The sequence below is a fragment of the Haliotis rufescens genome, unplaced genomic scaffold (genome assembly GCF_023055435.1).
Source record: "Haliotis rufescens isolate VD_foot unplaced genomic scaffold, xgHalRufe1.0.p SCAF_12, whole genome shotgun sequence".
In the NCBI taxonomy this organism is placed as follows: Eukaryota; Metazoa; Mollusca; class Gastropoda; order Lepetellida; family Haliotidae; genus Haliotis; species Haliotis rufescens.
In genome coordinates this window covers 36710171-36767360 of record NW_025963802.1, presented here as the reverse complement: position 1 = coordinate 36767360, position 57190 = coordinate 36710171, and the positions used below count along the sequence as shown (strand labels likewise).

At 37.0% G+C, this 57190-nt stretch overlaps 6 protein-coding genes across 6 annotated transcripts; 2 read left to right on the top strand and 4 right to left on the bottom strand.

Annotated features, from left to right (window-relative positions):
* Positions 1 to 6912: 6912 nt before the first annotated feature.
* Positions 6913 to 8292, bottom strand: LOC124136516 (M-phase inducer phosphatase-like). Its single transcript, XM_048393751.1, has 5 exons — positions 8233 to 8292; positions 7956 to 8117; positions 7676 to 7803; positions 7278 to 7395; positions 6913 to 7080 (listed from the first exon to the last, which is right to left on the bottom strand). Exons 1-5 carry the CDS (start codon positions 8290 to 8292, stop codon positions 6913 to 6915), a joined length of 636 nt encoding a protein of 211 aa, XP_048249708.1.
* An 11-nt stretch (positions 8293 to 8303) lies between these two features.
* Positions 8304 to 16987, bottom strand: LOC124136518 (M-phase inducer phosphatase-like). Its single transcript, XM_048393750.1, has 6 exons — positions 16928 to 16987; positions 16651 to 16812; positions 16371 to 16498; positions 15972 to 16089; positions 15611 to 15774; positions 8304 to 8478 (listed from the first exon to the last, which is right to left on the bottom strand). Exons 1-6 carry the CDS (start codon positions 16985 to 16987, stop codon positions 8304 to 8306), a joined length of 807 nt encoding a protein of 268 aa, XP_048249707.1.
* Positions 16988 to 16998: 11 nt separating this feature from the next.
* LOC124136525 (M-phase inducer phosphatase-like) lies at positions 16999 to 26997 on the bottom strand. The gene is made up of 6 exons (XM_046502443.2): positions 26938 to 26997; positions 26661 to 26822; positions 26393 to 26520; positions 26026 to 26143; positions 25659 to 25822; positions 16999 to 17173 (listed from the first exon to the last, which is right to left on the bottom strand). The coding sequence occupies exons 1-6, from the start codon at positions 26995 to 26997 to the stop codon at positions 16999 to 17001; spliced, it is 807 nt and encodes a 268-aa protein (XP_046358399.2).
* An 11-nt stretch (positions 26998 to 27008) lies between these two features.
* LOC124136526 (M-phase inducer phosphatase-like) lies at positions 27009 to 35459 on the bottom strand. The gene is made up of 6 exons (XM_046502444.2): positions 35394 to 35459; positions 35117 to 35278; positions 34837 to 34964; positions 34443 to 34560; positions 34082 to 34245; positions 27009 to 27180 (listed from the first exon to the last, which is right to left on the bottom strand). Exons 1-6 carry the CDS (start codon positions 35451 to 35453, stop codon positions 27009 to 27011), a joined length of 804 nt encoding a protein of 267 aa, XP_046358400.2. The 5' UTR covers positions 35454 to 35459.
* Positions 35460 to 47788: 12329 nt separating this feature from the next.
* Positions 47789 to 49338, top strand: LOC124136529 (M-phase inducer phosphatase-like). The gene is made up of 5 exons (XM_046502446.2): positions 47789 to 47848; positions 48018 to 48179; positions 48334 to 48461; positions 48617 to 48734; positions 49171 to 49338. The coding sequence occupies exons 1-5, from the start codon at positions 47789 to 47791 to the stop codon at positions 49336 to 49338; spliced, it is 636 nt and encodes a 211-aa protein (XP_046358402.2).
* A 5620-nt stretch (positions 49339 to 54958) lies between these two features.
* On the top strand, positions 54959 to 56907 carry LOC124136530 (M-phase inducer phosphatase-like). Its single transcript, XM_046502447.2, has 7 exons — positions 54959 to 54979; positions 55117 to 55245; positions 55422 to 55664; positions 55807 to 55968; positions 56105 to 56232; positions 56368 to 56485; positions 56665 to 56907. The coding sequence occupies exons 1-7, from the start codon at positions 54959 to 54961 to the stop codon at positions 56830 to 56832; spliced, it is 969 nt and encodes a 322-aa protein (XP_046358403.2). The 3' UTR covers positions 56833 to 56907.
* Positions 56908 to 57190: the final 283 nt, after the last annotated feature.

Genomic DNA, 57190 nt, shown 5'->3' with positions numbered 1-57190 from the left:
TAATGAAAACTTATGTAAACATTAACACATTAGAAGAGATCGGTTAAGAATGTTGGCTTGGTGTGAAAATGCGGGATCGCTTGCCTCCCCCATAGGTATGGAACTACCTAAACGAAGGTGTGAGGGGGATTATCCCAAGGTAATCACCAGGTAGGACATCAAATGTACCGTTAACACATGTTTTGATAAAGCAGGATTCAGTTTGTTGTGGTCGTGCGCTGAATGACAATTTAGGACGATTTGTATTTACATGGCAAACGAGATGTTTCATCAAGGTGCAATGTGGCTGTGTTAAGATGTAAAGTAAGCAGGTTTAACAAGGGCCAGTTAGAATGATCTGGATTAGGTGGACTAGATTCATGTTTGTAGAGAATGTCTTGTCAGTTACGTGTCTATTAATCTTGTAAGGGAGGCACATGGAAAAAGTTATTGTTTTTCTGTTTAGTGTGTGTGTGTGGTTCTATGGCAACTTTAGCAGAAACAATAAAATGATTTGACTAAATGAGGTTATTACTGTCTGTATGTTTTCTTGTTGGACGTTAGAATAATTATACAAGCACGATTTGATAGTGTTTCAGATTTTATTAAAGATAATTTATGATTATTGAAATGTTTTCTGTCACTTTATTTTATTTGAATCTGGTATTCGGCTCACAGTCATTTACAGTAGATTTTGTGCTTTAGCCTCAGTCTTATAACAACGCTGTGGTAATACCACGAATATGCCACCACGAATGGGTGTCACATATTGTACCAATATAGGGAATGGAATTTAGATCTTCAGCATAGTGATCAAACGACTTGATATTACGATCTAATGACATTAAGAACATCGCTGGCTGTTCCAAAAATGTTCACCAAATATAATCCATTCATGGCTATTTCCAGCAAATAAAAAAACTGTCTAGATCATTTACCGTTTGGTTGCGAAACCGTTTTTAATTCACAAAATATATATATCAATATTCATTAACAAATTAACGTGTTAATAATTAAAAGTAAATTGCTTCAATAGACATAATCTTCCTTGTTACATCTCGCTTGTGACTAATATAACCTGGAGTCTTGAACGATTCCTTGCAATGTTTCCCAAATGACTATCCACTCGCGATAACAAATGAGTTCAATATTTAATAACTCAACAACTTGTTTGGTAGATTAATGGCATTTGCTGATGGATGAAAAGCCCAAACAGCACTCCCGAGCAACAAAATTGGAAGACTTTTGACATGAAATATATGTAACAATACCTTCGTTGGCAAATTATCAAAAACATTATGATGATTAAAGGATTACTACTACTTTTCATCCATGATCCTGAGCACGAAAAATGGACCCCCAGAAAGTTTGGAATGAAACTATTTCAAGAGGATTTCCATTCAGAAAGAATGATTAGTAGCATTTTAATCTGTCAGCCATTCTGAATACAATTACTTTCCTCGTATCAAGATTTATTGTTAATTTCAATTTATTGCAGTACAAAACTACTTTGTCTCGCCTTTTTTCTAAACTTAAAACTGAGAGATCAAACAATACAATGTCACATAAATAACTCAATAAATTCTAAATTAATCCTGCATATGGACTTTCAACAATATCATTAACAAACAAAGAGAAAAGGAAAGGTGATAACTGGCACCCTTGACGTACGCCAATAAACAATAAAGAAATGTATATCCATTCTTCACTGAAATACAAGCTTGAACTTTTTCATACACGCTTCTTAACAATCTAAAGGTCTTGCCTTTGACATTTCCTAGCACAAGTTTGTAATAAATCACCTATACCTGTCTACAGAGTTAAAGGCTGACTTTAAATCAATAAAGGCGCAATACAACTGCCCATTATATTTATAGGTACTTATTAATGATGGTGCTGAGAACAAAAATATTATCGTGCGTCTGAAAACCATATCTTTACCCAGCCTGCTTGTGAATGAAAAAATGTTCCCGCTTGGCCCAATGATTTCATCTATCAATAAAAACTTGAGAGAAAATTTTACCCGAAACTTCAAGCAATAGTCAATAGTTTGGTGGACAGTCAGATCTACTCTTCTTATAGAAGGGAAATAATAACTCAGTTGGACCATTCAGGTGGATACATACCTGTAGATAAAGATTTTAGCCAATTAATACTTAATTCTGGTGCATTTTTGAAAATTTCAATTGGAATTCCACTATATCCGGGAGTTTTACCAATTTGCATATATCGAATTTCATCAATATTATCTTGATACCAGATTTCTTTATCCAAATCATCAAAATACTTTTTACAAGTTATTGAATGCAGAACTAAAAACTATGAAAATAATTTTATTCACACTAGAACGAACTTACGGAACATTTTATCGCCAGATTTGACTAACGCAGGTTCATATGATATTTTAAACGAGTTATTAATAAAATTTTATGATTGTGCACAACAATTTTACTTTGACTGCGACTAAGATGTACTGACTTGAAAGTCTAGATCTGCAAGTACTGTAGACACATCTGCGAAGACCCTTCTTGTTCCCGTGGTTCGGTATGCGAGGACACTGCTCATTGTTTCTTAATATGTCCAATTTATAGAACCATAAAGATCAAACTCATACTTCTATACTATGGGATAGTACATCTGTTTGGCATCTTATGGCACTTCCCTAGAAATCGGAAACGTTAAAGCAAACAATTTTGGCATCTGTTCGTGATGATATTAAACAAACAAAACTATTTTCAAATTGATCATTAACCAGTTTATATAGCCTATAGCACCCCCCGACACACCTTCATCATATCCAATGGCATAATCTCTCAGTTATTGCTACCTTTACTGTATTTCATTTTCAATTGTACGTATTACTGGAAAAGTATTCATATAAGTCGCACGACTTGTTTTCCAATCCATTCCGTGTAAACGTATGGGAATCACAAAGGTTCATAAAGTCTTAAAACGTAAGTTTAAGAAGAAATTTCAAATTGAAAAGGTATCTATTTCATGTAATGTAAGTACCCAAATTTGGTGCCAGGATCAATATTGTCCAGATTAGTGGATTTTGAACATGTTTTCGATATCATTCAATTTCTTCAAAGGACTGACATTGCATATATTATTGTAGCATAACAGGTTCCTATACTATGAACTCGTTTTATATAGCAATCCTGTCCAGCGATTGATGCTATTGTTTATTATGTTTCAGCAATGAATCTTTTGCCCCAAACATACAGAGAATAATTCAATAGAACACCTGAGATAACAGGATTTTTAAGTCTCCCAACAAAGGCTGGGATGCACATGTTACTGAAGTTACTTTTTCAGATTTGAACCAATTAGTAATATACATTTGCAATTTCTTATATTCGTGATAACATTTTCTGGTATAGATTCTAGCTAGTTCTTTTTGGGTTAAGTCCCATCCGGGATTCAAACCCACACTCCCAGAGTGAGGCACTTAATCGCCAGCACACAAAGTCAGCGATCTAACCCAGCCACCAAGGCTTTCAAGAAATGAAAGTCTGACAACTGGAAGTCTAGATTTAGACTTGTCAGAGGGGTAAAAAAAAGTACCTTGATCAAGTGATCTTGACTAACAGTTGTCGGACTTTCATTTTGTGGACGCCCCGGTGGCTGTGTGGGTAAGATCGCTGAGCAAAGAAAACACTCGTTGATTGATTCGTTACCCAATTGATCGTACATTGTCTATATTGGTTAATGGAAGCAGTATAAACATTCACACATTAAAGGAGATCAGTTAAGTATGTGGGCTTGGTGTGAATGTGCGATCGCTTGTGTCCCCCGTAGATACGTAGCTACCTATACGAAGGTGAGAAGGGATTATGCCGGGGTAATCATCCAGGTAGAACTTCAAATGTACCTGCAGCCCATGTTTGGATAGCACCGAATTCAGGTCGTTCTCGTCGTCAGTTGAATGGCAATTAAGGAAGATTTATATTTAATTTGTGAACAAGATATTGAATGCGGGCTCACTTTCTGCATGTATTCCCTTCCAGCTGGATTAAGGTGTAAAGAAAGCATATTTATTAAAGGGAAGTTAGGGTGATCGGGATGATCGGGATTAGACTAATGCTTGTAGAGTATCACATTAACACAAAATACGTAACACATCGTGAAATATTGTGCATTTCTTTTTGGTGTCCGGTCTCCTGTTCCATTGTTTGTACATGCATTAACACTTCACTTACTGACTGAAACCCACAAACGTCATAAGCAAATTCTGCTGGCCAAATATACGATTCCGACAAGCATGTGTTTATGAATAAGTATCATGGTGATGATACCAGGTGTTCGCGAAAAGGTGGGCGTATCCTGCCCCACCGATGTCACCGTCACAAACACTTCACTGGTTCAGTGGCCTAAATTCCGTTTTCCGATAAATTTAAGAATATTCACGTTTGATATAAACGACATTAATTGGCTATTCAATGAAGTCAATCAATGTTCAGTTTACAGCTTTACAGATTCTATTGTATCTGGTACTTTAGTTGACAGTTATTCACGGCATTAACAGTCATGCGTATGTATTTCACGTCAGCCTGTAACCTTGAAAAAGATGTTTAATGTTTTAACCACGCGCACAGCATTACCGTGGAGTCTTGACACTCAAATGACGAGCGTTTTTCCCAAGTGAGATATGAATGCAATACCAGTCTATGGATATCACAGTACTTTGGAACAAACGGGAGCCTGGGCAAATATGATAATTAAGTCATTATTCAATACATCCGAATATGACTACACTGCCAGTTTATATGGATTTGTACTTTTTAAAACCCAATAAGATTTATAGTAAGTATCCGAATAAATGATTTATATATCTTTAACACATGAATATTACTTTCTACAATGTGTATGTTCTTTATAAGCATTGTAACTGAGTGATACTAGAACCACATGACTGTCTCAGATGCATTTTGTATCCTCCCCCATCCCCCACCCATCAGTCTGTCTGTTTGTCCCGCTCTGACATTTTGAAGAGAAATAAAGAAAACTAAATGGTATACCATAACATCATTTAGATCAAGACAAATTATGACACATTGTTATTTTATTTTTACTTCAGTTTGCTAAACTGAAAATATATATAAAGCCAATAATACACATTGTAATCTATACTATTCCATTCTTATAATGTAACAATTAATAATTCTAATTATGCTCCTGTTATTTTTCTTCATGGTCTGATAATCTTACTTTATTCTTTGCTTATCTAAAACATAAACCACGGATCACTCAGATAAAAATCAAAATCAATTTTGTATGTCCACATGTCAGCTTACTGTGGGGTAAAATCCCAATAGGCGTTGGTGAGGTACATTTTAATCACTTACTTTGGTGAAAGTCACGATGACGACTGGGTCGCAAGTGTCTTTGGAGTACAACTATCTCTGACTTTTAATTGATGAATTCCTGGATTTTACCACGACGGCAAAAGCAGTTTCACAGTCAGCGAGTAGAGCCCTGGGTCTTATTATTGCAAAGAGTAAAGCCCTGGGTGGTCTCCCCTACGATGCGTATTTCAAACTGTATGATGCAATTGTGCTACCTGTGCTTACGTATGGCGCATCAGTTTGGGGAACTAGAGAATTTTCTACAATTACAAGATTCAAAACAGAGCGTGTAGACATTTTCTTTGAGTCGGAAAATATACTCCTAATGATGCAGTACAGGGGGAGATGGGATGGACCCCTGTGTGAGTCAATCTGTGGAAAGCCGTGTTACGTCAGTGAACATGAATGTGGATGGATTGAACAGAAGAATATTCCTCCTACTGGATAATTACCGAGTATCAAGATTTAAGATATGGTTGGTTGGTTGGTTTGTTGTTTAACGTCGCACTCAGCAATATTCCAGCTACATGACGGCGGTCTGTAAAATAATCGAGTCTGGACCAGACAATCCAGTGATTGACATCATGAGCATCGATCCACGCAATTGGGATCGATGACATGTATCAACCAAGTCAGCCTGACCACCCGATCCCATTAGTCGCCTTTTACGACATGCAAAGTCGCTTTTAACGCCAAGTATTGGTTGCTGAAGACCTATTCTACCCCAGAATCTTCACGGGTCTGGAACTTCAGAATTTACAAGTTCTTTGAAAACCAAGGGTCGAGTATTTTCTGCAACATTGAAACTTTTATATCCAAGAATGTGATCGATAGTGTTATTAATGCATATGAACTGAAAATATTGGAAGCATGGAGAGACAACATTCGACAAAATGATAGAAAATTGAGAACTTATCGTCTTTTCAAACAAGATTACTGTATGGAACCTTATACTCAAGTTAACAAGTTAACCTTCAGGAGTGCATGAAGTAAATTTCGCATATTATTTAATGTATATATTGCTGTACATGAGGTGAGACCCTAATAAACTGTCAGTCCGTCTGTCGGCATGGTGTATAGTGTACAGACATTGAAATTTAACGAAGCTTTAGTAATCATGGCGATCTTAGCGCCTTCGCCTTTGTAACTTCCATACTAACACAGACTTACACTAGTGTTTTAGCGCGATCGTCGCCTTGTGCAAGTGGCTCCTGGACTTCACCAGATTCACGGCACATTCGACCAAATATATTGAAATTGTAACTGAACTAGACAAACAACAGAGACATACCATCGATTAAAAAGAACGTTTGTGATCTGACGTGTGAGAGTGAGGGAAGTGAGGACACTAAACGAGCTGAAGATCAGTATTTATTCATATCATACAAAGAAACAGTCGATAACAAGACGGTATCACAGTGTGGTTGACAAAACAGGTCAACGTATGTATGAAGTATTCCGTGATTACCTCAACATTCAGGCACCAACATAATCAACAATAACAGTGACAATAAACAACAAATCTCTGAAATCCAACACTCGGACAACAGGTGACATTTCGTATTTCAGCAATTCATCTTCCAGATTACCATGGAGACATCTTAAGCGGAGACGAATCTATTATGAGACGTCGACTGCGCATGCTCTGTTTTTCTCCTGCTGTCCATGACTTGGACTTTACTCGGAAGTGACGTAGTCGTTTGGAGTAATCCTGGTGCAGCATAGGGACGTAACTTCTTGGATTGCACTGAGACTGAAAGTTATAAGAAAGTATTTATGACCATCCGTGTGACACATTAATTCACTGATAACACAACATTCTACCCCAAAAGGGTAGGACAGATAACTTTAAATTTAGAATGTATATTAAAATGAATATCAAAAGGTATGCATTTAAATAAGGACATATTTACATTTGGACCCGTCAGTTTCGAATATTCGCCAACCTACCTGATGTTGTTCATAGAAGGCCTTGTATCCGCCATCTAACAGGTATACTTCCGGGTAGAAGAGGAAAGGGTAACGGTCACTGTTCAGTTTCCGGTCAAGGTTTCTAAGAAGTCTCAATCTGTATCAGAAGATACATAATTGAAATCATTGTTACATAAGATAAAACAAATTAAAAAACCAACCCCCAAACAATCAATTATTTTGGGTAGTGCAGTAAACTTATGACCGGACGATCTTTTTCGTCGACTGTTTCAAGTGTTATACACGAGAAACAACGTACAATGTATTAACAATAGAAACTGCATCATCAATTTTCATGTGAACAATGATCTAAACGTTTAACGTCTGAGTCCTTTACGTCAACTGCAACTGTGTTTTACGTAAGAAAGAATACTTACAGTTTCGGGCCTCTCTCTGATGAAAATTCACAATGGAAGACCAGGATGTTCCGTTGAGTGGAGTCCCTCCCCTGTAGACTGGTCACTAAGTCTGTGATCAGAGCGTGGGTGTGAAGGTTCTCGGCACCCTGAAGTAAATAATGTAAGAATATAAGCTCAGCAAACTCTTCGCAAAATTTTGATGTCAGTAATTTTGTGTGTGTATTATGCAAAGATATTACATGAGCAATCAAAAACATAGATTACATTCCATTGTACAAGCTTAAAGACAGCTGCGTACCTCAATGTGACCACCTTCATACTCATATGGGTAACGACAGTCAATGATCCTGTAGGTGGAAATGACGTCATCGTACTCTCCTGCTAGAAGCTGACTGACTGTGTGTGGAGTCACAGATTTGAGATCCTTGTGTCTGCCTTGTATCGTTGGGAGACTATGAACCTGAAAACATAATGGCAACTTGAAAATGTGGATTTCCTTCTCATTCAAATAGATTAAGCAAGTCAGAAGGTCTATATAATCAATATTAGAATGGAAGGACGAATCCTCAACTAACCTGTGAACCATCACCGATGAGATCAACTTCATTTTGCATTTTATCAACTGCTGTCTTCATGACCTCTGATGTTACTTCGTCATGGAGGTTATGGCCACAGCTGGCTGTTTTTTGTTTCTTGATCTGCCTTGCTTGAACATAATTAACTCCGTCATCACCATTGTCACGTTGTCTCTTTCCTCCGAACAGTGACTTCCTTGTTCCATGGAAATCAGCTTTCCTGTCATCCAAAGGTTGTGGGGACACCTGATGAAGAAACATGCATACATTAAATTTCAATGTTGGCTAAACAATTACATGTAAAATCACACTTCCTTTTTTAAAATCATCTTATGCAACCATTTAACTATTCATTATCCATAGCTCTCTATATCCATTGCTGCGTATATATCACTATCTGCCCAATGTAGCTGTTGTCAGTTCGATTATACATAGTTCCACAAACCTCATTGTCACTGCAAAGTGACTCAAAGCCACTATCACGTGAGTCTTCGTCATCGAAATCAAGGCTCTTTGGGATAAAGACTTCTGGTATACATTCTCTTCTTGCCATTGTGGGACAGATTTCGTCAAACTATTCTGAATGTTAAGAAATTTATATCTATGGTCAGATATTTACAAGTTATGCAGTTGCCAGGGGAATGACGCTGTGTCTTGCATCTGTTGTATGTATACCTGCACTAAAACAACATATTTACATAACAACGACAACACTCGTTGATCGATTAGTTGAAAACTTATATAAACATTAACACATTAGAGGAGAACGGTTAAGAATGTGGGCTTGGTGTGAAAATGCGGGATCGCTTGTGTCCCCTGTAGGTATAAGGAGCTACTCATACGAGGGTGTGAGGGGGATTATCCTGGGGTAATCACCAGGTAGGACATCAAATGTACCGTTAACCCATGTATTGACAACGCAGGGTTCAGTTCGTTGTGGTCGTCCGCTGAATGACAATTAAGGACGATTTTCTATTTACATGGCAAACGAGATGTTTAATTAAGGCGCATATTCAGCGTGGATTCCCTACTGGCTGAGTTAAGGTGTGAAGTAAGCAGGTTTATCAAGGGCCAGTTAGAATGATCTGGATTAGCTGGAATAGATTCATGTTTGTAGAGAATTTTCATGATAGTTAGGTGTCTATTAATCTTTAAAAGGAAGCACACGGAGAAAGCTATTGTTTTTCTTTTATTTCTTCTGTGTGTGTGTGTGTGCGCGCGCGTGCGTGTGCAGCTTCAGCAGAAACAAAAAAATGATTTGACTTTAAGCGGTGATTACTGTGTATATGTCCACGTATTTGCATCTTCTTGTTTTCATCGAATATAATAGATGGAAAACGTTCAAAAGCTTCACGTTATTCCGACAATTATTGCTGTTAAGTCTCTTGTTGGACGTTAGACTCATTGTATAAGCACTATTTGATAGTGATCCAGATTTATTTTAGAGATATCATATAATGATAGAAATATTTTCTGTCATTTTATTTAATTTTGGTATTCGGCTCAAAGTCATTTACAGTAGAACAAGAAAGGTACAGAGAATATCACTCGAGTCTCAGTCTTATAATAATGCTGTGGTTATACCACGAATGGGACATCAAGAATGGGCTTCACACATTGTACCAAAATAGGGAATCGAACCTAGGTCTTCAGCATGCCGAGTAAACGACTTGATATAACACTGTTATGGCATTGAGAACATTGCTGGCTGTTCGAAAAATGTACGCTAGATATAATCCAAACATGGCTATGTCATACCACCCAGCAAATCAGAACACTGTCCAACACTTTATATTTGTTATAGATCACTTACCTTTTGGTTGCGAATACGTTTTACATCAATATTCCTACACAAATTGACGTGTTAATAATTAAATGTAAATGACCACAGCTCCAGCATTTGGTGTTTACATTTCGCAACGTTTGAGAAACAATCGAGCATGTTCTCAAAGAGCCTCATACGTCTTGTTCTTCCCTCTTTCATCCCACATGTGACTAATAAAACCTGGAGTTTTGAACGATTCTTTGCAATGTTTCCCAAATGACTATACACTTGCGATAACAAATGAGTCTAATGTTTAATAATTCAACAATACTGATTCACTTTTAATGAATAACGACCAATTTCAGAACGAACAACAATGTTTGGTGTATTTCTTGAGAAACCCACCACTTGTCTACAAAACTTGTTTTGTACATTATTGATATTTGGTGATGGATGGACATCCCAAACTTCACTCCCGTACAATAAACTTGGAAGACATTTGAAATCAAATAAATGTAACAATACCTTCGTTTGCAAATTATCAAAAAACATTGTTGATAATTTAAGGATAAATGATACTTTCCATGCTTGCTCAGCTAAGGTGTTTTGTGTAAAATACCATGATTCTGAACACGAAAAATGGAACCCCAGAACATTTTTGATGAAACTGTTTTCCATTCAGAAGAATGTTTCGGAACGTTTTAATCTGTCAGCCTTTCTGAACACAACTACCTTACTCTAATCAACATCTCCTTTTAGTCCGCATTTATTGCAATACAAAATAACTTGTCTAGCCTCTTTTGTAAACTTAAAGCTGAGAGATCAAACGATACAATGTCACATAAATAACTCAATAAATTCTAAATTAATACACCTCTGACTGCTGTCTGCATAAGGACTTTCAACAATATCATTAAAAAACAAAGAGAAAAGGGAAAGGTGATAACTTGCACCCTTGACGTAGCCAAATATACAATAAAAAAGAAGTATATCCATCCTTCACTGAAATACAAGCTTAAATTTTTCCATACACGCTTTTTAATAATCTAAAGGTTTTGCCTTTGGCATTTCCCATCACATATTAGTAAGAAAACCCCTCTACCTGTCTACAGAGTCAAAGGCCGACTTTAAATCAATAAAGGCGCGATACAACCACCCATTATATTTATAGGTACTTATTAATGATGGTGCTGAGAACAGAAATATTATCGTGGGTCTGAAAACCATATCTAAACCCAGACTGCTCCTGAATGGAAAAAGTTCCCGCTTGGCCCAATGATTTCATCAAAATCAACCCTTCTTATAAGGGAAATAATAACTCAATAGGACCATTCAGGTGGATACATACCTGTAGGTAAAACACTGTTAAATAAAGCTTTTAGCAAATTAATACTTAAATCTAGTTCATTTTCGAAAATTTCAATTGGATTTCCACTATATCCTGGAGCTTCACCAGTTTGCATATCTTGAATTGCATCAGTTATATCTTGATAACAGATTTCTTCATCCTAATCATCAAAATCAACGGATGATTCTACGAGATTATCATTAACAATAAAATGTTCCTCATCCGCTGATACATGCAATCCCTGAAAAAGCTGCTGAAAATGATTAATCCATACAGTCGTATTGTTGTTGACAAAATTGATTTAACTGTTCTCCAAAATAACTTATTGTCTTTTGCAGAAAGTACATTACATTTGAAAATGCTAATGACAACTTAGCAGCACATAACTGTTAAAAGAATGACCACAACTCGACGTAACATTGTCGATCGCAGTTATTGTTACTAACTTGAACTGCACGCAGAAAGCGCCGAGTTGTGTTACATGCAGACCAACACTCCGCGTCATATCAGTTGTCTCCCTTCGAAGACACTTTTCTTACAAAAGTTTGTACAAGATTGAATGATTCAGTTTAAGATGGATAACGCCTCAGCACCTCACCATTGGCAACATAGTAATTATTTGAACAATTTGCGGGGTTCCAAGAAGCACTAATCATAAAAAGTCATAAAAGGTTCAAATCTCTTTGGGGAAAAGCGAGCTAATTTAAAAATGGTGCTCTACTATAAAATGGTAAATATGTAAAAAACAGCCGATTATTATTCTGATCTCGTTCTGGTCCACTTTAAATAATTACTTGCAAAGGAATACTTCCTATTTACAAGTTATTAAATGCAGAACTAAAAACTATGAAAATCCTTTTATTCCCACTACAACGAACTTACGGAATATTTTATCACCAGATTTGAGTAACCCAGGTTCCTCATGATATTTTAAACGAATTATTAATAAAATTGCTGATTGTACACAACAATTTTACTTTGACTGCGACTAAGACTAAGATGTAGTGACTTGAATGCCTATAAGTGCGATAGACACATCTGTGAAGACCCTTCTTGTTCCCGTGGTTCGGTATGCGAGGACACTGCTCATTGTTTCTTATATGTCCTATTTATAGAACCATAAAGATCAAACTCATACTTCTATACCATGGGATAGTACATCAGTTTGGCATCTTATGGAAACTTGCCTAGAAATCGGAAAGATTGAACCAAACAATTTTGGCATCTGTACGTGAATATTTTCAAATTGATCATTAACCAGTTTATATAGCCTATTACATGCACCCGACACACCTTCATCTTATCCACTGGCATTATCTCCAAGTTATTGCTACCTTTACTGTAATTTCATTTTCGATTGAAAGAATTACTGGAAAAGTATTCATATAAATCGCACGACTTGTTTTCCAATCCAGTCCGTGTAAACCAAATGGAAACCACAAAGGTTCATACAGTCTTAAAACGTAAGTCTTCCAACAAAGGTTGGGATGCACTTGTTACTGAAGTTACTTGTTCAAATTTGAACCAGTTAGTTATATACATTTGCATTTTTTCATATTCGTGATAACATTTTCTGGTATAGATTCTAGTTCTTTTGGGTGGTTAAGTCCCATCCGGGATTCAAACCCACACTCACAGAGTGAGGCACTTAATCGCCAGCACACAAAGTCAGCGACCTAACACAGCCACCAAGGCGTTCAATAAATGAAAGTCCGACAACTGAAAGTCTAGACTTAGACTTGTCAGTACCTTGATCAAGTGATCTTGACTACCATATGTCGGACTGTTATTTTGTGGAAGCCTCGGTGGCTGTGTGGGTAAGATCGCTGAGCAAAGAAAGACTCGTTGATTGATTCGTTACCCAATTGATCGTACATTGTCTATATTGGTTAATGGAAGCAGTATAAACATTCACTCATTAAAGGAGATCAGTTAAGAATGTGGGCTTGGTGTGAATGCGCGATCGCTTGTGTCCCCCGTAGATACGTAGCTACCTATACAAAGGTGAGAAGGGATTATCCCGAGGTAATCATCCAGGTAGAACTTCAAATGTACCTGCAGCCCCTGTTTGGATAACACCGAATTCAGGTCGTTCTCGTCGTCAGTTGAATGGCAATTAAGGAAGATTTATATTTATTTTGTGAACAAGACATTTAATGCGGGCCCTCTTTCTGCATGTATTCCCGACCCGCTGGATTAAGGTGTAAGAAAGCATGTTTATTAAAGGGAAGTTAGGGTGATCGGGATGAGCTGGATTAGACTAATGCTTGTAGAGTATCACGTTTACACAAAAAACGTAACACATCGTGACATATAGTGTATTTCTTATTGGTTTCCTGTCTCCTGTTCCATTGTTTGAACATGCATTAACACTTCACTTGCTGACTGAAACACACAAACGTCATAAGAAGATTCTGCTGACACCAATGTACGATTCCGACCATATCACAAGCATGTGTTTATGAATAACTATCATAGTGATGATACCAGGTGTTCGCGAAAAGGTGGGCGTATCCTGCCCCACCGGTGTCAGCGTTACAAACACTGCACTGGGTCAGTGGCCTAAATTCCGTTTTCCGATAAATTTAAGAATATTCATGTTTGATATAAACGACGTTACTTGGCTATTCAATGAAGTCAATCAATGTTCAGTTTACAGCTTTACATATTCTATTGTATCTAGTGCTTTGGTTGACAGTTAGTCACGACATTAACAGTCATGCGTTCTGAAACATAATGTGGGATATATTTCACGTCAGCCTGTAACCTTGAAAAAGACGTTTAATGTTTTAACCACGTGCACAGCATTACCGTGGAGTCTTGACACTAAAATGACTGGCGTTTTTCCCAAGTGAGATATGAATGCAATACCAGTCTATGGATATCCCAGTACTTTGGAACAAACGGGAGCCTGGGCAAATATGATAATTAATTCATTGTTCAATGGTGTAGCAAATACCTCCGAATATGACCACACTGCCAGTTTATATGGATTTGTACGTTTTAAAACCCAATAAGATTTATAGTAAGTATCCGAATAAATGATTTATATATCTTTAACACATGAATATTACTTTCTACAATGTGTATATTCTTTATAAGAATTGTAACTGAATGATACTAGAACGACATGACTGTCTCAGAAGCATTTTGTATCCTCCCCCATCCCCCACCCATCAGTCTGTCTGTTTGTCCCGCTCTGATATTTTGAAGAGAAATAAAGAAAACTAAATGGTATACCATAACATCAATTAGATCAAGACAAATTATAGCACATTGTCATTTTATTTTTACTTCAGTTTACTAAACTGAAAATATATATACTGCCAATAATACACATTGTAATCTATACTATTCCATTCTTATAATGTAACAATTAATAATTCTAATTATGCTCCTGTTATTTTTTTCATGGTCTCGTAATCTTACTTTATTCTTTGCTTATCTAAAACATAAACCACGGATCACTCAGATAAAAATCAAAATCAATTTTGTATGTCCACATGTCAGCTTAATGTGGGGTAAAATCCCAATAGGCGTTGGTGAGGTACATTTTAATCACTTACTTTGGTGAAAGTCACGATGACGCCTGGGTCGCAAGTGTCTTTAGAGTACAACTATCTCTGACTTTTAATTGATGAATTCCGGGATTTTACCACGACGGCAAAAGCAGTTCCTCAGTCAGCGAGCAGAGCCCTGGGTCTTATCATTGCTAACAGTAAAGTCCTGGGTGGTCTCCCATACGATGCGTATTCCAAAGTGTATGATGCAATTGTGCTACCTGTGATTACGTATGGCGCATCAGTTTGTGGAACTAGAGAATGTTCTACAATTACAAGATTCAAAACAGAGCGTGTAGACATTTTCTTGGAGTCGTAAAATATACTCCTAATGATGCAGTACAGGGGGAGATGGGATGGACCCCTGTATGTGTCAATCTATGGAAAGCCGTGTTACGTCAGTGGAGAAGATTGATGGTTTGATGCGAAAGTGTAAGAAAAGTGTGTGTTTCGAAGAGAGGACACTAAACGAGCTGAAGATCAGTATTTATTCATATCGTACAAAGAAACAGTCAATAACAGGACAGTATCACAGTGTGGTTGACAAAACAGGTCAACGTATGTATAAAGTATTCCGTGATTACCTTAACATTCAGGCACCAACATAATCAACAATAACAGTGGCAATAAACAACAAATCTCTGAAATCCAACACTCGGACAACAGGTGACATTTCACATTTCAGCAATTCATCTTCCAGATTACCATGGAGACATCTTAAGCGGAGACGAATCTGTTATGAGACGTCGACTGCGCATGCTCTGTTTTTCTCCTGCTGTCCATGACTTGGACTTTACTCGGAAGTGACGTAGTTGTTTGGAGTAATCCTGGTGCATCATGGGGACGTAACTTCTTGGATTGCACTGAGACTGAAAGTTATAAGAAAGTATTTATGACCATCCGTGTGACACATTAATTCACTGATAACACAACATTCTACCCCAAAAGGGTAGGACAGATAACTTTAAATTTAGAATGTATATTAAAATGAATATCAAAAGGCATGCATTTAAATAAGGACATATTTACATTTGGACCCGTCAGTTTCGAATATTCGCCAACCTACCTGATGTTGTTCATAGAAGGCCTTGTATCCGCCATCTAACAGGTATACTTCCGGGTAGAAGAGGAAAGGGTAACGGTCACTGTTCAGTTTCCGGTCAAGGTTTCTAAGAAGTCTCAATCTGTATCAGAAGATACATAATTGAAATCATTGTTACATAAGATAAAACAAATTAAAAAAACCAACCCCCAAACAAACAATTATTTTGGGTAGTGCAGTAAACTTATGACCGGACGATCTTTTTCGTCGACTGTTTCAAGTATTATACACGAGAAACAACGTACAATGTATTAACAATAGAAACTGCATCATCAATTTTCATGTGAACAATGATCTAAACGTTTAACGTCTGAGTCCTTTACGTCAACTGCAACTGTGTTTTACGTAAGAAAGAATACTTACAGTTTCGGGCCTCTCTCTGATGAAAATTCACAATGGAAGACCAGGATGTTCCGTTGAGTGGAGTCCCTCCCCTGTAGACTGGTCACTAAGTCTTTGATCAGAGCGTGGGTGTGAAGGTTCTCGGCACCCTGAAGTAAATAATGTAAGAATATAAGCTCAGCAAACTCTTCGCAAAATTTTGATGTCAGTAATTTTGTGTGTGTATTATGCAAAGATATTACATGAGCAATCAAAAACATAGATTACATTCCATTGTACAAGCTTAAAGACAGCTGCGTACCTCAATGTGACCACCTTCATACTCATATGGGTAACGACAGTCAATGATCCTGTAGGTGGAAATGACGTCATTGTACTGTCCTGCTAGAAGCTGACTGACTGTGTGTGGAGTCACAGATTTGAGATCCTTGTGTCTGCCTTGTATCGTTGGGAGACTATGAACCTGAAAACATAATGGCAACTTGAAAATGTGGATTTCCTTCTCATTCAAATAGATTAAGCAAGTCAGAAGGTCTATATAATCAATATTAGAATGGAAGGACGAATCCTCAACTAACCTGTGAACCATCACCGATGAGATCAACTTCATTTTGCATTTTATCAACTGCTGTCTTCATGACCTCTGATGTTACTTCGTCATGGAGGTTATGGCCACAGCTGGCTGTTTTTTGTTTCTTGATCTGCCTTGCTTGAACATAATTAACTCCGTCATCACCATTGTCACGTTGTCTCTTTCCTCCGAACAGTGACTTCCTTGTTCCATGGAAATCAGCTTTCCTGTGATCCAAAGGTTGTGGGGACACCTGATGAAGAAACATGCATACATTAAATTTCAATGTTGGCTAAACAATTACATGTAAAATCACACTTCCTTTTTTAAAATCATCTTATGCAACCATTTAACTATTCATTATCCATAGCTCTCTATATCCATTGCTGCGTATATATCACTATCTGCCCAATGTAGCTGTTGTCAGTTCGATTATACATAGTTCCACAAACCTCATTGTCACTGCAAAGTGACTCAAAGCCACTATCACGTGAGTCTTCGTCATCGAAATCAAGGCTCTTTGGGATAAAGACTTCTGGTATACATTCTCTTCTTGCCATTGTGGGACAGATTTCGCCAAACTATTCTGAATGTTAAGAAATTTATATCTATGGTCAGATATTTACAAGTTATGCAGTTGCCAGGGGAATGACGCTGTGTCTTGCATCTGTTGTATGTATACCTGCACTAAAACAACATATTTACATAACAACGACAACACTCGTTGATCGATTAGTTGAAAACTTATATAAACATTAACACATTAGAGGAGAACGGTTAAGAATGTGGGCTTGGTGTGAAAATGCGGGATCGCTTGTGTCCCCTGTAGGTATAAGGAGCTACTCATACGAGGGTGTGAGGGGGATTATCCTGGGGTAATCACCAGGTAGGACATCAAATGTACCGTTAACCCATGTATTGACAACGCAGGGTTCAGTTCGTTGTGGTCGTCCGCTGAATGACAATTAAGGACGATTTTCTATTTACATGGCAAACGAGATGTTTAATTAAGGCGCATATTGAGCGTGGATTCCCTACTGGCTGAGTTAAGGTGTGAAGTAAGCAGGTTTATCAAGGGCCAGTTAGAATGATCTGGATTAGCTGGAATAGATTCATGTTTGTAGAGAATTTTCATGATAGTTAGGTGTCTATTAATCTTTAAAAGGAAGCACACGGAGAAAGCTATTGTTTTTCTTTTATTTCTTCTGTGTGTGTGTGTGTGTGCGCGCGTGCGTGTGCAGCTTCAGCAGAAACAAAAAAATGATTTGACTTTAAGCGGTGATTACTGTGTATATGTCCACGTATTTGCATCTTCTTGTTTTCATCGAATATAATAGATGGAAAACGTTCAAAAGCTTCACGTTATTCCGACAATTATTGCTGTTAAGTCTCTTGTTGGACGTTAGACTCATTGTATAAGCACTATTTGATAGTGATCCAGATTTATTTTAGAGATATCATATAATGATAGAAATATTTTCTGTCATTTTATTTAATTTTGGTATTCGGCTCAAAGTCATTTACAGTAGAACAAGAAAGGTACAGAGAATATCACTCGAGTCTCAGTCTTATAATAATGCTGTGGTTATACCACGAATGGGACATCAAGAATGGGCTTCACACATTGTACCAAAATAGAGAATCGAACCTAGGTCTTCAGCATGCCGAGTAAACGACTTGATATAACACTGTTATGGCATTGAGAACATTGCTGGCTGTTCGAAAAATGTACGCTAGATATAATCCAAACATTGCTATGTCATACCACCCAGCAAATCAGAACACTGTCCAACACTTTATATTTGTTATAGATCACTTACCTTTTGGTTGCGAATACGTTTTACATCAATATTCCTACACAAATTGACGTGTTAATAATTAAATGTAAATGACCACAGCTCCAGCATTTGGTGTTTACATTTCGCAACGTTTGAGAAACAATCGAGCATGTTCTCAAAGAGCCTCATACGTCTTGTTCTTCCCTCTTTCATCCCACATGTGACTAATAAAACCTGGAGTTTTGAACGATTCTTTGCAATGTTTCCCAAATGACTATACACTTGCGATAACAAATGAGTCTAATGTTTAATAATTCAACAATACTGATTCACTTTTAATGAATAACGACCAATTTCAGAACGAACAACAATGTTTGGTGTATTTCTTGAGAAACCCACCACTTGTCTACAAAACTTGTTTTGTACATTATTGATATTTGGTGATGGATGGACATCCCAAACTTCACTCCCGTACAATAAACTTGGAAGACATTTGAAATCAAATAAATGTAACAATACCTTCGTTTGCAAATTATCAAAAAACATTGTTGATAATTTAAGGATTAATGATACTTTCCATGCTTGCTCAGCTAAGGTGTTTTGTGTAAAATACCATGATTCTGAACACGAAAAATGGAACCCAAGAACATTTTTGATGAAACTGTTTTCCATTCAGAAGAATGTTTCGGAACGTTTTAATCTGTCAGCCTTTCTGAACACAACTACCTTACTCTAATCAACATCTCATTTTAGTCCGCATTTATTGCAATACAAAATAACTTGTCTAGCCTCTTTTGTAAACTTAAAGCTGAGAGATCAAACGATACATTGTCACATAAATAACTCAATAAATTCTAAATTAATACACCTCTGACTGCTGTCTGCATAAGGACTTTCAACAATATCATTAACAAACAAAGAGAAAAGGGAAAGGTGATAACTTGCACCCTTGACGTAGCCAAATATACAATAAAAAAGAAGTATATCCATCCTTCACTGAAATACAAGCTTAAATTTTTCCATACACGCTTTTTAATAATCTAAAGGTTTTGCCTTTGGCATTTCCCATCACATATTAGTAAGAAAACCCCTCTACCTGTCTACAGAGTCAAAGGCCGACTTTAAATCAATAAAGGCGCGATACAACCACCCATTATATTTATAGGTACTTATTAATGATGGTGCTGAGAACAGAAATATTATCGTGGGTCTGAAAACCATATCTAAACCCAGACTGCTCCTGAATGGAAAAAGTTCCCGCTTGGCCCAATGATTTCATTTATAAATTAAAACATGAGGGAAAATTTACCCGAAACTTCAAGCACGGTTATCGGTCAAAAGCTTGGTGGACAGTCAAAATCAACCCTTCTTATAAGGGAAATAATAACTCAATGGGACCATTCAGGTGGATACATACCTGTAGGTAAAACACTGTTAAATAAAGCTTTTAGCAAATTAATACTTAAATCTAGTTCATTTTCGAAAATTTCAATTGGATTTCCACTATATCCTGGAGCTTCACCAGTTTGCATATCTTGAATTGCATCAGTTATATCTTGATAACAGATTTCTTCATCCAAATCATCAAAATCAACGGATGATTCTACGAGATTATCATTAACAATAAAATGTTCCTCATCCGCTGATACATGCAATCCCTGAAAAAGCTGCTGAAAATGATTAATCCATACAGTCGTATTGTTGTTGACAAAATTGATTTAACTGTTCTCCAAAATAACTTATTGTCTTTTGCAGAAAGTACATTACATTTGAAAATGCTAATGACAACTTAGCAGCACATAACTGTTAAAAGAATGACCACAACTCGACGTAACATTGTCGATCGCAGTTATTGTTACTAACTTGAACTGCACGCAGAAAGCGCCGAGTTGTGTTACATGCAGTCCAACACTCCGCGTCATATCAGTTGTCTCCCTTCGAAGACACGTTTGTACAAGATTGAATGATTCAGTTTAACATGGATAACGCCTCAGCACCTCACCATTGGCAACATAGTAATTATTTGAACAATTTGCGGGGTTCCAAGAAGCACTAATCATAAAAAGTCATAAAAGGTTCAAATCTCTTTGGGGAAAAGCGAGCTAATTTAAAAATGGTGCTCTACTATAAAATGGTAAATATGTAAAAAACAGCCGATTATTATTCTGATCTCGTTCTGGCCCACTTTAAATAATTACTTGCAAAGAAATACTTCCTATTTACAAGTTATTAAATGCAGAACTAAAAACTATGAAAATCCTTTTATTCCCACTACAACGAACTTACGGAACATTTTATCGCCAGATTTGACTAACCCTGGTTCCTCATGATATTTTAAACGAATTATTAATAAAATTGATGATTGTGCACAACAATTTTACTTTGACTGCGACTGCGACTAAGATGTAGTGACTTGAATGCCTATAAGTGCGATAGACACATCTGTGAAGGCCCTTCTTGTTCCCGTGGTTCGGTATGCGAGGACACTGCTCATTGTTTCTTAATATGTCTAATTTATAGAACCATAAAGATCAAACTCATACTTCTATACCATGGGATAGTACATCAGCTTGGCATCTTATGGCACTTCCCTAGAAATCGGAAACGTTAAAGCAAACAAGTTTGGCATCTGTACGTGATGATATTAAACAAACAAAAATATTTTCAAATTGATCATCAACCAGTTTATATAGCCTATTACACCCCCCGACACACCTTTATCTTATCCACTGGCGTTATCTCCAAGTTATTGCTACCTTTACTGTAATTTCATTTTCGATTGTACGTATAACTGGAAAAGTATTCATATAAGTTGCACGACTTGTTTTCGAATCCATTCCGTGTAAACGTATGGAAACCACAAATGTTCATAAAGTCTTAAAACGTAAGCTTAAGATGAAATTTCAAATTGGAAAGGTATCTATTTCATGTAATGTAAGTGCCCAAATTTGGTGCCAGGATCAATATTGTCCAGATTAGTGGAATTTGAACATGTTTTCGATATCATTCATTTACTTCAAAGGACTGACATTGCATATATTATTGTAGCATAACAGGTTCCTATACTATGAAATCGTTTTATATAACAAACTTGTCTAGCAATTGATGCTATTATTTATCATGTTTCAGCAATGAATCTTTTGCCCCAAACATACAGAGAATAATTCAATATAACACAACAGGATTATTAAGTCTCCAAACAAAGGTTGGGATGCACTTGTTAATGAAGTTACTTGTTCAGATTTGAACCAATTAGTAATATACATTTGCAGTTTTTCATATTCGTGATAACATTTTCTTGTAAAGATTCTAGTTCTTTTTTGGCTTAAGTCCCATCCGGGATTCAAACCCACACTTCCAGAGTGAGGCACTCAGCGTCAGCGATCTAACCCAGCCTCCAAGGCTTTCAAGAAATGAAAGCCCGACAACTGGAAGTCTAGATTTAGACTTGTCAGAGGGGTAAAAAAAAGTAGCTTGATCAAGTGATCTTGACTAACAGTTGTCGGACTTTCATTTTGTGGACGCCCCGGTTGCTGTGTGGGTAAGATCGCTGAGCAAAGAAAACACTCGTTGATTGATTCGTTACCCAATTGATCGTACATTGTCTATATTGGTTAATGGAAGCAGTATAAACATTCACACATTAAAGGAGATCAGTTAAGTATGTGGTCTTGGTGTGAATGTGCGATCGCTTGTGTCCCCCATAGATACGTAGCTACCTATACGAAGGTGAGAAGGGATTATGCCGGGGTAATCATCCAGGTAGAACTTCAAATGTACCTGCAGCCCATGTTTGGATAACACCGAATTCAGGTCGTTCTCGTCGTCAGTTGAATGGCAATTAAGGAAGATTTATATTTAATTTGTGAACAAGATATTGAATGCGGGCTCACTTTCTGCATGTATTCCCTTCCAGCTGGATTAAGGTGTAAAGAAAGCATATTTATTAAAGGGAAGTTAGGGTGATCGGGATGATCTGGATTAGACTAATGCTTGTAGAGTATCACATTAACACAAAATACGTAACACATCGTGAAATATTGTGCATTTCTTTTTGGTGTCCTGTCTCCTGTTCCATTGTTTGTACATGCATTAACACTTCACTTACTGACTGAAACCCACAAACGTTATAAGCAAATTCTGCTGGCCAAATATACGATTCCGACAAGCATGTGTTTATGAATAACTATCATAGTGATGATACCAGGTGTTCGCGAAAAGGTGGGCGTATCCTGCCCCACCGGTGAGACAAACACTTCACTGGTTCAGTGGCCTAAATTCCGTTTTCCGATAAATTTAAGAATATTCACGTTTGATATAAACGACGTTACTTGGCTATTCAATGAAGTCAATCAATGTACAGTTTACAGCTTTACAGATTCTATTGTATCTAGTGCTTTGGTTGACAGTTAGTCACGACATTAACAGTCATGCGTTCTGAAACATAATGTGGGATGTATTTCACGTCAGCCTGTAACCTTGAAAAAGATGTTTAATGTTTTAACCACGCGAACAGCATTACCGTGGAGTCTTGACACTCAAATGACGAGCTTTTTTTCCCAAGTGAGATATGAATGCAATACCAGTCTATGGATATCCCAGTACTTTGGAACAAACGGGAGCCTGGGCAAATATGATAATCAAGTCATTATTCAATGGTGTAGCAAATGCATCCGAATATGACTACACTGCCAGTTTATATGGATTTGTACTTTTTAAAACCCAATAAGATTTATAGTAAGTATCCGAATAAATGATTTATATATCTTTAACACATGAATATTACTTTCTACAATGTGTATGTTCTTTATAAGCATTGTAACTGAATGATACTAGAACCACATGACTGTCTCAGAAGCATTTTGTATCCTCCCCTATCCCCCACCCATCAGTCTGTCTGTTTGACCCGCTGTGACATTTTGGAGAGAAATAAAGAAAACTAAATTGTTATTTTATTTTTACTTCAGTTTTCTAAACTGAAAATATATATACTGCCAATAATACACATTGTAATCTATACTATTCCATTCTTATAATGTAACAATTAATAATTCTAATTATGCTCCTGTTATTTTTCTTCATGGTCTCGTAATCTTACTTTATTCTTTGCTTATCTAAAACATAAACTACGGATCACTCAGATAAAAATCAAAATCAATTTGTATGTCCACATGTCAGCTTAATGTGGGGTAAAATCCCAATAGGCGTTGGTGAGGTACATTTTAATCACTTACTTTGGTGAAAGTCACGATGACGACGTGGTCGCAAGTGTCTTTGGAGTACAACTATCTCTGACTTTTAATTGATGAATTCCTGGATTTTACCACGACGGCAAAAGCAGTTCCACAGTCAGCGAGCAGAGCCCTGGGTCTTATCATTGCTAACAGCAAAGCCCTGGGTGGTCTCCCCTACGATGCGTATTCCAAAGTATATGATGCAATTGTGCTACCTGTGATTACGTATGGCGCATCAGTTTGGGGAACTAGAGAATTTTCTACAATTACAAGATTCAAAACAGAGCGTGTAGACATTTTCTTGGAGTCGTAAAATATACTCCTAATGATGCAGTACAGGGGGAGATGGGATGAACCCCTATGTGTGTCAATCTAAGGAAAGCCGTGTTCCATCAGTGGAGAAGATTGGTGAACATAAATGTGGATGGATTGAACAGAAGAATATTCATCCTACTGGACAATTACCGAGTATCAAGATTTAAGATATGAAACTACAGAATTTACAAGTTCTTTGAAAACCAAGGGTCGAGTAATTTCTGCAACGTTGAAACTTTTATATCCAAGAATGTGATCGATAGTGTTATTAATGCATATGAACTGAAAATATTGGAAGCATGGAGAGACAACATTCGACAAAGTGATAGAAAATTGAGAACTTATCGTCTTTTCAAACAAGATTACTGTAGGGAACCTTATACTCAAACATGCCCAAAAACTTCAGGATTGCATGAAGTAAATTTCGCTGTGGTATGACGGACTGGCCATTCAACAATGGTTATGCCCTTTTTGTGACATCTGCATCGAAGATGAGACACATGTTCTTTAACATTGAGCAGTATATTGAGACCTGAGGTACAAGCTAGTGCAGAACGCAGCGCTACTATTACCGCAATACAAACACTCTGATATTGATAAGATGTGTGTTTTACTGTCATTTACTAGCTTAGTTTTAATTTCGACCAAAACCTTGTATTTAATCTTAACCTGACGAAGAGGGCTTTTATTGTCCTGAGTTTATTATGTATTTCTATTTCATTTCAGGGAATGTTGTTGTAAATATATTATGTAAAACCTGTTTTGTGTATGGTCTCTCGCAGTTCTTTTAGAATGGCTTGTGTACTTTGATAATAGATGTATATTATTTAATGTATATATTGCTGTACATAAGGTGAGACCCTAATAAACTGTCTGTCCGTCTGTCGGCATGGTGTATAGTGTACAGACATCGAAATTTAACGAAGCTTTAGTAATCATGGCGATCTTAGCGCCTTCGCCTTTGTAACTTCCATACTCTAACACAGACTTACACTGGTGTTTTAGCGCGAACGTCGCCTTGTGCTAGTGGCTCCTGGACTTCGCCAGATTCACGGCACATTCGACCAAATATATTGAAATTGTAATTGAACTAGACAAACAACAGAGACATACCATCGATTAAAAAGAACGTTTGTGATCTGACGTGTGAGAGTGAGGGAAGTGAGGACACTAAACGAGCTGAAGATCAGTATTTATTCATATCATACAAAGAAACAGTCCATCACAAGACGGTATCACAGTGTGGTTGACAAAACAGGTCAACGTATGTATGAAGTATTCCGTGATTACCTCAACATTCAGGTACCAACATAATCAACAATAACAGTGGCATTAAACAACAAATCTCTGAAATTCAACACTCGGATAACAGGTGACATTTCACATTTCAGCAATTCATCTTCCAGATTACCATGGAGACATCTTAAGCGGAGACGAATCTATTATGAGACGTCGACTGCTCATGCTCTGTTTTTCTCCTGCTGTCCATGACTTGGACTTTACTCGGAAGTGACGTAGTCGTTTGGAGTAATCCTGGTGCATCATGGGGACGTAATTTCTTGGATTGCACTGAGACTGAAAGTTATAAGAAAGTACTTATTACCATACGTGTGTCACATTAATTCACTGATAACACAACATCCGCATAAAGGTAGTACAGATAAGTTTAAATTTAGAATGTATATTAAAATAAATATTAAAAGGTATGCATTTAAATAAGGACATATTTGCATTTTACTACAAGTAGTCCCGTCAGTTTCAAACATTCGCCAACCTACCTGATGTTGTTCATAGAACTTTTTGTATCCGCCATCTAACAGGTATACTTCCGGGTAGAAGAGGAAAGGGTAACGGTCACTGTTCAGCTTCCGGTCAAGGTTTCTGAGAAGTCTCAATCTGTATCAGGAGATATATAATTGAAATAATTGTTACATAAGGTAAAACAAATGTAATTATTTTGGAAAGTGCAGTAAACTTATGACCGGACGATCTTTTACGTCGACTGTTTCAAGTGCTATACGCAAGAAACAACGTACAATGTATTAACAATAGAAACCGCGAAATCAAATTTTCATGTGAACAATGGTAACTTTTGAGTCTTTTACGTGAAATGCAACTTTGTTGTATGTAAGAAAAAATACTTACAGTTTCGGGCCTCTCTCTGATGAAAATTCACAATGGAAGACCAGGATGTTCCGTTGAGTGGAGTCCCTTCTCTGTAGACTGGTCACTAAGTCTGTGATCAGAGCGTGGGTGTGAAGGTTCTCGGCACCCTGAAGTAAATGATGTAAAAATATATGCTTAGCAACATATTGATGTCAGTTGGTTTTTTTTAAGTATTAAGCAAAGATATTACATGAACAAACAAACATGGATTATATTCCTTTATACAAGTTTAAAGACAGCAGCATACCTCAATGTGACCACCTTCATACTCATATGGGTAACGACAGTCAATGATCCTGTAGCTGGAAATGACGTCATTGTACTGTCCTGCTAGAAGCTGACTGACTGTGTGTGGAGTCACAGATTTGAGATCCTTGTGTCTGCCTTGTATCGTTGGGAGACTATGAACCTGAAAACATAATGGCAACTTGAAAATGTGGATTTCCTTCTCATTCAAATAGATTAAGCAATTCACAAGATCTATATAATCGATATTAGAATGGAAGGATGAATCCTCAACTAACCTGTGAACCATCACCGATGAGATCAACTTCATTTTGCATTTTGTCGACTGCTGTCTTCATGACCTCTGACGTTACTTCGGCTTGGAGGTTATGTCCACAGCTGGCTGTTTTTTGTTTCTTAATCTGCCTTGCTTGAACATAAACTCCGTCATCACCATTGTCACGTTGTCTCTTCCCTCCGAACAGTGACTTCCTTGTTCCATGGAAACCAGCTTTCCTGTCATCCAAAGGTTTTGGGGACACCTGAGGAAGAAACATGCAAACATTAAATTTCAATGTTTGCTAAACAATTACATGTAAAATGAATCACACTTCCTTTTTTAAAATCATCTTATTCAACCATTTAAATATTCATTATTCATATCTCTCTATATCCATTGCTGCGCATATATCACTATCTGCCTTAAGTAGCTGTTGTCAGTTCGATTATACATAGTTCCACAAACCTCACTGTCACTGCAAAGGGACTCAAAGCCACTATCACGTGAGTTTTCGTCGTCGAAATCAAGGCTCTTTGGGATAAAGACTTCTTGTATACATTCTCTTCTTGCCATTGTGGGACAGATTTCGTCCAACTATTCTGAATGTTAAGAAATTTATATCTATGGTCAGGTGTTTGCAAGTTATGCAGTTGCCAGGGGAATGATGCTGTGTCTTGCATCTGTTGTATATATACCTGTACTAAAACAACATATTTACATTACAACGACAACACTCGTTGATCGATTCGTTGAAAACTTATATAAACATTAACACATTAGAGGAGAACGGTTAAGAATATGGGCTTGGTGTGAAAATGCAGGATTGCTTGTGTCCCCTGTAGGTATATGGAGCTACCTATACGAGGGTGTGAGGGGGATTATCCTGGGTATAATCACCACGTACGACATCAAATGTACCGTTAAACCATGTATTGATAACGCAGGGTTCAGTTCGTTGTATTCGTCCGCTGAATGACAATTAAGGACGATTTGTATTTACATGGCTAACGAGATGTTTAATTAAGGCGCATATTGAGCGTGGATTCCCTACTGGCTGTGTTAAGGTGTGAAGTAAGCAGGTTTATCAAGGGCGAGTTAGAATGATCTGGATTAGCTGGAATAGATTCATGTTTGTAGAGAATGTGTTGATAGTTAGGTGTCTTTTAATCTTTAAAAGGAAGCACATGGAGAAAGTTATTGTTTTTCTTTTATTTCTTCTGTGTGTGTGCGTGCGTGCGTGCGTGTGTGTGCGTGCGTGCGTGCGTGCGTGCGTGCGTGCGCGCGCGTGTGCAGCTTCAGCAGAATCAAAATAATGATTTGACTTTAAGCTGTGATTACTGTGTATATGTCCACGTATTTGCATCTTCTTGTTTTCATCGAATATAATAGATGGAAAACGTTCAAAAGCTTCACGTTATTCCGACAATTATTGCTGTAAAGTTTCTTGTTGGACGTTAGACTCATTGCATAAGCAGTATTTGATAGTGATCCAGATATTTCTAGAGATATTATATGATGATAGAAATATTTTCTGTCATTTTATTTAATTTTGGTATTCGGCTCAAAGTCATTTACAGTAGAACAAGAAAGATACAGAGAATATCACTCGAGACTCAGTCTCATAATAATGCTGTGGTTATACCACGAATGGGACACCAAGAATGGCCTTCACACATTCGACCAAAATAGGGAATCGAACCTAGGTCTTCAGCATGCCGAGCAAACGACTTGATATAACACTGTTATGGCATTGAGAACATTGCTGGCTGTTCCAAAAATGTACACTAAATATAATCCAAACATGGCTATTTCATACCACCCAGCAAATCAGAACACTGTCCAACACTTTATATTTGTGACAGATCATTTACCTTTTGGTTGCAAATACGTTTTACATCAATATTCCTACACAAATTGACGTGTTAATAATTAAATGTAAATGACCACAGCTCCAGCATTTGGTGTTTACATTTCGCAACGTTTGAGAAACAATCGCGCTTGTTCTTTCTACAAAGGTTTCAAAGAGCGTCAAAAGACTCTTGCTCAGACGTTGTTGTTCTTCCCTCTTCCATCCCACATGTGACTAATAAAATCTGGAGTTTTGAACGATTCTTTGCAATGTTTCCCAAATGACTATACACTTGCGATAACAAATGAGTCCAATATTTAATAATTCAACAATACTGATTCACTTTTAATGAATAACAACAATGTTTGGTGTATGTCTTGAGAAACCCACTACTTGTCTACAAAACTTGTTTTGTACATTAATGATATTTGGTGATGGAATGAAATCCAAAACTTCACTCCCGTACAATAAAGTTGGAAGACATTTGACATCAAATATATGTAACAATACCTTCGTTTGCAAATTATCAAAAAACATTGTTGATAATTTAAGGATTAATGATACTTTCCATACTTGCTCAGCTAGGGTGTTTTGTGTAAAATAACATGATTCAGAACACGAAAAATGGAACCCAAGAACATTTTTGATGAAACTGTTTTCCATTCAGAAGAATGTTTCGGAACGTTTTAATCTGTCAGCCTTTCTGAACACAACTACCTTACTCTTATCAACATCTCCTTTTAGTCCGCATTTATTGCAATACAAAATAACTTGTCTAGTCTCTTTTGTAAACTTAAAGCTGAGAGATCAAACGATACAATGTCACATAAAAAACTCAATAAATATTATCGTGTGTCTGAAAACCATATCTAAACCCAGCCTGCTCCTGAATGAAAAATGTTCCCGCTTGGCCCAATGATTTAATTTATTAATAAAAACTTGAGGGAAAATTTACCCGAAACTTCAAGCACGGTCAACGGTCTATAGTTTGGTGGACAGTCAAATCAACCCTTCTTATAAGGGAAATAATAAGTCAATAGGACCATTCAGGTGGATACATACCTGTGGATAAAACACTGTTAAATAAAGCTTTTAGCAAATTAATACTTAAATCTAGTTCATTTTCGAAAATTTCAATTGGAATTCCACTATATCCGGGAGCTTCACCAGTTTGCATATCTTGAATTGCATTAATTATATCTTGATAACAGATTTCTTCATCCAAATCATCAAAATCAACGGATGATTCTACGAGATTATCATTAACAATAAAATGTTCCTCATCCGCTGATACATGCAATCCCTGAAAAAGCTGCTGAAAATGATTAATCCATACAGACGTATTGTTGTTGACAAAATTGATTTAACTGTTCTCCAAAATAACTTATTGTCTTTTGCAGAAAGCACATTACAAAGTCGGTCTGTAAAGTTTGAAAATGCTAATGACAACTTAGAAGCACACAACTGGTAAAGAATGACCACAACTCGACGTAACATTGTCGATCGCAGTTACTGTTACTAGCTTGAACTGCACGCAGAAAGCGCCGAGTTGTGTTACATGCAGACCAACACTCCGCGTCATACCAGTTGTGTCGCTTCGAAGACACTTTTCTTACAAAAGTCTGCACAAGATTGGATGGTACAGTTTAACATGGATAACGCCTCAGCACCTCACTATTGGCAACATAGTAATTATTTGAACAATTTGCGGGGTTCCAAGAAGCACTTTTCATAAAAAGTCATAAAAAGTTAAAATCCTTTTGGGGAAAAGTGAAATAATTTTAAAATGGTGTTCTACTATAAAATGGTAAATAGAAGCATATTATCATTCTGATCTCGTTCTGGTCCACTTTAAGTAATTATTTGCTAAGGAATACTTCCTATTTACATGTTATTAAATGCAGAACTAAAAACTATGAAAATAATTTTATTCCCACTTGAACGAACTAACGGAACATTTTATCGCCAGATTTGACTAACCCTGGTTCCTCATGATATTTTAAACGAATTATTAATAAAATTGCTGATGGTACACAACAATTTTACTTTGACTGCGTCTAAGACTAAGATGTAGTGACTTGAATGCCTATAAGTGCGATAGACACATCTGTGAAGGCCCTTCTTGTTCCCATGGTTCGGTATGCGAGGACACTGCTCATTGTTTCTTATATGTCTAATTTGCTCATACTTCTATACCATGGGATAGTACATCAGTTTGGCATCTTATGGAAACTTGCCTAGAAATCGGAAAGATTGAACCAAACAATTTTGGCATCTGTACGTGAATATTTTCAAATTGATCATTAACCAGTTTATATAGCCTATTACATGCACCCGACACACCTTCATCTTATCCACTGGCATTATCTCCAAGTTATTGCTACCTTTACTGTAATTTCATTTTCGATTGAAAGAATTACTGGAAAAGTATTCATATAAATCGCACGACTTATTTTCCAATCCAGTCCGTGTAAACCAAATGGAAACCACAAAGGTTCATACAGTCTTAAAACGTAAGTCTTCCAACAAAGGTTGGGATGCACTTGTTACTGAAGTTACTTGTTCAAATTTGAACCAATTAGTTATATACATTTGCATTTTTTCATATTCGTGATAACATTTTCTGGTATAGATTCTAGTTCTTTTGGGGGGTTAAGTCCCATCCGGGATTCAAACCCACACTCACAGAGTGAGGCACTTAATCGCCAGCACACAAAGTCAGCGACCTAACACAGCCACCAAGGCGTTCAATAAATGAAAGTCCGACAACTGAAAGTCTAGACTTAGACTTGTCAGTACCTTGATCAAGTGATCTTGACTACCATATGTCGGACTGTTATTTTGTGGAAGCCTCGGTGGCTGTGTGGGTAAGATCGCTGAGCAAAGAAAGACTCGTTGATTGATTCGTTACCCAATTGATCGTACATTGTCTATATTGGTTAATGGAAGCAGTATAAACATTCACTCATTAAAGGAGATCAGTTAAGAATGTGGGCTTGGTGTGAATGTGCGATCGCTTGTGTCCCCCGTAGATACGTAGCTACCTATACAAAGGTGAGAAGGGATTATCCCGAGGTAATCATCCAGGTAGAACTTCAAATGTACCTGCAGCCCCTGTTTGGATAACACCGAATTCAGGTCGTTCTCGTCGTCAGTTGAATGGCAATTAAGGAAGATTTATATTTATTTTGTGAACAAGACATTTAATGCGGGCCCTCTTTCTGCATGTATTCCCGACCCACTGGATTAAGGTGTAAGAAAGCATGTTTATTAAAGGGAAGTTAGGGTGATCGGGATGAGCTGGATTAGACTAATGCTTGTAGAGTATCACGTTTACACAAAAAACGTAACACATCGTGACATATAGTGTATTTCTTATTGGTTTCCTGTCTCCTGTTCCATTGTTTGAACATGCATTAACACTTCACTTGCTGACTGAAACACACAAGCGTCATAAGAAGATTCTGCTGACACCAATGTACGATTCCGACTATATCACAAGCATGTGTTTATGAATAACTATCATAGTGATGATACCAGGTGTTCGCGAAGAGGTGGGCGTATCCTGCCCCACCGGTGTCAGCGTTACAAACACTGCACTGGGTCAGTGGCCTAAATTCCGTTTTCCGATAAATTTAAGAATATTCATGTTTGATATAAACGACGTTACTTGGCTATTCAATGAAGTCAATCAATGTTCAGTTTACAGCTTTACATATTCTATTGTATCTAGTGCTTGGTTGACAGTTAGTCACGACATTAACAGTCATGCGTTCTGAAACATAATGTGGGATATATTTCACGTCAGCCTGTAACCTTGAAAAAGACGTTTAATGTTTTAACCACGTGCACAGCATTACCGTGGAGTCTTGACACTAAAATGACTGGCGTTTTTCCCAAGTGAGATATGAATGCAATACCAGTCTATGGATATCCCAGTACTTTGGAACAAACGGGAGCCTGGGCAAATATGATAATTAATTCATTGTTCAATGGTGTAGCAAATACCTCCGAATATGACCACACTGCCAGTTTATATGGATTTGTACGTTTTAAAACCCAATAAGATTTATAGTAAGTATCCGAATAAATGATTTATATATCTTTAACACATGAATATTACTTTCTACAATGTGTATATTCTTTATAAGAATTGTAACTGAATGATACTAGAACGACATGACTGTCTCAGAAGCATTTTGTATCCTCCCCCATCCCCCACCCATCAGTCTGTCTGTTTGTCCCGCTCTGATATTTTGAAGAGAAATAAAGAAAACTAAATGGTATACCATAACATCAATTAGATCAAGACAAATTATAGCACATTGTTATTTTATTTTTACTTCAGTTTGCTAAACTGAAAATATATATACTGCCAATAATACACATTGTAATCTATACTATTCCATTCTTATAATGTAACAATTAATAATTCTAATTATGCTCCTGTTATTTTTTTCATGGTCTCGTAATCTTACTTTATTCTTTGCTTATCTAAAACATAAACCACGGATCACTCAGATAAAAATCAAAATCAATTTTGTATGTCCACATGTCAGCTTAATGTGGGGTAAAATCCCAATAGGCGTTGGTGAGGTACATTTTAATCACTTACTTTGGTGAAAGTCACGATGACGCCTGGGTCGCAAGTGTCTTTAGAGTACAACTATCTCTGACTTTTAATTGATGAATTCCTGGATTTTACCACGACGGCAAAAGCAGTTCCTCAGTCAGCGAAGAGAGCCCTGGGTCTTATCATTGCTAACAGTAAAGTCCTGGGTGGTCTCCCATACGATGCGTATTCCAAAGTGTATGATGCAATTGTGCTACCTGTGATTACGTATGGCGAATCAGTTTGTGGAACTGGAGAATGTTCTACAATTACAAGATTCAAAACAGAGCGTGTAGACATTTTCTTGGAGTCGTAAAATATACTCCTAATGATGCAGTACAGGGGGAGATGGGATGGACCCCTGTATGTGTCAATCTATGGAAAGCCGGGTTACGTCAGTGGAGAAGATTGATGGTTTGATGCGAAAGTGTAAGAAAAGTGTGTGTTTCGAAGAGAGGACACTAAACGAGCTGAAGATCAGTATTTATTCATATCGTACAAAGAAACAGTCCATAACAGGACAGTATCACAGTGTGGTTGACAAAACAGGTCAACGTATGTATAAAGTATTCCGTGATTACCTTAACATTCAGGCACCAACATAATCAACAATAACAGTGGCAATAAACAACAAATCTCTGAAATCCAACACTCGGACAACAGGTGACATTTCACATTTCAGCAATTCATCTTCCAGATTACCATGGAGACATCTTAAGCGGAGACGAATCTGTTATGAGACGTCGACTGCGCATGCTCTGTTTTTCTCCTGCTGTCCATGACTTGGACTTTACTCGGAAGTGACGTAGTTGTTTGGAGTAATCCTGGTGCATCATGGGGACGTAATTTCTTGGATTGCACTGAGACTGAAAGTTACAAGAAAATACTTATGACCATACATGTGACACAAGAATTCACTGATAACACAACATTCTACCCCAAAAGGGTAGGACAGATAACTTTAAATTTAGAATGTATATTAAAATGAATATTAAAAGGCATGCATTTAAATAAGGACATATTTACATTTGGACCCGTCAGTTTCGAACATTCGCCAACCTACCTGATGTTGTTCATAAAAGGGCTTGTATCCGCCATCTAACAGGTATACTTCCGGGTAGAAGAGGAAAGGGTAACGGTCACTGTTCAGTTTCCGGTCAAGGTTTCTAAGATGTCTCAATCTGTATCAGAAGATACATAGTTGAAATCATTGTTACATAAGATAAAACAAATTAAAAACAAACAAACCCCAAACAAACAATGGGTAGTGCAGTAAACTTATGACCGGACGATCTTTTTCGTCGACTGTTTCAAGTATTATACACGAGAAACAACGTACAATGTATTAACAATAGAAACTGCATCATTAATTTTCATGTGAACAATGATGTAAACGTTTAACGTCTGAGTCCTTTACGTCAACTTTAACTGTGTTTTACGTAAGAAAGAATACTTACAGTTTCGGGCCTCTTTCTGATGAAAATTCACAATGGAAGACCAGGATGTTCCGTTGAGTGGAGTCTCGCCCCTGTAGACTGGTCACTAAGTCTTTGATCAGAGCGTGGGTGTGAAGGTTCTCGGCACCCTGAAGTAAATGATGTAAGAATATAAGCTCAGCAAACTCTTCGCAAAATATTGATGTCAGTTATTTTTTGTGTGTTTTATGCAAAGATATTACATGAGCAAGCAAAAACATAGATTACATTCCATTATACAAACTTAAAGACAGCTGCATACCTCAATGTGACCACCTTCATACTCATATGGGTAACGACAGTCAATGATCCTGTAGCTGGAAATGACGTCATCGTACTCTCCTGTCAGAAGCTGACTGACTGTGTGTGGAGTCACAGACTTGAGATCCTTGTGTCTGCCTTGTACCGTTGGGAGACTATGAACCTGAAAACATAATGGCAACTTGAATATGTGGATTTCCTTCTCATTCAAATAGATTAAGCAGTTCAGAAGATCTATATAATCGATATTAGAATGGAAGGATGAATCCTCAACTAACCTGTGAACCATCACCGATGAGATCAACTTCATTTTGCATTTTGTCGACTGCTGTCTTCATGACCTCTGATGTTACTTCGGCTTGGAGGTTATGTCCACAGCTGGCTGTTTTTTGTTTCTTGATCTGCCTTGCTTGAACATAAACTCCGTCATCACCATTGTCACGTTGTCTCTTCCCTCCGAACAGTGACTTCCTTGTTCCATGGAAACCAGCTTTCCTGTCATCCAAAGGTTTTGGGGACACCTGATGAAGAAACATGCATACATTAAATTTCAATGTTGGCTAAACAATTACATGTAAAATGAATCACACTTCCTTTTTTAAAATCATCTTATTCAACCATTTAAATATTCATTATTCATATCTCTCTATATCCATTGCTACGCATATATCACTATCTGCCTTAAGTAGCTGTTGTCAGTTCGATTATACATAGTTCCACAAACCTCACTGTCACTGCAAAGTGACTCAAAGCCACTATCACGTGAGTCTTCGTCGTCGAAATCAAGGCTCCTTGGGATAAAGACTTCTGGTATACATTCTCTTCTTGCCATTGTGGGACAGATTTCGTCCAACTATTCTGAATGTTAAGAAATATATATCTATGGTCAGGTATTTACAAGTTATGCAGTTGCCAGGGGAATGACGCTGTGTCTTGCATCTGTTGTATATATACCTGCACTAAAACAACATATTTACATAACAACGACAACACTCGTTGATCGATTCGTTGAAAACTTATATAAACATTAACACATTAGAGGAGAACGGTTAAGAATGTGGGCTTGGTGTGAAAATGCGGGATCGCTTGTGTCCCCTGTAGGTATAAGGAGCTACCCATACGAGGGTGTGAGGGGGATTATCCTGGGGTAATCACCAGGTAGGACTTCAAATGTACCGTTAACCCATGTATTGATAACGCGGGGTTCAGTTCGTTGTGGTCGTCCGCTGAATGACAATTAAGGACGATTTGTATTTACCTGGCAAACGAGATGTTTAATTAAGGCGCATATTCAGCGTGGATTTCCTACTGGCTGTGTTAAGGTGTGAAGCTGGATTAGATTCCTGTTTAGGATGTCTTGATAGTTAGATGTCTATTACTATTTAAAAGGAAGCAGATTGAGAAAGTTATTGTTTTTCTTTTATTTCTTCTTCTTCTTCTTTTTCTTCTCTCTCTCTCTCTCGCTCTGTGTGTGTGGTTCTATTGCAGCTTCAGCAGAAACAAAAAAATGATTTGACTTTAAGAGGTGATTACTGTGTATATGTCCACATATTTGCATCTTCATGTTTTCATAGAATATAATAGATGGAAAACGTTCAAAAGCTTCACGTTATTCCGACAATTATTGCTGTAAAGTTTCTTGTTGGACGTTAGACTCACTGTATAAGCACTATTTGATAGTGATGAAGATGTTTTTAGAGATATTATAAGATGATGGACATATTTTCTGTCACTTTATTTTATTTAATTTTGGTATTCGCCTCAAATTCATATACAGTCGAGCAAGAAAGATACAGAGAATGTCACTCGAGTCTCAGTCTTATAATAATGCTGTGGTTATACCACGAATGGGACACCAAGAATGGGCTTCACACATTCGACCAAAATAGGGATTCGAACCTAGGTCTTCAGCATGCCGAGCAAACGACTTGATATAACACTCTTATGGCATTGAGAACATTGCTGGCTGTTCGAAAAATGTACACTAAATATAATCCAAACATGGCTATTTCATACCACCCAGAAAATCAGAACACTGTCCAACTCTGCATATTTGTGATAGATCATTTACCTTTTGGTTGCGAATACTTTTTACATCAATTTTTCCTTAACAAATTGACGTGTTAATAATTAAATGTAAATGACAACAGCTCCAGCATTTGGTGTTTACATTTCGCAACGTTTGAGAAACAATCGAGCATGTTCTTTATACCAAGATTTCAAAGAGCGTCATAAGACTCTTGCTCAGACGTTGTTGTTCTTCCCTCTTACATCCCACATGTGACTAATAAAATCTGGAGTTTTGAATGATTCTTTGCAATGTTTCCCAAATTACTATACACTTGCGATAACAAATGAGTCCAATATTTAATAATTCAACAATACTGATTCACTTTTAATGAATAACGACCAATTTCAGCATGAACAACAATGTTTGAGAAATTCTTGAGAAACCCACCACTTGTCTACAAAACTTGTTTTGTACATTTATGATATTTGGCGATGAATGGAAATCCCAAACTTCACTCCCGTACAATAAAGTTGGAAGACATTTGACATCAAATATATGTAACAATACCTTCGTTTGCAAATTATCAAAAAAACATTGTTGATAATTTAAGGATTAATGACACTTTCCATGCTTGCTCAGCTAAGGTGTTTTGTGTAAAATAACATGATTCTGAACACGAAAAATGGAACCCAAGAACATTTTTGATGAAACTGTTTTCCATTCAGAAGAATGTTTCGGAACGTTTTAATCTGTCAGCCTTTCTGAACACAACTACCTTAATCTATTCAACATCTCCTTTTAGTCCGCATTTATTGCAATACAAAATAACTTGTCTAGCCTCTTTTGTAAACTTACAGCTGAGAGATCAAACGATACAATGTCGCCTAAATAACTCAATAAATTCTAAATTAATACACCTCTGACTGCTGTCTGCATAAGGACTTTCAACAATATCATTAACAAACAAAGAGAAAAGGAAAGGTGATAACTGGCACCCTTGACGTAGCCAAATAAACAATAAAAAAGAAGTGTATCCATCCTTCATTGAAATACAAACTTGAACTTTTTCATACACGCTTCTTAACAATCTAAAGGCCTTGCCTTTGACATTTCCCAGCACAAGTTTAAAAAAAAAACACCCTCTACCTGTCTACAGAGTCAAAGGCCGACTTTAAATCAATAAACTGCCCATAATATTTATATGTATTTATTAAAGATGGTGCTGAGAACAAAAATATTATCTTGGGTCTGAAAACCATATCTTAACCCATCCTGCCCCTGAATGAAAAAATGTTCCCGCTTTGCCAAATGATTTCATCTATTAATAAAAACTTGAGAGAAAATTTTACCCGAAACTTCAAGCACGGTCAATAGTTTGGTGGACAGTCAAATCAACCCTTCTTATAAGGGAAATAATAACTCAATAGGACCATTCAGGTGGATACATACCTGTAGATACAACACTGTTAAATAAAGGTTTTAGCAAATTAATACTTAAATCTAGTTCATTTTCGAAAATTTCAATTGGAATTCCACTATATCCGGGAGCTTCATCAGTTTGCATATCTTGAATTGCATCAATTATATCTTGATAACAGATTTCTTCATCAAAATCATCAAAATCAACGGATGATTCTACGAGATTATCATTAACAATAAAATGTTCCTCATCCGCTGATACATGCAATCCCTGAAAAAGCTGCTGAAAATGATTAATCCATACAGACGTATTGTTGTTGACAAAATTGATTTAACTGTTCTCCAAAATAACTTATTGTCTTTTGCAGAAAGCACATTACAAAGTCGGTCTGTAAAGTTGGAAAATGCCGATGACAACCTAGAAGCACACAACTGTTAAAAGAATGACCACAACTCGTCAATAACATTGTCGATCGCAGTTACTGTTACTAGCTTGAACTCCCTTCGAAGCACTTTCCTTACAAAAGTCTGCACAAGATTGAATGATACAGTTTAACATGGATAACGCCTCAGCACCTCACCATTAACAACATAGTAATTATTTGAACAATTTGCGGGGTTCCAAGAAGCACTAATCATAAAAAGTCATAAAAGGTTAAAATCTTTTTGGGGAAAAGCGAGCTAATTTAAAAACGGTGTTCTACTATAAAATGGTAAATAACAGCCGATTATCATTCTGATCTCGTTCTGGTCCACTTTAAATAATTACTTGCAAAGGAATACTTCCTATTTACAAGTTATTAAATGCAGAACTAAAAACTATGGAAATCATTTTATTCCCACTTGAACGAACTTACGGAACATTTTATCGCCATATTTGAGTAACCCAGGTTCCTCATGATATTTTAAACGAATTATTAATAAAATTGCTGATTGTACACAACAGTTTTACTTTGACTGCGACTAAGACTAAGATGTAGTGACTTGAATGCCTCTAAGTGCGATAGACACATCTGTGAAGGCCCTTCTTGTTCCCGTGGTTCGGTATGCGAGGACACTGCTCATTGTTTCTTAATATGTCCAATTTATAGAACCATAAAGATCAAACTCATACTTCTATACCATGGGATAGTACATCAGCTTGACATCTTATGGCACTTCCCTAGAAATCGGAAATGTTAAACCAAACAAGTTTGGCATCTATACGTGATGATATTAAACAAACAAAAATATTTTCAAATTGATCATTAACCAGTTTATATAGCCTATTACACACACCCGACACACCTTCATCTTATCCACTGGCGTTATCTCCAAGTTATTGCTACCTTTACTGTAATTTCATTTTCGATTGTACGTATTACTGGAAAAGTATTTATATAAGTTGCACGACTTGTTTTCCAATCCAGTCCGTGTAATCGTATGGAAACCACAAAGGTTCATAAAGTTTTAAAACGTAAGCTTAAGATGAAATTTCGAATTGGAAAGGTATCTATTTCAATGTAAGTGCCCAAATTTGGTGCCAGGATCAATATTGTCCAGATTAGTGGAATTTGAACATGTTTTCGATATCATTCATTTACTTCAAAGGACTGACATTGCATATATTATTGTAGCATAACAGGTTCATATACTATGAAATCGTTTTATATAGCAAACCTGTCTAGCAATTGATGCTATTATTTATCATGTTTCAGCAATGAATCTTTTGCCCCAAACATACAGAGAATAATTCAATATAACACAACAGGATTTTAAAGTCTCCCATCAAAGGTTGGGATGCACTTGTTACTGAAGTTACTTGTTCAGATTTGATCAAATAAGTAATATACATTGCAATTTTTCATATTCGTGATAACATTTTCTGGTATAGATTCTAGTTCTTTTTTGGGTTAAGTCCCATCCGGGATTCAAACCCACACTTCCAGAGTAAGGCACTCGGCGTCAGCGATCTAACCCAGCCACCAAGTCTTTCAAGAAATGAGAGTCCGACAACTGGAAGTCTAGATTTAGACTTGTCGGAGGGGTAAAAAAAGTACCTTGATCAAGTATCTTGACTACCAGTTGTCGGACTTTTATTTTGTGGAAGCCTTGGTGGCTGTGTTGGTAATTAAGATCGCTGAGCAAAGAAAACACTTGTTGATTAATTCGTTACCAAATTGATCGTTCATTGTCTATATTGGTTAATGGAAGCAGTATAAACATTCACACATTAAAGGAGATCAGTTAAGTATGTGGGCTTGGTGTGAATGTGCGATCGCTTGTGTCCCCCGTAGATACGTAGGTGAGAAGGGATTATGCCGGGGTAATCATCCAGGTAGAACTTCAAATGTACCTGCAGCCCATGTTTGGATAATACAGAATTCAGGTCGTTCTCGTCGTCAGTTAAATGGCAATTAAGGAAGATTTTTATTTATTTTGTGAACAAGACATTTAATGCGGGCTCACTTTCTGCATGTATTCCCGACCAGCTGGATTAGATTTGAGTATAACGTTAACATAAAATACGTAACACATCGTGAAATATTGTGCATTTCTTATTGGTGTCTTGTCCCCTGTTCAATTGTTTGAACATGCATTAACACTTCACTTGCTGACTGAAACACACAAGCGTCATAAGAAAATTCTGCTGGCCAAATGTACGATTCCGACTATATCACAAGCATGTGTTTATGAATAACTATCATGGTGATGATACCATATGTTCGCGAAAAGGTGGGCGTATCCTGCCCCACGGGTGTCACCGTCACAAACACTTCACTGGTTCAGTGGCCTAAATTCCGTTTTCCGATAAATGTAAGAATATTCACGTGTGATATAAACGACGTTAATTTGCTATTCAATGAAGTCAATTAATGTTCAGTTTACAGCTTTATAGATTCAGATTACAGATCTGGTGCTTTGGCTGACAGTTCTTCACGGCATAAACATTCATGCATTCTGAAACATAACGAGGGATGTATTTCAAGTCAGTCTGTAACCTCGAAACAGATGTTTAATGCTTTAACCACGTACACAGCATTACCGTGGAGTCTTGACACTCAAATGACGAGCGTTTTTTCTCAGTGAGATATGAATGCTACACCAGTCTATGGATATCCTAATACTTTGGAACCAAACGGGAGATTGGGCAAATATGATAATAACTTCATTGTTCAGTGGTGTAGCAAATACCTCCGAATATGACTACACTGGCAGTTATATGGATTTGTACTTTTTAAAACCCAATAAGATTTATAGTAAATATCCGTATAAATGATTTATGTATCTTTAACACATGAATATTACTTTCTACAATGTGTATGTTCTTTATAAGCATTGTAACTGAATGTTACTAGAACCACATGACTGTCTCAGCAGAATTTTGTATCCTCCCCACCCTCAGTCTTGTCCCGCTCTGAGATTTTTAAGATAAAGAAAGAAAACTAAATGGTATGCCATAACATCCTTTATATCCAGTCAAATTATGACACATTGTTATTTTATTTTCACTTCAGTTTGCTAAACTGAAAATATATATACTGCCTATAATACACATTGTATTCCATATTCTTCCATTTTTATAATATAACAATTAATAATTCTAATTATGCTCCTGTTATTTTTCTTCATGGTCTCGTAATCTTACTTTATTCCTTGCTTATCTAATACATAAATTACGGATCACTCAGATAAAAATCAAAATCTATTGTATACGTCCGGATGTCAGCTTAATGTGGGGTAAAACCCCAATAGGCGTTGGTGATGTCCATTTTAATCACTTACTTTGGTGAAAGTCACGATGACGACTTGGGCATAAGTGTCTATGGAGTGGATACAGCTTGGTGTATAGTGTACAGACATCGAAATGTAACGAAGCTATAGTAATCATGGACCACTTGCACAGAACGACCTTAGCGCCTTTGTAACTTCCAGACTTTCATACTCTAACACAGACTTACACTAATGTTTTGCGCGAACGTCGACTTGTGCAAGTGGCTCCTGGACTTCACCAGATTCACGGCACATTCGACCAAATATATTGAAATTGTAATAGAACTAGACAAACAACAGAGACATACCATCGATTAAAAAGAACGTTTGTGATCTGACGTGTGAGAGTGAGGGAAGTGAGGACACTAAACGAGCTGAAGATCAGTATTTATTCATATCATACAAAGAAACAGTCGATAACAAGACGGTATCACAGTGTGGTTGACAAAACAGGTCAACGTATGTTTGAAGTATTCCGTGATTACCTCAACATTCAGGCACCAACATAATCAACAATAACAGTGGCAATAAACAACAAATCTCTGAAATCCAACACTCGGACAACAGGTGACATTTCATATTTCAGCAATTCATCTTCCGGATTACCATGGAGACATCTTAAGCGGAGACGAATCTATTATGAGACGTCGACTGCGCATGCTCTGTTTTTCTCCTGCTGTCCATGACTTGGACTTTACTCGGAAGTGACGTAGTCGTTTGGAGTAATCCTGGTGCAGCATGGGGACGTAATTTCTTGGATTGCACTGAGACTGAAAGTTATAAGAAAGTCCTTATTACCATACGTGTTTCACATTAATTCACTGATAACACAAATCCGCAAAAAGGGTAGTACAGATAACTTTAAATTTAGAATGTATATTAAAATAAATATTAAAAGGCATGCATTTAAATAAGGACATATTTGCATTTTACTACAAGTAGTCCCGTCAGTTTCAAACATTCGCCAACCTTCCTGATGTTGTTCATAGAACTTTTTGTATCTGCCATCTAACAGGTATACTTCCGGGTAGAAGAGGAAAGGGTAACGGTCACTGTTCAGCTTCCGGTCAAGGTTTCTGAGAAGTCTCAATCTGTATCAGGAGATATATAATTGAAATAATTGTTAAATAAGGTAAAACAAATGTAATTATTTTGGGTAGTGCAGTAAACTTATGACCGGACGATCTTTTACGCCGACTGTTTCAAGTGCTATAAGCAAGAAACAACGTACAATGTTATTTATTAACAATAGAAAACGCGAAATCAAATTTTCATATGAACAATGCTAACATGCTCAGCAACATATTGATGTCAGTTATTTTTTTAAGTATTAAGCAAAGATATTACATGAACAAACAAACATGGATTACGATCCTTTATACAAAATTAAAGACATATCTCAATGTGACCACCTTCATACTCATATGGGTAACGACAGTCAATGATCCTGTAGCTGGAAATGACATCATCGTACTGTCCTGCTAGAAGCTGACTGATTGTGTGTGGAGTCACAGATTTGAGATCCTTGTGTCTGCCTTGTGTAGTTGGGAGACTATGAACCTGAAAACATAATGGCAACTTGAAAATGTGGAATTCCTTCTCATTCTTATAGATTAAGCAATTCACAAGATCTTTTAAATCGATATTAGAATGGAAGGATGAATCCTCAACAAACCTGTGAACCATCACCGATGAGATAAACTTCATTTTGCATTTTGTCGACTGCTGTCTTCATAACCTCTGATGTTACTTCGGCTTGGAGGTTATGTCCACAGCTGGTTGTTTTTTGTTTCTTGGTCAGCCTCGCTTGAACATAATCTCCGTCATCACCATTGTCACGTTGTCTCTTCCCTCCGAACAGTGACTTCCTTGTTCCATGGAAACCATTTCTCCTGTGATCTAAAGGTTGTGGGGACACCTGATGATGAAACACCTTGAATTTAGAGTGTTAAATTTTCAAAATGTCAATCCGATTTTTATGTCTGAAAATTGTCCGGGCATTTTTCCATACAAAAGTACATTATATTATTCAACAAACCTCGCTGTCACTGCAGAGAGACTCAAATAATGAATCAGTTTTCTTTTTTCTATTTCATCCATTTAACTATTATTTTTTGTGTCTCATTATTTAACCATTCATCCATTGCATACTCATGATCATATGTATAAGAGGTGACTAACGGGATCGGGTGGTCAGACTCGCTGACTTAATTGATGCATGACACCGTACCCCAAAAGCATGGATCGATGCTCATGATTTCAATCACTGAATTGTCTGGTCCAGACTTGATTATTTACAGACCGCCGCCAGATAGCTGGAATATTGCATATAAGACATTGTCTGTTGTATTATGAATAAATTAACAAACCTCACAGTCACTGCAAAGTGACTCAACGCCACTATCACGTGAGTCTTCGTCGTAGAAAACGAGACTCGTAGGGATAAAGACTTCTGGGAAAACTTGGCAATCTCTTCTTGGCATTGTATTTTTACAAATTCTTCGGAATTTTAAGAAAGTATATCTGTAATCTTGTATTTGCAAGTTAGTCAGTTGCCAGGAGAATGACGCTGTGTCTTGCTTCTGTGGTATATATACCTGAACTAAAACAACATATTTACATAACAAAGACAACACTCGTTGGTCGATTCGTTACCAAATTGATTGCACTTACTTTATAGTTACTATTTAATGAAAACATTAACACATTCGAGGAGATCGGTTAAGGATGTGGGCTTGGTGTGAATGTACGATAGCTTGTGTTCCCCGTTTGATTTGGAGCTACCTGTGCGAAGGTGTTTGGGGGATTATCCGACGTAATCACCAGGAACGACATCAAATGTACCGGTACCCCAACTGGTATAACCTAGCGTTCAGTTTGTTCTGAAGCATTTAAGGACGATTTGTATTTACTTAGCAAATGTTTAATTAGGGCGCACTTTCTGCATTAATTCCCAAACAAGCTGGATTAAGGCGTAACAGGCTTTAATCAACGGGTATCTTGGATGATCTGGATTAGCTGGATTAGAACCATGCTTGAAAGAGCGTGCTTTAATAGTTGGTGGACGTTAAGATAAATATGCACAAATGGTGAAATACACTGTATGTCGTATCAGTGTCATATCTTATTGTAAGTCTTGACGATACACTACAACTCTTGTATTTACTAAATGCTCAACACATATATGCAAATGAAGGCGACAAAACCCTTTCTTTTTCATAAGATATCTCGAGACGATTGTACGGTTCCGACTATATCATGAGTATGTGTTATGAGTAATCCAGATCATGAGTATGTGTTATGAGTAATCCAGATCATCATAATCGAATAGTTATGATACCAGGTGCTCGCGAAAAGGTAAGTTTATCCTGCTACCAATGACACCTGTAACAATCGAATCTTAAATATAAAACGTCAACCTCAACGACTTCTGAATAACCACCTGATGGCATCACTGATTGTCAGTGATCCCTTGATATAATTTTCACGGCTATTTTGCCTTTTACACCCAATGGAATCTGCTTCGTCAGATAATCGAGATGGGGATATGTAAATACACGCATTTGTGTATGCAGTGTCCTGTTTGTTAAGTGTTTGTTAAACCACGTGTAGGAATCTAAAATAGAAATCACTTGCATTAAGAAGCTGATCAAATCATGCCTGTCCTAATAGATCCCAAGAACAATACACACTTTCTCTTTTTCTCTGATTGAGGTTTCAAATCACAATAACAGCATCTGATTGAAACCAATCATCATCAACGTGGAGGTTCATATTTCTAGGAAGGTCTTCCTTTCCCCGTCATTGACGGGGAACAGTGTATATTATGTAGGTTACGAAAAGTTGAAAGACGGTTCCTGGACTAATCAGAGTATAAATTGCAGGCCATTTTGGACACGAAATACCATGAAAATCGACATAGAGAGAGTATATAGTCGGCCTTTTCCCTTGCAACCCTTTGCAAAAGTAGAATATTGTGACGTGATTATAGTGACGTGCTTGAAAACTAAACCTTGCTTTGACGTCATTATCTCAAGGAGTGTCCATTGCATAACGATAACGTTGTTTGGGTAGGGAATGCACTATAAATAGAGAGTGATCGTTGATTCCTTTATTTAAATAAGCAGCCTACCCATAACGTTTGATTAACAGTTAAGTTTTTAAAAATAAAACAGTGATCAAGATTCTGTGTTTTCGATGTAGATCAATTACCTTTACGTTGTGACGGCATTTTTCAACCGAATGCACAGTTAAAATAGACATTTGAAACATTACACTACGAGTTCAAATTATAATCAACTTAGTACGTATACCGTCAACAAAAGTATAAACTGAAAACCCCCGCAACATATCCATCTCGTATTACCGGTGAAACCGCTAGAGCAGGACATGACTACCTCTTTCGGAGTACCTGCTTACACACAATATTTTTCATTCCAATAAACAATTTCAAGTACCTTGTTTATGTCAATGTCCATATGACGATTAACACGCTTTCAACAAGCATATAATCCATCTTATCCAGATCATCCTAACTGTCCTCTGACAAAGCCTGCTTATTTTACAAATGAAACTAGCTAGATGGGAATCCACACAGAAAGTGCTCCGACATTATATTGCGTTCGCGAAGATGAAACAAACTGGCCTTAATTGTCATTCAGCTCACGACCAGAACGACCTGATCCCTACATTATCCAAACATTGTCTACCGGTACATTTGAAGTTCTACCTGGATGATTATAATTGCCCCAGGATAATCCCTTCTTACATTTGTGTAGGAAGCAACGTATCTACGTATCGCACATTCACACCAAGCCCACATACTTAACCGATCTCCTTTAATGTGTGAATGTTTATACTGCTTCCATTAACCAATATAAACAAGGTACGATCAATTGGGTAAAGAATCGATCAACGAGTGTTGTCTTTGTTATGTAAATATGTTGTTTTAGTGAAGGTATATAGATATGAGAGAGGACAGACATAGCACCATTCGCTTGACAGCTTTCTAAATAGCAAACACAAGATACTAGATACATTTTCTCATCCCTGTTGAAATTATTTGTTCACGACAATGTCTAGAAAGCAACGTCAGAGTTTACTGGATGTTTTCAAACCAAAAAGCCTAGTTTTCGATGATGAAGACCCACAGGATAGCGGCTTTGAGTCTCTCTGCAGTGACGACGAGGTGTGTTGAATAATATATCACGCTTTTTTATTTATAAGACAGATAGAAAGATATACACAAAGAAAGGAAAGACAGTTATTTAGAAACTTAAAGGCAATATATGATTTTTTCTTCAGGTGTCTCCCCAATCTTTGGTTCACATGAGAACAAGTTTTCATGGCACAAGGAAGTCGCTTTTCACGGGAAAGAGACCACGTGATTATGATGATGAAAATGACGAACACGTTCAAGCTCAGCAAACGAAGAATCACAAAACCGCCTACGTTGTCCATGAAACCCAAGTAGAATTAACGTCAGAAGTTATGAAAACAGCTGTGGACAAAATGCAAAATGAGGTTGACCTGATCGGTGATGGTTCACAGGTTAGTGGAAGGTTTATTATTCCATTGTTATGTCGATTATTAAATAGGTCTGAATTGCCTAATTAATTGCAATAATAAGGGAATTAATCATTTTGTTAACATTTCTATCACATAGACATATAAATAGCAATATTATTAAAGTTCTTATAAAGTTTTCCTTATGTTTTAGATTCATAGTCTCCCAACCATACGAGGCAGACACAAGGATCTCAAATCTGTGTCTTCACACACAGTCAGTCAACTTCTTGCTGGAAAATATGATGACGTCATTTCCGGTTACCAAATCATCGACTGTCGTTACCCTTATGAATATGAAGGCGGACATATTGAGGTAAACCTACATAATATCTCACATATTACAAATAAATTCAACACTTTTTTTTATTATTGGTGTGGTGATCTCACACACTATAAACAAATCTACAATGGCAGAGATCAACATTCTAAAGGTCTGTAATCTAAATACTACCATTTTTCAACTTCAGGGTGCCCAGAACCTTCACAACGAGGCTCTGATCACAGATTTAGTGACCAATCTACAGGCGAGGGACTCCATTCAACGGAACATCCTGGTCTTCCACTGTGAATTTTCATCAGAGAGAGGCCCGAAACTGTAAGTATTTCATAAAAGTGGTTGATATAAACAACTTCAAATATATGTGGACCGGTTTTATACGTTTATTGCACGATGTAAAATACTAATGACATCGAAAGTAATTATCATTTTCTAATGCAACGTTTCATTCAGTGATGTATCTTCTGATACAGATTGCGCCATCTTAGAAACCTTGACCGGAAGATGAACAGTGACCGTTACCCTTTCCTCTTCTACCCGGAAGTATACCTGTTAGATGGTGGATACAAGGCCTTCCATGAACAACATCAGGTAGGTTGCAATTGAGAAACATTTGAAGTTGACCGGAGTCTCTTTTCGGGAAAGTTGGTTGGTTGGTTGGTTTGTTGTTTAACGCCGCACTCCAGCTATATAACGTCTGTAAATAATCGAGTCTGGACCAGACAATCCAGTGATTAATATCATGAGCATCGATCCACGTAATTGGGATCGACGACATGCATCCACCAAGTCAGCGAGACTGACCACCCGATCCCGTTAGTTACCTTTTACGACAAGCATGGGTTGCTGAAGACCTATTCTACACCGGAATCTTCACGGGTCCTTTTCGGGAAAGATAAATATGTCTATATTTAGTGTATATGTATACTTTTTTTCATATACATTTTAATAAAGCAGAGTTGTTTTTACTGTACTACTTTTTTTGTAAACTTTTATGTAATAATGTGTCTATACAACTCTATTTCAGTCCCAGTGTCAACCAAGAAACTACCTTCCCATGTTGCACCAGGATTACTCCAGACAACTACGTCACTTCCGGGTGAAATCCAAGTCGTGGACAGCAGGAGAGAAACAGAGCATACGCAGTCGACGTCTCATAATTGACACGTCTCCGCTCAAGATGTCTCTTTGGTAATCTGAAGATGAATTAATGAATCAGATTTCAGATACTACCCGACCATCGGTTTAGAGGGACTTATTTATTGCTATTGTTATTGTTGTTTTGGTGCCTGAATGTTGAGGCAATAACTGAATACTTTACACATATGTTGACCTGTTTTACCACCCAATTTGTGATACAACATTCGTACAATAAAATTAAATACTGACTTACCATTTGTTCAATTTCCTTTATTGCTGTATAAATGTTCCATACACACCCGTACAGAGCGAAATACATGATTGGATCCAGAACCTCTACCACTGAATATATCTCTCAAAGTTTAACCGGAATTCTTAATATAGTCAAGGAAGGACTTTCTATATTTTCACAGAAAGTATTTGAGACAAGTGGAATTAATACTATGTGGATTAACAAATACCCGACGTATTTAGTTAAATGTTTCCATTCTCAGAAAAGAACAAAGTTCAATTCCGTCAAAACAATTGAGTTTTCAACCATACAACTATCCCCACAACAAACTTAAGGAACAATTCATTCCTTGAATCATTTTCCATGTCTATAGTTGTATCTCTATTTCTTAAGGTTCGGGGTAATTTGTCAAACATGAAACAAATGCCGTCCGAAGTTTACTGAGAAGAAAATACCTGAAATGCTTATGCATATGAATAAGAAATTATCAGCTCGGATTGGCAGTTGAACAATAGACTTGCCAAATAAGACACATCAGTGACAAAAACAATAACCGCTGAAAATCCTTATGTTGACGTGCCTTTGTTTGTCAGATTCCCATGCATTATACAGTTTGAGCAGAGTGGTGTTTGAAAGACTGGAATCAATGTTTTGGGGGCTGTCAATTAACCTGTCCTAGCCTCCCTTTAAGATAAGGAAGCCACAATGCGACAACGAATGAATTGTACTTGGTTGTATGACCGCCAGGATCATCACCTTCTACGTTTATCTTTTGTGAAATAAGAAACTAGTACCAACATGTTGGCAGAACAGTAAAATCAAACTGTACATTTATGAAACGAACAAAATTAAAGGTTGTCTCTATCTGATTCCACCCTTTTTATTAGCATCAATGACGAAACTGATGTATTTGTCACTTTTATTTATATAATACAGCTGGAATGACATTAAGACAACGAAACCCTTTCAATAATCAAAAGAAATATCCACTAAAAGCAGAGTCCATTGTCAATCTTCGATATTATGATCATGTATTTATGAATCATTGTAAAATAGTGATGACAGTAGGTGTTCGCGAAAAGATGATTTTATCCTGCCTCTCCGGTGGCACGTTCACCATCAAAAACAAAGCGGCGTTTAACTTAACTCATTCATTCTCTTTCGTCGTGAAAAAGTAGCGTAAGTGTAATTATTCATAAAAACAAAATTAAATATTCAATTATGAGAAATTTTGTGTAAAGTAACAATCAGGCGCATAACAACAACAGCAGCAGCAACAACAACAACAATCTTTTACATTATTGTCTGTGAAGTGACATACGAGATGGTTTGTTTAGGAACGTCTTAAAGACCTGCTCTTAATAAATACGTTTTTGTATCCATGGTTTGTCACAGTTCCATACCCTGCACGATCTGACTCTTTTACTTACCTACCATCTTAAGATGAAACACTTTAATGTTTATCTCTAATCTTCAGAGAAGCATTAACCCCCAACTCATCCAATTGCAGAAATGCTGATACAAATTGTATATACAGACATAAATTTAGCCGAAGTAAGTGTTCAGGGTATATATAAAAGATTCATGTTAAATCTAAACCGACGACCAAAAGAAACTTTAGCATTTAAAAAATGAAATTGCTCATTCCTGCAACAGTTTGTAAAAAATAATCTGTAGCTTGGTAATTGTGAGTGAACATAAATTGGTTCAATGAAGACTTGGGTAAGAAATGAACCACATGACCCTTACTATGTTTGAAATGTTGTAATTCTTTTCCGAAAAAAGCAAATTTATTTATTTAAAACTATGAGATATCTTAGATACCCACCAGCAGTTGTGTATGTAAAGTTTTAAATCAAATTACATTTTTAAAAATAAAACCATGTAGAAGTATTCTTTGAATGCTAACTGAGATCCAGTACAGAACATTACTGTAATATCGCTAACTTAGGCTATTTTCAATTGAAAATCTAACACAATTAAGACAAAATCAACTGAGAGGTATAGTTTCCTTTGTCCATCAGTCTAGATTTATCCATCAATGTCTTTTTACTCTTGTACCTGTAACACAAGGAAGTGGTCAGGCAGTCAGTCATTGTCACAATTTCAATGAGTGAGTGAGGGAATGGTGTTTCATCACACAGTCAGGTAGCTAGATCAAGGCAGAGTCAGGGGCACGTCGGGGTTCTACGTCTCCTGCTTGGTCAGGTCACACACTGTCACTACCGATCATCATTAGTTAGGCTCTTAGGGTCAAACATAGAATACCGAGAATTGATCTACACCAAATCTACACGTGCGGATAAAATAGGAGAGATAAGACAACCTCAACAGAGATCATCGATGACACTGTTTGAGAAGAAGGTTACATAGATAATTTGTTTCAGAACATTTTGCACCATACAACTGTTGTGAAAAGTGATAAATCGTAAGGTTCCTCTCAGTGAGAAATCAATTGTGTACTTTCAAGCAGTTAACTACACATATTTTGCCTCTATCTTGAATCTCAGTCCCCCGACCAGAATGTTAAATGGTAGGTTCATAAGACATGAGGACATGGAACTAGGAGCGTGTCTTGAGTTTATTCACATCGAACAATAATATACAACACTAATGTATCACAACATGGTAACAAAACAACGAACAGCCTGTAAATTGTCATATGCTAATATCTCAACACGCAGGTATCAATATCGCCATAGCATTTCAGTCAAATCACACAAGAGATAGTTTGAGTTGAGACACATCAATGTGGAGGCGTCGACTAGGTATGGTCTGTTTCTCTACTGCTGATCGCGACTGTTAACTATCACCGATGACAATTTTGTAAATCCAACTCTTGTCATCATTTTCGATGTCACTTCTATTTGGATTTATTAGCGACATTGTCTGATCTATAGTGTTATTTGGCGTTACCAAAGGATTGATGATCTCCATTCATTCATTCATTCATTCATTCATTCATTCATTCATTCATTCATTCATTCATTCATTCATTCATTCATTCATTTGAAACTGTACTGTTTGTCTACTGTATAATATGAGACTTTTTCAATTCTCGCTAGACTTGTAAATCTTCGTCGTCGAGGTTCTAAGGGTTGAAGACTTCCTGTATATCCCGACTTTCACTGTAAGTGCTTTTCTCGAATAGCCCATGAAAAAACAACAATGAAAAAAATAAGTGTTTTTTTATATCATCAGATTCATACGGTGAACATTATTCTTTATCAGACAAAAATATATGTTGTTGATAACAATTGATTAACAAACCTATTCTGTCGATGATGTCAGTGAAAGGAAAGGGTTTTGTCGCTTATGTTCACTGAAAGCTGACTTCTTCACATTATTGAATACATTGTTGAAATTTTTTCTGTAACCTTTAGGAATAAAATAGATAGCATGTGAATGATATCATTTCTATTGTAATTGAAGTATGGATACCGTTACTTAATCAACAACTACACGTGGATGCAACAAAGATAACACTCGTTGATAAGCTCATTGCCCATTTGAGCGTATACTGTTTTGTACTATGAAATGAAAACCAAGATAAACATTAACACATTAAGCGACCCGACAACAATGTGGGCTTGGCGTGAAAGTACGATCGCTTGTGCGTCCAGTGGATATTAGCTACATATACCAAGGTGTGAGGGATTAAGCTCTGGTAATCATCCAAATTAGCCATCAAATGTACCGATATAATATGGGCTTATGCAGGGTTTAGATCGTAAGCTTAAGAACTTAAGAACTTAAGAATTTTAAGTGTATTTCAGACACACTTTCTGTATAAACCCCGAGGGATGGGTTAAGGTGCTAAGTCAGAACAGTTTGAAAAGGAAGGTAGTGGAAAAGATGGAATATGTTCCCTGTAGAAGAAAACAGAATTTATTTAGAATAAAGAAGATTCACCGGAATAGATTATTCAACATCCATACACAGTTTAATAAATAAAAGTGACAAAACCATTTCCATAATCGTAGGAAATATCTGCTAAAAGACATGGTATGTGGTGTATGAAGTATTATATGTGTTTAAGCAAACCCTTGGTCGAATTGAGGAAGGAAATGCATTGTTTCTCGCGTCGGATACGTCATATATTAAGATCCTTGGAACATATTCAAGGGATAGCTTAGTGGTTAAAGCGTTTGCTCGTCACGCCAAAGAACTAGGTTCGATTCCCCGCGTGATTTGTGAGGACCATCCTGATATGGCTGCAATGGGATAACATTGGTATTAGAACTCAATTCTCTAACTCTTACGGGCATGTTCTAACATATTTTTTCTTACAAACATATTATTCATGTATTTCTGTTTTAGCAAGAGACATGGTTTGAAACATGCAAATGATGTGTACATCCTTTATAAATCTCTCTCCCCTCCACTCTCTCTCGCCAAACTATCCGTTGAAATTGATCCCAGAGCCGATGGGATATCCATGTGCATAAAGCATTCGATCGTTTCGCCGAATGTCCGGGTTCGATTCCCCACATGGACACAGAGTGTGAAGCCCATGTCTGGTGTACCTCCCGTGATTTGCCTGGCATATTGCTCAAGCGAAAAAACTAACTCACTCACCCATATATTTGGCCTTAACTTGCAGTTTGGAAGTATGCCACATTTATCGAAGCCAAACAAACCAAGTTACCCTTTTAAGCAAACATAAATGAACACAAATGTCTGAAACAGCGTGATAATTCAACAGGTGTTGGCAACCTAGATAAGAAATTGCACACAAAACATGTCTGTTTATGACGACAGTAATATATGTCTCTTCTAAAGCTGAACTAGAACACGAAACCAATATGAAATACAAAACATTTCATTGTGTTACCTAATTTCAGTTAACATCCATCCAACCATTCAGTCGTTTTCTACAAGGGTGGGTCTAATCGAGCTAATCCAGATCATCCTAACAACCGCTTGATAAATTTGCTTACTTTACACCTTAACCCAGCCCATGGAGAATCCACGCAGAAAGTGTGCCTGTATTAAATATCTTGTTCCCAAAGTAAATACAAATTGTCCTTAATTGTCATTCAACTGACGACCAAAACTACTTGAATTCTATGTTATCAATACATGGATTACCGGCACATTTGATGTCCTACCTTGTGATTACCTCGGGATAATCTCCCTCACACCCTCGTATGGGCGACTCCATATCTACGGGGGACGCAAGCAATCGTACATTCACACCAAGCGCACTTTCTTACTGGGTAAGCGTTTAACTATGTTTTCAATAGCCATTATGAATAGAGAAGGTTAACTGGATAATAAAACGATTAACGAGTGTTTTCATTGTTATGTTAATATGTTGTTTTAGTACAGGTATATAAACACGAGAGTGCACAGGCATTGTATCATTCGACTTCAAACTGTTCAACTGTCCAACTTACATCTCTTAGCATTACAGAAACAATTTGAAAATACTTGTGTCATAATGTCACGAAAGCAGATCATGGTAACTATTTATTTATTGCGACATTTATACTTGTTTGACAACTACAAGGCCGGCGTCTCATGTTCATTTAATCATAATTCGAAAAAAACTAAGGATGAAGACAAACATATGAAAACTATTTCGTTTCATCTTTTCAGTTTTCCAGTGACCTGTCAAATAACCTTGAGTGTCCGACTTCACCGGAAGTTTTCACCCAGAAGAGCCTTGTTTTCGATGATGACAACTCTCTAGATAGTGGCTTTGAATCTCTTGGCAGTGACATCGAGGTTTGTTATATTTCATTTAACACTATGGGCAGTTCTTATTTGCAGAAATACTTAGTATATAAATACCATACTGTAAACGCTTGAAACAAGCAAAATGAATATTTGACAGACATATGTATATTCTTAAACATTATTCTAATCAAAATAAAACATTTGATGATATGTTTCTTCATTAGGTGTCGCCACTACCTTTGGATCATAGGAGAACTGGTTTCCATGGAACGAGGAAATCTCTTTTCGGACAGAAGAGACGACGTGATGACGATGGTGCTGAAGATCATATTCTAGCTCGGCAGATGAAGAAACTTAAAACAACCAATGTTGTCCCCAAAGCCCAAACAGGAGTCACGTCAGATGTTATAAAGTCAGCCGTCGACAAAATGGAACAGGGCACTGATCTTATCGGTGATGGCTCACAGGTCAGTTGGAGACTAATTATTTCATATTTATCAATCAAATACATTCTTTAGAGTTAAAAAATGCACGCTGATTTTGAAGATAACGAGATAACTGGAAAACAACTTCAAATTTATATCAATAACGTTAGTGTTTGTGTTCCAGAATCATAGTCTACCAACCATACAAGGAAGACACAAGGATCTCAAGTCTGTGGCTCCACACACAGTCAGTCAGCTTCTGGCAGGACAGTACGATGACGTCATTTCCAGCTACAGGATCATCGACTGTCGTTACCCATATGAATATGAAGGTGGTCACATTGAGGTATGCTACTGTCTTTACATAAACAGTACAACCATGGCCATGTAATATTGTTCATAGAATAATACATTAAGAGCATATTGATTGTATTTTGCCTAACATCTAGTAACATTTACATTTTACTAATTATTTACTTCAGGGTGCCGAGAACCTTCACAACGAGACTCTGATCACAGACTTAGTGACCAGCCTACAAGGGAGGGACTCCATTCAACGAAACATCCTGGTCTTCCACTGTGAATTTTCCTCAGAGAGAGGCCCGAAACTGTAAGTATTTTGTCACATTCCTCACTTGAGACACTGAACGATTCTAACATTACGATAACGATGCTCAGTTTAAATGAACACTCAAACAAGCATGCATATCTTAGCCTCTCGTTATAAAACGGTTCTCTGATACAGATTGCGCTGCCTTAGAAACCTTGACCGGAAGCTGAACAGTGACCGTTACCCTTTCCTCTGCTACCCGGAAGTATACCTGTTAGATGGTGGATACAAGGCCTTCCATGAACAACATCAGGTAGGTTGAGAAACGTTTGAAATTAACGGGAGTCCCTTTTCCGGAAAGATAAATATGTCTATATTTAGTGTACATGTATACGTTTTTCATATACATTTTAATAAAGCAGAGTTATTTGTACTGTACTACTTTTTTTGTAAAATGTTATGTAATAATGTGTCTTTACAACTCTATTTCAGACTCAGTGTCAACCAAGAAACTACGTTCCCATGCTGCACCAGGATTACTCCAAACAACTACGTCACTTCCGGGTGAAGTCCAAGTCGTGGACAGCAGGAGAGAAACAGGGCATGCGCAGTCGACGTCTCATAATAGACACGTCTCCGCTCAAGATGCCTCTTTGGTAATCTGAAGATGAAATGATGAATCAGATTTCAGATACTACCCGACCATCGGTTTTGAGAGACTTATTTATTGCTATTGTTATTGTTGTTTTGGTGCCTGAATGTTGAGGCAATAACTGAATACTTTATACATATGTTGACCTGTTTTACCACCCAATCTGTGATACAACATTCGTGCAATAAAAATAAATACTGACTTACATTTTGTTCATTTCCTTTTTTTCTTTATAAATGTTCCATACAAACCCGCACAGAGCGAAATACATGATTGGATCCAGAAACTCTACCGAATATATCTCTTAAAGTTTAACCAGAATCCTTAATATAATCAAGGAAGGACTTTCTTTGTTTGTACAGAAAG

Coding starts and splice junctions, on each gene's coding strand:
- LOC124136530 (XM_046502447.2), top strand. CDS start 54,959: ATGTCACGAAAGCAGATCATG. Junction 55,665..55,806: donor TTATCGGTGATGGCTCACAG/GTCAGTTGGAGA, acceptor TTTGTGTTCCAG/AATCATAGTCTACCAACCAT. Junction 56,233..56,367: donor TCAGAGAGAGGCCCGAAACT/GTAAGTATTTTG, acceptor TCTCTGATACAG/ATTGCGCTGCCTTAGAAACC.
- LOC124136516 (XM_048393751.1), bottom strand. CDS start 8,292: ATGAAGACAGCAGTTGATAAAATGCAAAATGAAGTTGATCTCATCGGT. Junction 8,118..8,232: donor TCATCGGTGATGGTTCACAG/GTTAGTTGAGGA, acceptor TTATGTTTTCAG/GTTCATAGTCTCCCAACGAT. Junction 7,804..7,955: donor ATGAAGGTGGTCACATTGAG/GTACGCAGCTGT, acceptor TATTTACTTCAG/GGTGCCGAGAACCTTCACAC.
- LOC124136526 (XM_046502444.2), bottom strand. CDS start 35,453: ATGAAGACAGCAGTCGACAAAATGCAAAATGAAGTTGATCTCATCGGT. Junction 35,279..35,393: donor TCATCGGTGATGGTTCACAG/GTTAGTTGAGGA, acceptor TTATGTTTTCAG/GTTCATAGTCTCCCAACGGT. Junction 27,181..34,081: donor CCGCTTAAGATGTCTCCATG/GTAATCTGGAAG, acceptor TTTCTTCCTCAG/GTGTCCCCAAAACCTTTGGA.
- LOC124136518 (XM_048393750.1), bottom strand. CDS start 16,987: ATGAAGACAGCAGTTGATAAAATGCAAAATGAAGTTGATCTCATCGGT. Junction 16,499..16,650: donor ATGAAGGTGGTCACATTGAG/GTACGCAGCTGT, acceptor TATTTACTTCAG/GGTGCCGAGAACCTTCACAC. Junction 8,479..15,610: donor CCGCTTAAGATGTCTCCATG/GTAATCTGGAAG, acceptor TTTCTTCATCAG/GTGTCCCCACAACCTTTGGA.
- LOC124136525 (XM_046502443.2), bottom strand. CDS start 26,997: ATGAAGACAGCAGTCGACAAAATGCAAAATGAAGTTGATCTCATCGGT. Junction 26,521..26,660: donor ATGAAGGTGGTCACATTGAG/GTATGCTGCTGT, acceptor CATTTACTTCAG/GGTGCCGAGAACCTTCACAC. Junction 25,823..26,025: donor AGTTCTATGAACAACATCAG/GTAGGTTGGCGA, acceptor TATAACTTTCAG/TCTCAGTGCAATCCAAGAAA.
- LOC124136529 (XM_046502446.2), top strand. CDS start 47,789: ATGAAAACAGCTGTGGACAAAATGCAAAATGAGGTTGACCTGATCGGT. Junction 48,180..48,333: donor ATGAAGGCGGACATATTGAG/GTAAACCTACAT, acceptor TTTCAACTTCAG/GGTGCCCAGAACCTTCACAA. Junction 48,735..49,170: donor CCTTCCATGAACAACATCAG/GTAGGTTGCAAT, acceptor ACTCTATTTCAG/TCCCAGTGTCAACCAAGAAA.